The following is a 56,730-nucleotide window of genomic DNA, read 5'->3' on the forward strand; positions in this document are numbered from 1 at the left end:
AACGCTCGACGTGTGGTTAAGATCTGGAAGATCTGGAAAGAAATGGAAGAAAGATATTGGAGTTCCGTGGCCGTAACTACGTTTGGGATATCCGAAAGGGTTGGTCTAAATGAGACATAAATACTATAAAACCATTACCTATTTGAATTTATTTGCTTGAATTCTCTTGTACTTCCCCAAAAATCTAATATCCGTTACTAAAACTTTCGAAAAGTATCAGATAATTCGAAATAACTTCGTAATCATAACCGTATTAGACTTGAATATAATATTTTTTTAAATATTCTTCTCCATATTCGATCCAAAATTTCGTATCCATAACATGCTCAATTAAGATTACTAACCATATATCATGTGATCGAAAACAAAGGACAGGCTTGGCTATAGAACTTGAATCTCAAGGAGGAACTTGTGCATAACAAGGTGATTGCAGATTGGTATGCATCGAGATATGATTACGGGGCAAATTGCATTTCGATTGCTGTTACGTGTGTGAGCCAATTCTAGAACACGTTCCTCATTTAAATATCATTACTCACGAAACAATAGCAAATGTTAGATATTTAGGTAATTGTCATAAGCCGAATAAAGTTATAAATACAAAGTAATAAAAATACAGGAGATAATTTTATTATGTAACGGGTACTCACGATATGCGTTTTTTATTGCCGATATTTCGACCCAGTTGCAAACCCAGTTGAAAAAACGCATATCGTGAGTACCCGTTACATAATAAAATGTCTCAATTCCGCGATAATTTTAGTCTAAAATCATATACAGGAGGTAACGTTTTTTAAAATTTGAAATTTGCAAGTAAGTAGTGAAAATCCATATTTAATGTATGTAAGTCCAATAAGTATGAAACAAAAACGCTTACAAGGTTTTCTTACTTCACCTGTCTGTTCTTTATAGGCACTAGCTTTTACCCGTAGCTTCGCTTGCAGTAGGAGGTTTTATCTATCCCTCGGGAACGGTACTTTTTTTCGGAAGAAAAGGTGACAACGTGTATACAAAATTTTATGACATTCGGTTATGTAGTTAAGGCGTGAAAGTATAGAAAACTAACAAATAAATTCACATTAGCATTTATGATATTAGTCATAATAGTTTGTATTGCCATAAATTCATAAAGATAAATTAGGAACCACCACCGCCACACTTATTTCTGCACTGCTCTGCACTGTGTTACTACTGTTATGTGTGTGCAGACTTCACACCTGTTCAACTTGTTCAACTGTGTTCTGGTTTGAAGGCTGTAGTAAGGGAGACATACTTTTCCGAGGCGTTCCAGCTAAGTCCTCAGGCGTAGCGGCGCATCTGTGGCCGATTTCAGGTAGGAATACCTAATCCTATCTGGGGTTGATTACAGAAGTGCATGGGCAGCATTAGCCATTTACCATCAGGTGGACTGCATGCTAGTCTGCTACTCCTATATTATAAAAAAAATTCAGACCCATAATTTTAACTTATTATTGTATCCAGTATCGACGATACCAGGCCCGTGATCGAATTTTCTGAAATATTGTCTACTGTGTGATTGTTATTCGCATATCCAATAATTTTTGTATCGTGTATGTACTAAGTACGCAATATTAGTAATCTGACAATGTAACAATGTGGTTAGTCATGTAAACCATTTAGTGAGACATTACGCAGTGCTTTGATTGGTATGCACCGTTGATTTGATTAACGTGATATTGATCTGGAATCTATCTACGCCTAATTCTCTTGAAGAATTGATGTAATTGAGCGTAATGTTCACACCAAACAGCACGCATTGGTGATTTAATGAATTTGATTTTTTCGGTTAATCAATCTTAACCAATATTTGTCTACAAAAGTTCCAAATGTGTTAATTTTTGCTTGATTTCTCAAATATAAGATTAGTAATAGGTATATCTTCTAATATATAAAATTCTCGTGTCACAGTTTTCGTTGCCATACTCCTCCGAAACGGCTTGACCGATTTTCACCAAATTTTATATGCATATTCAGTAGGTATGAGAATCGGCTACTATCTATTTTTCATACCCCTAAGTGATAAGGGTTATGCACCCATAACATTTTTTTATTTGAATGGCAACACAATGTTTGCCGGGTCAGCTAGTCTTATATATAAAATTCTCGTGTCACAATGTTAGATACCGTACTCCTCCGAAATTGCTTTACCGATTTTCACCAAATTTTATATGCCTATTCAGTCGGTCTGACAATCGGCTACTATCTATTTTTTATACCCCTAAGTGATAAGGGTTGTTCACCCTTAACATTTTTTATTTATATGGCAACACAACGTTTTCCGGGTCAGCTAGTGTTAATATAAAATCCAATGTAATGGAAGAGGTAGTGGAAATAAAACAATCTACACATTATTTTCACACTTTATTGTTTACTAAGAAAAAAATGGTCCGTTCTAATAACAATAGGTACCTTAGACTCTGAGATACTCCGATCAGTTTATAAGTAACACACATTTATAACTCTACGTATAATAATATAATAAAAAAGTCTTACATCCTTGGTACGACTAAGGCTTTGAAGGGGGCAGCGGAGGGCGTGGCCCCATCGATGTGGTCCAAAGGCGGCAACGGCTCCCCAGGGGCCGGTAGGAACGAAAATCTTTGTAACATATTTGTTGTGAATACAAAAATATTGCATTTCGCCAATATATCGCCCATGCACCTGTGTTTAGCGAGACCAAACGGGAAGTAGTGGTCTGGGATGCACACCTTCCCGTCCGCAGACAGAAACCGCTCCGGCTTGAAAGCGTAGGGCTCCGGGTAAAGGGTCTCGTCCATCAAGATGTTGGTGAAGTTACTGACCACCATCGTGTCCTGGAAATTAAAGTTAAGGAAATTTATTAAGCGGTCCGAGATACGAGCAGCTAATAATAATAATGTTTGATACTATAATTATTTCGTCTATGGGTTGCAGTGTGTACTCAACTAAGAAAATTTAGACAATATGGGATTGCAAAGAGAAAGGGAAAACTATTAAATTTTAATTTCATTTAATCTAAGTCAAACGTATGAAAAATGTATAATACATGATTACTTTTAGGTATATGGTACAACTCTTTAACGTTCTTCTAGGACATCTATTCCTGCGCTTTAATAGCAGTGTGTCTGTATTCTCCTGGCTTGAAGGGCAAAGTAGGCACGATTCTCTTTTTCGATTCAGAGAACTTGTAGATGTTTTTGAGTGGCAGCAACCAATAAATAAAATCAGTGACAGCAGCGACAGTCTTGTTGTCGAAAATCTGCCTTTCAAACGGGGGATCCAGCTTCAAATCCTCGACGTGCACATTCGATTTTTCTAAGTTACGAGTATGTTTATATTTTAAACTAATTATCACTTGCTATAATTTGAAAACATCGTGTGTAAAACTATACGCCTGAAAATTCTTTAATAATACAGTTTGCAAAAGTATGTGAAGTGAAATCTATTAATTTGCACTTCTCAAGCAAAATGGGACTATGTCCTAAACCCCTCCAACAGATAGGAGACCTATACCCAGCGTGGTCAACCCGTTACTGTTCCACTAGGCTATGCATGTGTCTTCTCTTATAATGAAAAGGATTAGGCCATAGTTAGCACGCTGGCCAAGTGAGTATTGTTATACTTCACATACCTTTGAGATTTATTTTGATAAAACTCTCAGGTGTGCAGGTTTCTTCGATATGTTTTCCTTCACCGTTAAAGCAAGTGATAATTAATTTCTAATACGCAAATAACTTTGAAAATCCAATTTCAATCACTGCGTATTATTTGGTATACGAAATAAATTAAAATACCTAATAGCTTACCTTTGGTATGTCATAGCCAGCAAGCGTCGTGTCCCTCACGGCACGGTGCGGAACGCCGAATGTCCTGCCCATAAAATGACGGATGCTCTCATGCACCACTGCTTCATTATAGGGCATGCTAAAACAACAACATAATTTATTAACTTAATTGCCCCTAGTTTCAAAAAGACTGGAAAACATATGAGCTATACATACATTATAATAATAATTATATATAAATGGGTAAATTCATGTATGTAGATCTGATAATAATATCTTTCGATGCCAATTACTATCGGTAGATCGATATCGATCGACCGTCGGCGACGTAGATCAAGAAAACCTATTGGTTTGGATATCCAGCTCAAAAAATTTTGTTATTTAGTAAAAATAATTCGTATCAGTATTAAGCGCTGCTGTGCTTTAGTTTAGTTGAAGAGTGTGGTACGGCAGACATTCTTTCCCGAGGCATCCCAGCTTAATCATCAAGGGTAGCGGCTGTGGCCGACCTCAGGTAGGAATATCTAATCCTATCTGGTGTTGATTACACATGCCCATGGGCGGCAGTAGCCAATTTTCTTCAGGTAGTCTGCATGCTCGTCTACAAGGTACACCTATATTATAGAAAAATATGTCTAATAATTTGCATTAATCTACATGATTGTACTAACAAAGTGTAAACTTATGAGAAAAAACCAATGATTTCGGTAACGAACAATCATTACGTTACTTTTTGTACAAATTAGCTACGTTACGTAAGTTGACTTACTTGGGACGATCATCCAGACTTGGCATTCGGTCTTTGCCAACCACTCTTTCAATCTCTTCTTGTGCTTTGAGCTGGACGTCTTGTTCCCTCACCAGGTAACTGAAGCCGAAACTCATACTTTTGCCAGTAGTCTCAGTTCCCGCCATGAACATGTCCATACACATAGCCACGAGCTGCTTCTCTGAATATGTGTTAATTTCTCCATATTCCTTTAACACTCTTATGTACACATCCATGAAATCTTTGTCTTCAACACTCGGATCAAACCTAATCTTATGTTTAGTGATCTCATCTCCAAGGAATTTCCAAATTCTTTTGTGAGTTCGTATAAAGTATTTATAACCAGATAGAGTGGGAGCCAGAATACACAGAATAGGAAAATGGCTAAAAGCGGTGCCAACCATGTCAACAGTAGCAAATAAATCGAAAAGAAGTGTTTGGAGGACAACCATTTGTGGATCGCTCGGATCGTATCTTATACCCGCCATCATTGTCCACAAGGTATTGAGGATATAAACGTTAAAAAAGTTGTGCATTTGAATCACGGCACTGTTATTGTTATTGTTTTCGATCACCTTCATAATATCGTTTATCATGTGTGCTGCTTCCGACTTGGCTGTTTCTCCCATACCCCGTCTACCAAAGCCGAATTCTTTCAAATGCTTGATAAGGAATCTCCTCTGTTCTTTCCACAGTTCTCCGTCTGTTAAGAGAAGACCTCGTCTTAAGCCCCAAGTTCTAGTTTCGTAAAAGATACCTTTCGGTCTCCCGTCGATGTCTTCATTATGTAGCATTTCTTTATTCGCATCGAGAGAGTTGACCATTACCATTCTGTCTTTTCCAATTTTCAGTCCGATTACGGCCCCATCTCCACAGTACTTCTTAGTCAATTCATATACAGCTTTGTATAAGTAACCAGTTTTCTCCCGAAGTTTGTTGATTTCGCTCGCACTGCCCAAAATGGGTAGCCATCTTGGTCCGGGTGGAAAATTCTTAGGTTTTCTTGTATCCAGATAAAGAAGTATCCCGATCACAAACACCAAAGCTATGACTGCAAGCCACATCTGAAACAATGGAAAAAACATTGAAATAAATAACTCGGATTTTTCATAAACAATGTGAGATAAGAATTTCTATTATATAAATAATAACACATAAGAAGAGAAAATATTTCGTTTTCCCGCTAAACTTTTAGACAATATATTTCTTTCTTTAGTATTCAAACAGGTTTATATGTTATATAATAATTATTACTTGTAAATGGTTCTTGAAAAGTAATAGTAAATAATAATGCAGGTCCACATAGCATTATGCTGGTCTGCACTGTGCAGCTTTGTCATCCCAATTATTTGCCAAATAGATCCACTTTCATCAGCTTAAAGTCTACAGAGCGAATTTCAGTGCATTGCCTGACATGCGGCAGTATATTCCTGAATTTCGGTCTAAAGGCCGAGGATTTCGTGCTCAAAATACTTAAGACTATGAGTCTAAACGAGTACCCAAAAGCTCTGACCATTCATGTTATTTGAACATGAGATACAAGTTTGACCTACATACGACGAATTTCGCTTCCAACAATGTAAGATAATCTACTAATCTTTACCAAGCGCAACTCGAGAATCTAATAAGAAAATGAAGAGACACTGTACCTTTTTACTTTGAAACGTGAATTTACTTTTAAGAGTGTTCATCTTACACCCGTGAAAATTGCCTAAAAAGTTTGATATTTGATCATTTCTACTACTTATGATGTAATTGCCAAATGTCGATCTTTGGACAAAACATTGGACAGATTGATTATTAATAACGGGCGTTATTAGACACGAGGCTGAAGGCTTCTACCTATCGCTGCGTATTTGAAATCATGACCTGCGAAAAGAGAATGACGAATGTAACCACAGCACGGAAAGGAAATCATCAACCCATTACTGGCCTACTGCTGGGTACGGGTCTCCTCTCAGAATGAGGCCATAGTCAACCGAGCTGGCCGAGTGCGAATTGGTACACATCACATACCTTTGAAAACTTATTTTTAAGATCAGGTACGCAGGTTACTCACGATAATATTAATAAGCAAGTGATAATGAATTTCTAATACGCATATAACTTTAAAAAAACAGAGTGGATTTTAACCTGTATCCTTAGTATGGGTTTATATGTTTGTACAAAAATTACTGTTGGATATTTGCCCTGCATATTTACAATCAGCGCCCCTAGCGGATTATATAAGAACTGGTTGAAAATGTATGGGAAATACGTAAACAAAAAAAAACAGTATTTTTTGTAAAAACTCATACTGAGGGTATTATTGTGCCCCTCGTTCAAGAGTTTGTTACCCACTAGGCTATCACAGCCGCGGAAAGCAAATAACGTATTAATATTCGATTATTACGGTGGCCTTATTGCGGAAACGTTACAGCTCAGTTACCCGGTCAGCAGTACTTCTGCAGAACCGGTTGAGTGTTTGTGGAATTTATGCGACCACATAAACAACAGCCCTCGTTCAATTTGACAGTGCTTCATAGCTTTGGAAACGCAACAGCACGGTAACTAGTTTAATGATAGTGTTTATATCTTAATTCCTAGTGTTTAAATATTCTGTCTCTCTAATGAAGTGAGTATGTAATAAAGGGAAATAAATTATTAGTTTGGAACAAGAGTTTTCAAGAGAGTTCATCACACAACGTTAAGTACTTATATAAGAAGATTTTGAGACACCCACCATACAAAATATTATTATTTTAATACGTTGGATAAGTAGAAAGAAAATAAATTAAGAATAAGATTAGTATAATATAATAATTAGATTAATAGAAATAAAACGTAAAGTCACGCTACCTAAGGTCAGTTACGCATAACGAATTTCTTTAAAGCGAGTAATTTTAAGGCCAGTATCATTATTTGAAAGTAGTATATACAAATTTTAATATATTTTTTTTGATGTACAGATTCGATAATCATAGATCCTACCATAAATACAGAAATAGTCCAACAATTACATCAGGACGTCACTGAAATTTAAGAATAATTAAAAACGTTCGCAATTTAACGTGAAAATACATTATTTACTCGTACAAAAGGTACTTAAAAACTGACCATTGCATTATGACACTCGTAAATTAACAGAAGTTAGACACTTGGGACCGATAAATCCGGCACGAATTTAAACCGAATTTATTTCGCGTTATAAGTGTATGGTCAATTTGAAAAGCGCTATTGACAGTTTAATTTATATTCAGATTTAGAGGCAGAAGCACTACATAGATCGACTGCGGCAGCAGCGCTACAGCACCTATTTTCCTATTATACCGATTTGAACCGCTGCAATCCAGTTTGAACTGGTTTAAAGGATACGGTAAAACAGCGACTGCCAATTAAAATCGTCGTAAATCTTTAAGATCATAAATGTATCTATTGTCATAGGATATCTGTTTGTCATGAACTTTAAGCCTGCCTTCTGGCATATGGTTAAAAAAAATATCCTTTCCGAAAATAATGCGACTAAAAATTACTTGCCCAGTGTTAGTAAATGCCTTTTTCTGACTGAAAACCATTCCCAAAAAGCAAGCACGCACGTAAAGCAGTAATTAGTCGTAAACATAAAATAGAACATAAACAAAAATACAGTTAGGCATATATTTCTTATTTATCTAAACAGTCTTATCGTTCGTGCATTCTTAACGTATAATGACAGCGTTACGAAGTAGAGTTAACAACATGAACATAACTACGATTCACTCGACAACCATTGAGCGCAGTCAGTCGATGGAACCGGGTAACTAGATATTTTCCACAAAGAAAAACGAGGCCAGAATTCGTATTAAAACTTAGAATCAGACGCTGAAGTAGGAACGCTTCGAATAACATCGAAGTATCGCGTTTTTTACATTAAAAATACGAGTTACTGAAAATGTTTTTGTGAGAATGAGATTTTGTGTAGTATTCAGTTACCAGTAATAACAGCGATAGCCTAGTTTAAATTAGGTATCTCGATCGAAGTGTTTAGATTCGATTCCCGAGCACGTCTGATTTTCAAAGTTATGTGCGTATTTCAAGTTAATTAACACTTGATTTAATAATAAAGAGATACATGTGGAAGAAACGTGCATTCCTGAGAGATTTAAAAAGGTCTCAAAGTAGATTAGAAAAGATTCTACTCTCAGTAAAGTTATTATACGTATGCCGAGCATGGGTTCCCTGATGTCCTCTCAAAGTAAAGCCATGGTCCCCACGTAGGCCAAATGCAATTGTTTAAGAGCGCGGCGTGTACGATATTTAACGATGACTTTTCAACGTAAAAGCAATTGATTATTTATTAATTTCGAGCAGATTGTCACCTCTGCGTAGCTAAGGTAACATGCCAATGTCCCTGTAGTTCCGGGACTATAATAGGGCTACGGTATCCCCTGCCTGTCGTAAGAGGCGACTAAAAGGGGGCTTCCGGGGTTGCCGGCGGCAAGAGTGGGAGCTCGAACCGTCCGGAGAGCAACCCCGGGAAGAACGGCGGCATGTGTGGTCGCATGCCGTCGTAAACACCAGGTGTGTGGGAGGAGCGTAAACTGCTCCCCCCAGGGCAGAGCCCGACCGGGGCATCGCGGTCGGAGGACCCCGCTTGTGTTCCATCGGAGATCCCGGAGTTCTCCACCAAGCGCTGAGGACGGCCACCGGGGGGGTTTTAGTGCGGTAAAAATCCCACATAACCCGGCCTCGCTCCCACGTTGGATAACATTTTTTTTTTTTTTTTTTTTTTTATAATATGAGAGTAGCAGACGAGCATGCAGTCCACCTGATGGTAAGTGGCTACTGCCGCCCATGGACATCTGTAATCAACCCCAACCCCAACGCCGCTACCCCTGAGGACTAAGCTGGAACGCCTCGGAAAAGTCTATCTCCCTTACCACACCCTTCAAACCGGAACACAGCAGCGCCTAACACTGCTGTTATTAGGTAGAAATAGGTGTGGCGGTGGTGCCGCCGGAGTCGAACCACAAAGGGTTCTACCACCTTCAAAAAAAACAACATACATATCAAAAACTCAATGCAATATTATTTGACAAACATAGTTACTAAATAACATTATTATTTTCAAAACTAAGAATCACACTATAACAGTTATTGAAACTGAAAAGTAATAATTGTTGCAATCTAGTAACTTGCGATGAACTTTCTCTAAGGCGCTTGAACTATCTCGCCTCGTTCAAAAATCATTAATCCTGAGGATGTTGCTAAGGATAATGGTACAAAATTATGAAAATCGTGTATTGCCATCAGTTTTAGAACATTCTTCAAAATTTGGAATTAAATTGAACGTTCAAAGTGGACAGAAATGGGGTTCAAAGATTCCGTTACTTTGTTACAAACATACCTACATACATACATACAACCCAAGCTAATAAAAGCGTGTTAAAAACATTAAGATTTGTTATTTATTATTCCACTTTGAGAGCACATTTTAAGACTGAAGAAATATCCTAAAGTTTTACTCGCATAATAAAAGAGAGTGTTAGTATAAAGTTAGGTCTATTCAGAGTCTGAATAGAAAGCACGGTTAGCTTATTCCCAAGGGAAGTTACCTCACTGAAAGTGGTTTAATATCATGAGTTGGTAGTTCCAAAGTTCTGATGACTGTGGTTCATTATTATATTATTCAAGCTGTTGTCACAGCCTAAACACAATATAACGTAAAACCAAATCTCACTTAAGTCATACATGGAATGTAGATTTTATTAGACAACATTTGTCCTTGTGTAAAAAATTGTCCCTATCTCACGTAATGAGTAAATATCACAATACTCAAAATACTTTTGTTACACTTAAAACTCTGATAAAAATATGTATACACAAATATAAATACTCGTACGTTAGAATTTCTAACTAATATTATCTACAAAACCACGATGATGTCACGTTATTTCGTACACGTTGCTACGTCGTCAGGACCCATAAAAGGAGCAGGTAACTTATAAATCTTTTCTTTTTTATCTTATCTACTCGTACATAATGTTTTGATCTGCTATCATAAACACTTGGTTTCTTAAATAAGTTCGCTTTATCATACTTAACTTATATACTTACCTCATCATACTTAACTCGTTATTGCTTTAATTAATTACTACCAGATACTAAATATGTACAATGTACATATTATTAGGCGTTTTATTTTTTACTTACGTTGAATTATCGGCTGTTCCTATAATTCATTTATGTAGTGTTTCCCTATCAATTATTTATCGATTTTTTGCATACAGAACATCATCATATTTAGATCTTTGGCAAAATGTGGATAGGATAAGATATATTCATTTAAATTTCATTCGAGATAAATTAATTTCAATCAGGGATCCTTCATTCCTTCTCAAACCGATACTTATAAGATTTCCATCTATCTTAATTTACGGTAATAACACAAGAGGCAATGTGGTATTTAATGGTAGCACTTTATAATATGTTTTTGTACATAAATTAGTTTTAGGTTTGAATCAAGTTAGTCCAATCGAATTTTAGGTTTCCGTACCTCAAACAAAAAGTAACTTATAGGATCGGATCTATGGTGTCATTCAAAAAATTTAAAAATGAAAAGACAAAGCGATTAAGCGATATGTCGCATATTTTGCCATTTCACAAGAGAATCAAACCCAAAAAAATGTTTCACGTTGACATAGAATCTTGAAATAACCAATATTTAGTGGCTGTAAACGAAATAAGCACAAAAGCAAAACTTTACAAACAAAAAAGTGTATTTATTTTTACAAAACTAATTTATACGGTACAGTTATTAGCGAAATATTAAGTGTTATTACAGAATCCTCGGCACGTGAGACCAACTCGCGCTTTGCCGGTTTTCTAACTGCAATTCCTAAAGTGCCTAAGTGCAATATTTGCTTCGATCCCATTTCGCAAATAAGCTTCAACGTCAAAGCTCTAAATCAACATCCAAGCGAACTTTGTCTACAAATTGACCACAGAGCTTTAAGCTCCTCGTGGTGAAATGTTAATTAATGACCTTAAAGCATGTTACGGAATAGCTTAGTGACTGTGTAAAGGATTTCAAAATGTACGCTTTTGTTAATCCTATTTTAAAGGCTATGACAAAGCAGTCGGGGCTTTTAAAACTTTTGTCCTGCTACTGGTGCTGGCACCTGGCGGAAAGTTTAAGGTTATACAGAAAATTATTATTTTCTATGATTAAGTACGACACGATATTATAATTAATATTATATAAAAATATTATTAAAAAAAACAAGTATATCCTATACTTGTTTTTTTTTATAATATACTAGCTGACACGGCAAACTTTGTACCGCCTCAAAATCTATTTATCAAATATATTTCATATAAAATATAGTCTATGTTACTCGTGGGTAATGTAGCTTTCGAATGGTGAAAGAATTTTTAAAATCGGTCCAGTAGTTTTTGAGCCTATTCATTACAACCAAACAAACAAACAAAGTTTTCCTGTTTATAATATTAGAGTAGAAAAGTAGCGGATGTATATGCTGAGCTGATGGTAAGTGGCTACTGCTGCTCGTGGATATTAGTAATCTACTTCACATAAGATTAGATTCCTGTATCAGATCGGCCACAGAAGCTTCGCTACCCCTGAGGACTAAGCAGGAATCTTTAATGCAAACAATCACACGATCAAATCTTTCCTCTTTATAATGTGTATCAGTAATAGAAGTATAGATTTATTTTAACGCTTATTATTATTTTAATATTCAAACTAATCATGTCTAAGATACCGTGGACACACACAAAGAGGAATATATAAACATCCAGATCCAGAAAGGAAAACTAATCTCACATCATTTAGACTCCTGGCTGGTCGGGGATCGAACCCTGAAACCACTGTTTGTCAGATCGTTAGAATACAAATTCTTCAAACTTGTTTGATTACTTTCCGTCAACTTTCAGAGACTACTTTTGTTGGACTCACCACTAGCATGTGAAGAAAAAAAACTAGTTAACTGACCTTTTTTTCTTCGATCTCAAATACGCCTCTCCTTTCGGACCCTTAACAAAGATCTTACTTCACCCAAGACTATACCTCGGATACCTCAAAGTCCTTTGCAACCAGTCGACATAACTCTACATCAGACATATATAGGCACATACTTAATTAACCAAACTACAAAGTCAATATCAATGTTCTTAGCAACTACGCTGCTGGTAACTTGCACAAGTTAATGATCTACTTGTCGTTCATTAAAACAGACGTCCTTTGCCTGCAGTAGTTGCAAATGGCTGAATATAGTACAACTCTCTGTGGACCGATTCTTGTGACACTACCGCTACACCTATTTCTGCCTTATAACAGCAGCGTTAAGCACTGTGTTCTGGTTTGAAGGGTTAAGGGAGACATATTTGCTGAGGCGCTCCAGTTTAGTCCTCAGGGGTAGCGGCGCATCTGTGGCTGACCTCAGGTATCTGATCCTATTTGGGTTTGATTACAGATGTCCATGGGCGACAGTAGTACCTTACCGTTAGGTGGACTGCATGCTCGTATGTTACTCCCATATTATAAAAAAAATTTATCGATGTGAATTTGCCAGCCATCGGTCTATCATCCGACGAGTTGGACAGTATGTATCATCTTACTGGGCACGGTGTCGTTTCAAAATAAGAGGCATTTAGGCTGTAGACCACGAATTTGAGAACTTTAAAAAAAAAAAAAAACTCTCAGGCGTGCGGGTTTCTTGACGATGGTTTCCTTCAACGTTAAAATTTTTTTAATTAATTTGTAATCCATACATAACTGAAAAAATTAGAAGTGCTTGTTGAAATTGAATGTTGGACCCCACGATTGGGGGTTAAGTTCCTGAAAATTTTTTGTTTAGTTTGTTATTTATCATTACTTTCTAGAATTAGGACACTTATAATACTTCCGATGGTGAAATAATATAGGATGTGTTTTTTCCAAATGACTTTGATTCCCGGCTAGGGAAGAAGATTAAACAAAAAACAAATGATGAAGTATTATTTTTTATCAAAATCTGCCTCATAACTCTTTTTATCAGTTTTGCTATGAAAGGAATGAAACTTGTATTCACCCTGTATGTATTGTTTTCTCGCCTATGCTACGGGGTGGTTCGGACCCCCTATACCTCCCGTCCCCATACACGCCCATGAGCTTAGTCTCCAGTATTATCAAGGTAGCTGTGACGGCTCGCACCTAAATCCTAAAGGAAATTGGTTATTGATTTCCACAGGCTTTACTGATTGGTTTCGACTCTCGACGTAGCGTCTTTAACCCGTTACTGTAAACGGCTTAAACGGGTAATCTCATAATAAAAGGGATGTTACTAGTAAGTAAACTTTGACTAAAGAGTTTTTAGTTTTTAGGGTTCCGAACCTAAAGGGTAAATGGAACCCTATTACTAAACCTCCGCTGTCAGTCCGTCTATGCGCCTATCCGTCTATGACGGGGCTCTAATTCTTGAACCGTAATAGATACTTGAATTTTTACAGAGTATACGAATATATTATCATAAAAGTGGCCGCTATAACAACAAATACTATAAAAATAAAAAAAAGTTGAAAATAAATGGGTAGTCCATCCCGTAGTAGTCCCGTAGGACTACGGAATGGAATACGGATTGTTAGACTTTGTAGATCTTTGAGAACGTTTTTAAAATAACGTAGGCGTGTAGGTTTCTCACGATGTTATCCTTAACCGGTAGGTATATGAATTAATAATTTATTTTTTATAAGCACACAAGTTAAAAAAGTCAGAGTTTTAGACACGTACCTCTTTGAAACTAGAGGCCAAGTCTAACTACTAAGCTATCACTGCTGCAATATTAACTTCAGAAGGTGGAGTTCTTTGTAGTTTATTAGCCACACTTATCAAAGACATCCATTACCAATCCCAAACCTATTCTTTAGACCCTTACAAAGTTAGGACTCAGTCAAACTAAATAGATACTGTATGTAAAACATTACAACAAAAAACCGAAAAAAAAAGGATCTAGTAGTCAAAACAAATTTGGATTTTACTGAAATATTTATGTTAGGTTACCTTCTTGGAATCAAATTTGATTTTTAAAACGTCTGGCGCGTGTAACGATGAATTGGTAACGGTCTGGCCCTTGAATTGGTAACGGAGACAGGATCGGACGAAAGATTTGGAAAATATAAATCAAAATTGATTTGTACAGCCGACTTATATACAATAAGTCTAGAATACTGTCAACGCATATATGATCGGCTTTAGGTAAACTGTTCTATATGGAGTTGGTAACAACTGTCCATGGGCGACTTTTTAGATGTGTGCATAATCTGTTACATACGTTTACATATTCGAAATAGACATGAATAAAATCAGCAACCACGTAAGCATTTTTCAGTATACTTAAAAAATACTTGAATTTTACTTTTGTGTCTCATAAATTGCAAAAATATTCTTTGTGCCGTTAAAAATATCTTTTTTAAAGGAAAAATACTGGTCTATTCTATTATTGATATTCTACAGTTTATAGTAGATACCTCAGTACGCTCGGAGTCTGAGATTGCTTTGATAATACACAAGCTTTGTTCCCCGGTTTCAGCGGAGTTCTCAAATGAAATACTCGAGTGATGTCATTATGTCATAGCTTTTATATTTTTGCGCGAAACTGTTTTTCTAAAATAAAAGCAGCATATGTTACATCTTATAACATCAGCTAACTGCCACTGAAATTTCCGTTAAAATTTATCCTACTTTTTTGCAAATAAGCTGGCACAAACAGACAGATACACAGATGGACAAACATACTTAAACCATACACCCATATACCCATATCCTTGTATATCCTTTTAGTAAATAATTTGACAATTTCCGTTTTACCCTTTGGGTACGGAACCCTACTAAGATTTTGACAACACCGACATTTACTTGTTCTGTTAAGTAGGTGTGTTGTATTTGATTTATTTGTAACTGTGTCGTGATTCAGAGCATCTTGCTACATCATTAAGATATCTGCAACATTTATTTTGTGTAAGCTACAGTAAGAGTTGGTCAATAGCATTAGTAAGTGTTACAAAATATATAATACGGCAATTACATTACGGTTGTTCGAAACATTATTCGGTTAACATTGTTCGGTTGTTGTATTAGAAATTAATTATCACTTGCTAAACGGCGAAGGAAAACATCGTGAGGAAACCTGCATACCTGAGAGATTTATAAAAAAAAATCTCAAAGGTATGTGAAGTCTACCAATACGCACTTGGCCAGCGCGGTGGACTATGGCCTAACCCTTCTCATTATGAGAGGAGACCCGTGCCCAACAGTGGGACAGTAATGGGTTGTTGATTGATTGATTGTTCGAAACAACAAGGAAATATCATCAGTTACATTACTGTCGCATTTCTTGAGAAACGATCAAAAGCCTGTAATTGGTTTTTCATCCTTTCAATCCGGGGGTCCGATGATTGAGTACCGTCCTGTGTATCTACACAGGACAACTAATTTTTCAAGTATATACTAAAAATGAATTATCCATTGCTTGGACGGTACTACCTACCTACCAAACTGTGCCTGGCCAGGACTTGTGGGCAGAAGGGAGACAGTCATGGGTTGAAGATAGAATACGTACTACACCAGAATATAGGAGTGGCAGGCGAGCATGAAGTCCACCTGCTGGTAAGTGGCTACTGACGCCAATGAACATCAGCTGTTATCAACACCAGACAGGATTAGATATTTCTGCCCGAGGTCGGCCACAGATGCGCCGCTACCCCTGAGGGCTAAGCTGGAACGCCTCGGAAAAGTATGTCTCCCTTACCTTCAAACCAGAACACAATAGCGTTTCACACTGCCGCTATTGTGGTGCCGCCGGAGTCAATACACAAAGGGTTCTACCACCTTACTAGTTACTAGTGGAAGCCTTATTTTGAACCCACAACAGAAAGCTTAAGACAGGTACAATCAGGTACAAACGTCATATTTAGATTTTACGAAATATTTACGCAAGTAATTTATTTCTTATATACACGATTTTTGAAAAAAGAAAGTTACATTAACTGGCATTACACGATTCCTCCATTACCCAAATTCCAGTCAAGTATATATTATCTGAAATAAAAATGATTTGAATGTCACGGTCTAATACGTTCTGACTGTTGCCTCATTTCAACATGTACCCTTAATATGAGTTTTTACGTTTATACAAAAGTGACTGTTTTTGTATTTGTTTACGTATTTGCCCATACATTTCCAATCAGCGCCCCTAGCGGATTGTAGCAGAACTGATATATTCATATTCACGTAAAGCGTTTCAGACACGGCCCGTGATAGATAAAATCATTTTTCTATACAGTATTGTTACAGTACATAAAAATACGTTAATAAATATGTAAAGTAACAGAAAAGTACGTTTTTACTGTCACGACACGTGTCTGACACGTTCTGTCTGTTGATGTAAATGAACGCTAATCATCACGCTACCAATCAAAACATTGCAATGTGGACGCTAGAAAAATGCGACCGGTTTGCTTATAAGTTACGTTTTGTCCGCGAAAACTGTTCGTTATGTAAATATTGCATTGTATAACTGGCTTTCCCTACAGGCCCGGTCTCGCTCTCGGATGCCGTATATTAAGTACTTATTGAAGCGTAAGATGAGTTTTATATTTATAATAGTAATCATCGTTAAAACAATTATTTTAAAAATATAAAACCTGAATGGCTTCAATATATTTTTCTAAAAAGGGAATACAAGTTCTTCAATATTTAAAAAAAATATTTTTTATATTGAAATTAAATATTTAAATGTGCCGCACACGGTGACAAACGCAGTTTTGGCTAGATTTTCGGTAAAATGTAACAATAATATTCACTACAAACTCTAAAATTTATTTCTTTTAACTAGTATAGGTAAATAAATTGATTTTGTGCACGCAAAACTGTTCGGTATTTTTTGATTAGTTTTTAAATAGAAAATAATGAATAAATATTAAAATAAACATCTTTTTTTCGCTTTCATGCAAGTATTATGTTTAAAGTAATCCATAGTTATTTATGCCATGTATACAATTAGTAGACAATTTTCAGTAAGAAGACGAACTGATAAAATATTTTCTATCAAATCAATATCAGTGAGCGAATAACTCTAGGAATGAAGTATTACTAAAGAATCTCTATAACTGCACGAGACGGTGCCGAGAGCTTGTCGAGATAATTTTAACGGGATTTAAAAATTTACAGGAAGATCCGATAAGAAGGAGCCGTTCTGCAGATAACGTTCTGAGATGAAAGTAAAAATTGGATTGTATCTCAACCAGTACGGAAGTTTAATTTGTACCGAGCGATGAGCGAGAGCATTTATCATTTTGTATTACAATTATATACTTCATTTTTTGTAATTTACGAGACTAATTATTTTAACCCGGTGAAAACGGTGAAGAAAAACTACGTGAGGAAACCTGCATATTTCAGAGATTTATAAAAAAAACTCAAAGTTATGTGAAGTCTACCAATACGCACTTGGCCAGCGCGGTAGACTATGGCCTAAACCTTCTCATTCTGAGAGGAGACCTGTGCCCAGCAGTGGAACAATAATGGGTTGATGATGATGATGATGACGATGAATTATTTTAAAACCGCTATAAATTGGTGTTAGCGTGGTACCCGTGGTACGTTGAAGGTGGTAGAACCCTTTGTGGTTCCACTCCGGCGGCACCACCGCCACACCTATTTCTACCTAAGAACAGTGTTAGATGCTGCTGTGTTCAGGTTTGAAGGGTGTGGTAAGGAAAACAGACTTTTCCGAGGCGTTCCAGCTTAGTCCACAGGGGTAGCGGCGCATCTATGGCCGACCTCAGGTGGGAATATGTAATCCTATCTGGGTTTGATTACAGATGTCCATGGACGGCAGTAGCCACTTAACATCAGGTGGACTTTATGCTCGTCTGCTACTCCTATATTATATAAAAAAGTTCAAATAATGACAATGATGAAACTATTTTGATTGACGAGGAGGGAATCTTCAAAAGATATCTGGCACTGTGGGATTATGTACGTTTTTTGCCCACTTAAACTCCCCCGGTGGCCGTCCTGAGCGCTACGTGGAGCACTCCGGGATCTCCAACGGAACTCAATCGGAATCCCCCAAACCTGGGGATCCTTTTTAATCGTCTCTTATGATAGGCAGGGGATCGTCGTCAACCATAACTGTCCCACTGCTGGGCACGGGTCTCCTCTCAGAATAAGAAGGATTAGGCCATAGTCCACCGCGCTGGCCACATGCGTATTGGTGGACTTCACATACCTTCAATAACTTTTTTTTTTTAAGACCTTTCAGGTATGCAAGTTTCTTCACGATGTTTTCCTTCGGCGTTAAAGTAAGTGATAATTAATTTCTATGCCGGGGATACTTTAGCTCCAGTTGGTCCGAAAACTACAGGACTTGACATCTTCAGTTTAGTTCAGTTTATGTAAGTACAGGAGTACTAATTAGCCAAATGTACGAACGTGTTTTCAGAAGTTTACAAAGTTAATACTCTAAGGGTATCAAAAGGCAAGTATACAACTCAATTTCTTGACTTTACGCTTGCTTTGAAAGGCTTTGACTGCAATCTTCAGGCATACGACGGTAATGTAAGGAAACTAGGAAACATGTCTCAGGAATTAGTCAGTGATCTGCAATCTATGTACGCGATGTGGTAGTGATACTTAGTGTGATAGTTATTACCATAGATTAGTAAAGATACTTCGCCGCCTTGAAATTGAATGAAGCCACAAACGGCTTATATTAGTAAGTTCTTTTTTTGAATCCTTGAAAAATAAAAACATTTTTAGAGAAAATTTACGAATAAATAACTAATTTACGTAATAATTATGTAATTTACGTAATGAATAAATAATTATTTCAAATATTTTAGGGAAATTTTAGCACGGAGACGTGGCAAAACCTTTTTACGCAACTATTTCAATTCTCAAAACCTGGTACATTTTCTTGTTAGGAGTGAGTGATCTTTACTAATCTGTGGTTATTACACCCTTTTTCAAATTAACGCCTATTAATAGCCAATATTTAATCCAATCTATCCAATATTTCGTGTACCAAATTGCCAATTGACTATTTGTTCATGTTAGAAATAGTTGTTTTTCGATATTTGGTAGGATTGAGATGGATTGAGTATTAATATCGCACTTAAATATAACCTTTTCGTAAGCAAAATATTCTAACAAATACCACCGATAGTAGCGAGATTGGTAAAACGAAATAAAACGTAGGCTTACTACATTTTTTCAGTTATTATTATACGCTACTAACGTATGTAGGTCACTAGACGAGGGGTTTTTCTATCTCGCTGACATTTGTAGCATATTAAAAACATGTACATAGACATATAAGTCCTACTTTTGAAATTGGAATATTATGTACGATGCATGACTCTTATCTTTATATGAAGGTGATATAACTCTTTGTGGTTCGACTCCGGCGGCACCACCGTCACACCTATATCTACCCATCAACAGCAGTGTTAAGCGCTGCTGTATTCTGGTTTGAAGGATGAAGTAATTGAGATATATTTTTCCGAGGAGTTCCAGTTTACTCGTAGTCCTCAGGAGTAGTAGCGGTGTATCTGTAGCCGACCTCAGGTAGGAATCTAATACTATTTGAGGGTGATTACAGATGTCTATGGGCGCCAGTAGCCACTTATCATCATTGCATGCTCGTCTGCTACTCCTATATTATAAAAAAATAATCAACAATGTCGACATTCAACAATGAATGGCGTATTGATATGTTGCAAAATGCATACAAAATAATACAATTTGAGAAAATAAACATTGTATACAAAATAATTTAAAAACTAAGATCCGACTACGTAAAATCAATCATTTAAGTCTTTCAAAAATTTGGAAATATCTAATAATTCTTTCAAAGATTTGGAAAATCCAAAAGTGCACGACTCATAATGCTCATTTAATTATGAAATATAAAAAAAAAAAAACTTAAGTCGTTCAAAATTAATTGCCGAAAAAACAGCTGTAGTAGGAAGAAGGTACTGCACAAGCGCCCCTGGTGGAATAAATGTACATAATATCTATAGATATTAATTGCAATTAAACGACACTGAATTAATTAATCATTCGCATTCAGTGACCTACAATCGTCGATTAGAATTAAAAAAAAAAAAAAAACTCAAATGATGGATTTTTTCACAAGTTACAGTGTTTTCAGGTTTCACACATGACGGACAGGAAAATTGTTAAACCTATTTTGGTGTTTTTTCCCAATTCTATTGCAGTAAATCAATTTTTAAAAAGTATGGAATTAATCTCCATTAAATTATCTCGACAATAGTATGCAAAATATCTTGATTCCGTGAACTATCAATAATAAAAATAGCCGCCAAAATGAAGCGAAAAAAATTTTCGATCGTAAAGCACTCTCTGATGCTTCGCAACATGAGTCGTGCAAAAGAAAACATTATGGTACAATTTAGGTAGAACATTACACTACTCCTTCACATGCTGAGAGGAGACCCATGCCCAGCAGTGGGACAGTAATGGGTTGATGATGATTACACTAATAAATTTCCAATATTTATAACTAGTATACGATATTAGAATGATAAGTTAAAAATAAGGAAAACCTTATTCAAATTGAAATTGAAGAGGGATGTAGATGTGAAACTTTAGTGAGGCTGCAGTAAAAGTACATCTCAAAGGAATCAGCTCTATTGAAATGGTCGCTTTGAAAGCAAACATGCCTTCATTAAAACTCGTGCAGTTTCGAGTAGTTAGATACTATGTTGAATGGAAATTTATTGCCAGCGAGCTTCGTATATATTTCGAGTATATTTTTCTAACATTTGGGAAACATTACTGGCTAGAAGGCTGGATGGTAGGTGTTAAAAATGGAACCCTATTTGGATCGACCACGTATTTTTAACAAATGGGTCGCTGCCGCCTACAGAAATCCATGACCAACTCAATATAGAATTGTTTCTACCTTTAGGTCTTAATACTAGTATAGTTCGCGTAAAACTGCTAGTCCGCTCTAAATATAGAAATGAATCGCGTCGCCATAGCAAATTGTATGACTGCACCTGCTCGCAACAACTTCAGAGCGGACTAGCAGTTTGGCGCGGACTATACATCGCATTATTATATATGCGACGCAATGTAAAATAATTTAGACATTGAAAAGTTACTTGTTTATTTCGTACTTACGAAATTTCTAAATAATTCTTTTTCATGTGACGATAAGTGCAAAAATCTAATAAAATATCATTATTGTGGCGCTTTATTATAGAAGGACTTATTATATTTTTAAAAGACCATTAAACTATTTTAACTCCGCTAAAATATTCGTAATTTATCGATGCATACGAATAATTTATACATAACTAGTGGTGACCGCGGCTTCTTCGCCTGCGTTCTAAAGAAATACGAGTAATATGACATACATAAAACAAAAATATCTATAACTATAATTGCTAATACACAATCAACGATGAAAAAACTAATTTCGATCTCGAAAGATCGATTCACTGAATAAATCCATTACTGGAGATCGATTAAAATAATCGATTTTTTGGTCCAATAGATCGATTCTCCGATTAATCGATCTCAGATCGCCATCTCTAGTTCCTGTGGGATTTCCGGGTTAAAACTATCCTATGTCCTTTCTCGGATCCCAGACTATATTTGTACAAATTCTATTCAAATCGGTTCAGTGGTTTGGGCGTGAAAAAGAGACAGACAGACAGACTGAGTTACTTTTGATCCTTATCCTTACTTCCTTACTTATATTATAAATCCGAAAGTAACTCTGTCCGTCTGTCTGGTTGTCTCTTCTTCACGCCTAAACCACCGAACCGATTTTAATAAAATTTTGTATTGATATTGGTACGGATTGAGTCGTAAACTATGCATTTAATCAAGTAATGATCTTTAGCAAAGTTGAAGGTACGAATTTTCAGTTTTATGTATGTTACTATGTTATACTATTTTCTCTTAAACGTGGACGAAGCCGCGGGTGAAAACTAGTTTATAATATTAGTAGGGGTTAGGTGTCGAATATAAGAAAAAGTATTTTTATAAAAAATCGAGTATTCACCATAACGTCACTTGACGCTTTCAGTATTTTCTTTCTTGAATGTCTCTTTAGGTCATTTTATCTTTTGTGAATAAAATTGCCTTTATCTAACGGTTGAATTAATTTTAATTAAGACTAAACAAAGGTTAGTATAACAGAGCACAAGACAGGTACACAGCTTCCTAGCACTTTATAATTGTGATTATACCGGCTAAAACATAATGGTGTGGTGGTTAAATGCACAAAATGTTTTCATTTGTAGGGATGGCTTAAAATGTAGGTACAAGTATTATAAGTTATTATTATGAGTACTTTTATCTTCTCGATGTGTGTTGGTGTGGTGGTAGTTTTGTTGGTCCTTGTGATATTCACGACCCTAACACATTATGCTACTTTTAAGCATCGGCAGTTCACATTTCGGGGATTGCACTGAAACGTCTGTACCCTTAGTACGAGTTTTTAGGTTTTTACAAAAATGTTTGCATTTGTTTACGTATTTCCCATACATGTTCAATCAGTTCTGATACACTCCGCTTAGGGCGCTGATTAGAAATGTATGGGAAATACGTAAACAAATACTAAACAGTCATATTTGTTAAATCGTAAAAACTCATACTAAGGGTATTGTTGACTTACCGCGTTTAGTCGTGTTATCGGAGAAGTATTTTAGCGCCTATATTGATGCTAAATCGCATTTTTAGTATTTAGATACATCGTAGAACGCTTGATGTAATGCTATTGCATCTAGCTCTTGAAAAGCGGCTAAATAGTCGATCGAATGGTAAAGAATGGTCTTTGGAATTCATTATAGCTTTATCGCGCTTAGCGGAGATTGGAGCCAGGTACGGAAACCTTAAATCTCGAAAAGGAAAATGTTTTCGGACTTCTATTACAGACGTGGACCGAAGCTATTCAGCTCCTTTAAATAGCCGCTGCGGCTGACTCGGGAGCATTTCCTGTGAGGTACGGATCTCTGTACAAGATCTCCGTCGTAGAATAATTTAATTCCTATTTCTATGAATAAGTAAGGAGTACTGTAATATAATTATAATTAGTCTGGCCATAAATACTGTAACAACATAAAACATCTGTTTATATTTCCTCAGAGTTTAAATTTAAAATGTTTCTGTTGTATGATAAACATTCATTATTTCTCGTCATTTGACATATGTTTTTTATCGAAATTATAATTAAATTACAATATGGAATGCGTTGTTAAAGAATTTAAATCAACATGACATGACATGACATGTTTTAAAAAATATCATGTCATACATATAACTGAAAATTTGTAACTGAAAATTGGTCGTACCAACTCAGAAACCTTCGTGGGCTCTTTTTTTGCTAAAGATTATCACATGATCAAAATATGCATAGTTATAGGATTATGGATATTTCTATTAAGGACGTACACACAAACATTCATTATATATATATATATAGATTTGTCCAACGCGTTGCCATGCCGTTTAGATACAAATATTTAGATGGGCAGGATTTGTTACCAACACGGATGGTTTTTCCAATTTCCCATCAAATCGGATTAGGCCGATATGCGCATATCAATCAAATGAGTTGTTAATAACTTTGCAGGCTTTCTCTACTGAAGGAAAGCAATTATTTTGATGGAAAAAGCATTTACGATTTACGAATTACAGCAATTTGCATTTTAATGCTTATGTTTTCGTTAATCTGTCAATATAGATCTGAGAGAACTATTTCCCACTATTAATATATTGACGGTACAAAGTTAATACATCTATGAAAATATGATGTATATAAGAAAACACACTGATTTGTTTGAATAAAACATAGTAACCACCATAACTTTAATACTACAAATAGAAATAAATTAGCAATTCCTAAACATAGATTATGTAAGATGGCTAGATCTTGCATGGGTAACTGTATTCGCTACTACAATAAAATACCCGACCACATTTTGAATCTCACAGAAAAAAAGTTCAAAAATGTCGTTAAACAAACGCTATGTAAAAAAGCGTACTATAATAATTCGACTGACAAAACGGTGTGGTCTGAACTACTTCCAGCTTCACATGTACCATTACGTTAAGTTTAAGTTTATGGAGCTTCTTTCGCCGCTTCTTCTCCATAACGAAATACCTTGTGAAGTGGTGGTAGTTGTATTGACCTTCAAAAAGTGCTTTGTAAAGAAGTAATTTTAAATAAAAAAAATCGATTTGATTTGGTTTGATCTGTTACAGACGTATATTTGAACTATTAACTAAAAGGTCTTATTGAATTTTTGGATACACACGAGAAACATTTATTTATTTCAAGATGTTAGAACTCTTTTTCGTGCGATTTCGGCGGCACCACCGTCATACCTACATATTTTGCCCAATAACATTTGTGTTAAATACATACAATATTTGGACGCGATATGTCCAAATATGGTATCAAATATGTTAATAACGGCCATTCACCTATCACATACAACTAACGAACTTTCATATGGAATGATTCTATATACTAGCAAGTATCTAAGTATTACACATAGATTATTCTATTGATGTTAAACAAAATAACTTAACATATTATGTTAAAGAAACGTAACAATTAATTCTAATTATATACACAATCTGCTGTTAAAAAGAAAATAAAAAGTACCAGCGCCCCAGCGGACTGTATCAGAACTGACTGGAAATGTATGGGAAACACGTAAACAAATACAAAAACAGTATATTTTGTAAAAACGTAAAAAGTTATACTAAGGGTACTGTACGATGCTGTCACAACATCAGATTAATACATTATATCACGACAGTTGGCACCGTTAGCGTGATTGAATAGCAGGCTTGTTAAATTTAATCGGCCTGAAGATAAAACGGACTCGCGAAGCTCTACTTTTTAATTAACTTTTACTGTGTATTTTTAAGGCCTTCCACATCTTAGTAAATTCCTTTAACAGATTAACTGTTGTACGGATTGTTGATTACATTTTCGTATAATTTATTAGTTATTTGGTTCTATTTTTAAATTCGGTGGAGTGATATGTATCTATATATAATTGATACATAATCTTAAAAAAAGTATTTTATTTGGGATTTTATGGGAACCTTGTGTAACTCGCCCATAATGTAATTTATGTATCATACTAGTTTTTATTGTTCCGTGGTGTCATACCTGTCACGCGGGTGTATGCCTACACGCGTATCCCAAAAATAAAGGCTCGTATCGTAAAGGCAGGATAGTAGTGATAGTCTTTTTTTTGTTACGGGGGCGAAACCTTCAAAAGGTACCCGACGACGTGGGAGCGACGCCGGGTTATGTGGGATTTTTACCGCACCAAAACCCCCCCGGTGGCCGTACTCGACGCTTGTTGGAGAACTCCGGTATCTCCGACAGAACGCAACCGGAGCGCTTCAAGCGCGAAGCCCCGATCGGGCTCTGACCTGGGAGAGCAGTTTTCGCTTCTCCCACATCATCTGGTATTCACGACGGTATGCGACCACATACCGCCGTCCTTCCCGGGGTCATCAAAGAGACATTACTCAGCGTCTTTATTGCGAACTAGCTGACCTGGTAAACTTTGTACCGCCTCAAAATCTATTTTATATACTATGATTCGTTTTTTTTTTGATATTTCATATAAAATATAGCCTATGTAACTATATGTAGCTTTCGAATGGTAAAAGAATTTTTAAAATCGGTCCAGTAGTTTTTGAGCCTATTCATTACAATAAAAAAAACAAACAAAGTTTTCCTCTTTATAATATTAGTGTAGATAAGATAAAAATACTAGCTGACCCGGCAAACGTCGTGTTGCCATATAAATTAAAAAAATGTTAAGAGTGAACAAGCCACTTAGGGGTATGATAAATAGATAGTAGCTGATTCTCAGACCTACTGAATATGCGTATAAAATTTGGTGAAAATCGGTGAAGCCGTTTTTGAAGAATACGGTAACTAAGATTGTGATACGAATAAGATATAATACATAGTTTTTGCAATAAAATATTAGCCTGATAGGCTTTAATTATGAGGTCAACCTGATGCCAATATCACATTGTTCAAAACCAGATTCCAATTAAGATGTGCTCAACCGTGTCATATACTAAGCTGTACAAGACAACGGTAGTGCAAATCCCAACTGCAACATCAGCTTAGTATAATCTCTCCTATTATGTTTAAGCGAAAACTGTACATGCGAGTCTAAGCTTGCATCATGAATATATTGTAATTCGCTATCGAAAGTACTATATTATAGTCGCAATCATTTATTTTACACTAATTTATTTTGACTCCTACAGTCACGTGTGTATTTCATTTATAAGTGCCGATAAAAAACAAATGGATATATTCGTGGCTTTCCAATTTTGTCCTCGAAGGTAACAACGCGTCTGTGGCAGACCTCAAATAGGACTCTTATCTGCTCTTTTGCTACTTCTGTAAAAAAAAGTTTTTAGACGTCAACATCAGATCGCGATTACCATTCATTCTTTCTGATCATTCAGGTCATTAGATGTAAAAATCAAATCGTTTGGCTCCCTATTAGGTATATCCGGTACAACTTCGATGATCGCTTATGTAAGCTGCAATTTTGGAAATGAGTCAACAATGTCGGTGGTAGTCGTAGGATGCGACGTAGGCTTTAAATCCGCGAGATGGTTATCTTCAACCCATTACTACGCTACTGCCAGCCAAAATTCTCCTCTCAAATTTTGGGGGCCATAGACCTGGTAGAAACCAAGCGCGCCAAGTGAGTACTTATCGGATGATTTTCACATCTTCGGGATCTTTTGCCTTTTTTACACAACACTCAGGCATGTTTCACCGTTTAGGCAAGTAATTATTAATTTCTAATGCGCACACAATTTTGAAAAATCAGATTTGCATGTCTGGGATTTTATTTTCAACTTGTAAATAATGGCGTAGAGTTTCAAACCTATAGATTGACTCTATTGCTAAGGACGGTTATAATACTATGAGTCGTTTTTTTTTTGTTAACGCGGGGGAACCTTCAATAGGTAACCGGTGCCGTGGGAGCGACACAGGGTTATGAGGGATACTTACCGCACTAAAACTCCCCCGGTGACCGTCCTCGACGCTTTGTTGAGGACTCCGGGATCTCCAAAGGAACGCAACCGGAGTCCTCTAAGCATCTTGCCCCGTCGGGCTCTACCCTGGTGAGTATAAAACTCGTCAAACCATCTCGTGTGTGTAAGACGGTATGCGGCCACATATACCGCCCTTCCCGGCGTCTCTTATCGGGTGGTTTGAGCTCCCACTCTTGCAACCCACGACCCCAGAAGCTCCCTTTTAATCGCCTATTACGACAGGCAGGGGATACCGTAATCCTATTCTGTTCCCGGAAATACAGGGACAATAGTATGAGTCCTATAAATTAAATAATATAAATGAACACCAAAGCTCTGGCACAACCTTCCTATTTTTCGGAGACTAACATCACATAGGCGAGTACTATGTTTTAAATGATTGAAATTTAAGCTGAATATATTTTTGTTATTTTGCAATGTCGATTTGTCGCAAATAAAAGTTATTTTTATTTTAATCTACTTACGTCCGATAGCGCACTTCCAATTGATTGAAGTGGACTTTTACGGATAATTGTGTGAATTCATTTTCATTGAGTACATTGGTATTTCACAGAAAGCCAGAAGATACAATAATAATTGTACAATATTTATTAACTTATATCCCGAAATTTATTTTATATACTTTGTTATTGTTATTTTTGGGGAGTACATGAATCATTGAAAAGATTATTGGGAGCTGCTTATTTGGCTGTATCCTTAATTTCTAAGGGCATTGATATAAGTTTACAATAGTGTTTTTGTAAGATAAATATAGCAAGCGAGAAAGCAGTTCGTCTTATGCCGCATCTTAAACTAACTCAATATAGAACAAAGGTTCTATCTGAAGCTGATCACAGATGCGTTGACACTCCTGATTACCCGGATGGTCGCCTCATGTGTATGTCAGTCGTATTCCACTGTTTGATGGAAAATGGTAAAGTGTAAATGGTAAAGTAATATATTAAAATTAATCTTTTGTTAACGAGGTTTAGACATAAACCAGATCATTCTTGATCTAGTACTACATTTATCATCGTCAACCCATTACTATCCCACTGCTGGGCACGGCTTTCCTCTTAGAATGTGAAGGATTAGGCCATAGTCCATCGCGCTGGCCAAGTGCATATCGGTAGACTTCACACACCTTAGAAAACTTTTTTTTTTTAAGATTCCTCAGGTATGCAGGTTCCCTCACGATGTTTTCCGTCACCGTTTAAGCCAGTGATAATTAATTTCTAATACGCACATAACAGAAAAATTAGAGGTGCGTGCCTGGGATTTGAACCTCGGACCCCTCAAGAGGGAGAGTTTAACCTCTTGGCTATCACTGCTTTTCTAGTACTAGATTACTTTAAATATATTTAGATAGTTCCTTCTCTACGGAGCAGTTTCCAAACGCCACTTTGGTTCTATTGAAAACTCTACAAGATGTCGAAGACAGCTAGAACACGCCTTTCAATAGATACCCTTTCAGATTCAATAGGATGCTACCGCAGACAAGATGTTCAAACATTTTGTACTTTGAAGAATATCTATTCAACCACTTTGACTCTGAACTAGACATCCACCTTTTATAAAATGTGTATATTATTTAATATACTCTACTACTCGTCCTTTGAGTACTTTGAATAAGATTTGTGGATAATTTAAAGGGCATTCACACAATCCTTGTGTTTCTGAGAGCTTTATATTATAAAATGTATTGTAGGTATTGCTGTTGGCATGTAAATAAATAATGATACCTGTAGAGTTTTAGGTCGCTGGTTTCTAATCCGAAATATAATTTGGAACCCTTGTGCGCTAGAAACAATAATGTAGGTGAATATATGTATAAATACCGTAGAACTGTGCGGTGCTCCCTTCGGCGACCGATCGACCGTGATGCATACACACTCGCGACGTCCAAATAGGTCCCCAGGACCCCCGTAATAAATATAAATTATATTATACGTCCCGTGACGAAATCTGAATACCGACTGTCCGTACAATGTGTGTTATGACAGAAACGTCAACCTTTAAATTTTGAATTTACTCCTTTTATTTATAATCAGTATTTCGACCAGTTCTAAATACTGAACAATACCTCTGTTCCCTACGTCTTTATGAATACTTACCGAAAAGCGCATAAGATTTAAAGTATTTCAACGTTAAAAACTATTATAACAGAAATGAAAATAAACTGTTAATTTCAATATTCCTTCAATTCATATGACCATGGCATAACAATTATCGGTAATGTAATATTAAGTGTAATTGCTTTAAACAGAATTTCTGTAATTTAATCTCAAATTCACAAGTCAAAACGTTTCAGTACAAGTAGGCAATATTAGAATTGGGAAATATTATTTAACACTATTTAGTTTCTTTTAAAGCCGTAATTTCATACGTATTTATATTTCAGTCATCCGCTGCAATTTTATGAATTTCTGCGGAAGTTTGTAAATAGCATAAAGTTAAGTTTAAATAAAATTAATTGCTATATAAATAGTTTAGTAGAAATTACTTTTCTAAGCCCCGTTTGAACTCAATTACTTTTAGCAAACATAATTTTATGAAACAGTTTCATATGTAGGTCGATACCTTCTGGAATATGAAAGTATCTGTGTTAAAAAAAACAGCTTAACAATTACAACTAACAAAGAAAGAACTAAAAAGGAAAAAACAGGATCTATAATAATAAAATATATTGAAACAAAAATATAAATTAGATATTTTAAAGTGCTGTATTATACACGTTATTATATTAGTTTTAGGGCTCGGTATAAAAGGGTAAAAACGAGGGTTTTGTCACGAGTATAAATAATATATTAAGAACAACGATAATATACCTACTAACCTTTACACTTCAAGCTATAATAACACATACATATGTAAATCATATCTACAAACACAGCCTAAATAATATCAAATACCCATGGTGTCGAGATTATTGAAATATACAGAGATATTTCGGTTCGACCCACTTTCTCGCGCCGATTATATTTCGCTTTAGGCTCTGCGGACAAACCCGGTGTTGTATTTTATTCCTTTTTGAACCTCGGATGGTAAAATCGCAAAACGCATCGCAGCAGCCAGTACAAAAAATCGCGTTGCAACATATTACTATTATAACTTTTTGACATAACTAATAGAAACATATTTAATTTTATTAACTTAGTTACAAAGCACATTAGTGTCAGAGCATTTAAAACTGAATCGTGTAGTCTTACGAGTATAGTAATGAACAATATTGGTAATATAAGTAAATATTTAGTAAGTTAAAAAATAATCATATTTTCTCTTTTATATAAAAATAAGCAAATAACTATTAAATAAAAGACATTCATTATTCATGATGAAGCAGTAAATATCTTTAAATGAAATTTTAATTTAATGAGTAAGTGAAAGTTAGTGTTTTACTTAGATAACCGGGATTGGTGAGTAACTCACGATAAACGTTGAACTAAAAACAGCTCGTCATACTTTTGTAATCGTGTGTAAAAAACGAAATACTAACACTAGCGTGATTTTTGCGCGACACGGTCATTACGCCGATCGCATCGCGTAAAAATTATGTAATTATAACTTGAATCAAAACCAGTTTCGTTCGGTACCGTTTCCGACGCTCAGTTTCTTTTTTGCAACAATGTACAAAATTGTCACAGAGGCATAAAATATCCATGATGACATTCGACATTCAAAAAATAAATGAACGGTAACGTTACCTTAATCGGACGCCGCGAGGCGAGTGCAAGCTTTCACTGATCGTCGCGGAAGTGCACAGGTGTGATGTGCACCGATGCCGGCTCGCTTCTATCGTAAACTGGACTCGGGCGGAAATTCCTATCCAATAAAATTTGTCTCCCAAATTCGGACGTGTTCCGCTCCCGCGCCGGAGGAGCTGTGTACACTGATCTGAAATTTTCTCGCTTCCTACCACGACCCGTAGACATTCCTTTGGTGGGGGCAAGTCTGAGGAGGTAGGGGAAAAATGGTAAATATACAACGAACGAAGACTTGTATTACCAATATCATTAACAAATTGACTCTCTAATTAGGTGCGAACCACGCACAAAAGGTGACGCTCTTACGAACATTATCGTTTGACAGACCTACTAACCAGATAAGTTGTAAGCGTGATTAACAAAAGTGAATGGTGAAGTCAGAGCTCACGGAGACTTGTGATAAACCGATGCGTTCTGGGTGACATAACGGACCGAGTGGGAGTATTCGTAACTTAATTTAATGACCATGACTGATATGAAACAGTGGCACGCAATATTTAAATACCATTTCCAATGTTATCTCTGATGCTTCTAGAATATCTAGATGAAAGAGCTTTTCCTAATTTTATAACACATGATTTTATTAGGCATTAATGAGTCTATGCGAGTGATGGTTATTTTTATTTTTGTAATTTGACCCCAACCTTTCACGTGGTGTCAGGAGCACATGATGTCTGCTACAGATAAGCTGAAAAGGTGTACATTATTTTCAGATACGCATGTCGAAAATCTCAACACAATAACTTGTAGATAAAATGGTACTCCACACCTACAGGGTGTGGTGACACCAATTACGGCCTTTCATCTATGTAATGACGGGTAACACACTTATTTTAAATGAATCATCATTGAATGTAAACGCAAATATCGCGAGTAAATCTGGTAAATCTACATATTTCATAATGTTCACCAATCACCAAGTGGAGTATATCTCTCTCATTCCGTAAGCAAACCCAAGCATAGCCGTGGAATATTAATAAGTTATTAATATCAACGAAGTAGAAATAACGAGTTTAACTGCCCAAAAAAAGTTTTCATCCTTAATTTGGTTGAGAATATCTATCGACTACGGGGACCACAAGCTGGTCAGAGATTCCTTTAGATCGACAACCGAAGCATTAGCATAGAAAGAGTAACCCTGGCGTATTCGATCAAGGGTAAGACATTTACACCTGAGGCGCAGAGATAAGCATCACTCTATAAAATTTTTTCTAAAAATATTGGTCACGTTTTATTAAAATAGTCACACTCCCTGTTTGTTGATTATTAAATATTAACTGAAAAATAATACGAACCTTGTAACATTACATGAGTCGTCTATAGAAGTAAATCTCCATGGTGTCATAGTGTTGGACAGTTAAACAATTTCCGATGAGAAAATAGAGTGACGTTGAGCACTATTGTTTCTATACAGGAGAAAAATACTATTTAAGTGTGTCACTGTATGACAAAAGTAGAATAACAAAAAAATCTTAATAATCATTCTCTCATATGTCGAGATCATGACAAAATAAGGGAGATTTTTGTTTCGGAGAGCAATCTTCGTAAAGGTACCCGACCATTTTCGAGGAAAGCCAGGTTACGTAAGATTTTTACGCATATGAGAAATTTTAGAAAGTCACGGGATCTCCAAAGCAACGCACCGGTGTTTCCTTTGCGTGGTGCCTCTTTGGCTCTACCAAGGGCAAGTAGCCCCCATGTGTCAAATAGCGGTGCCTAAGGATTTTCGGGTCTTAATTCAAAAGACCCTCTTGTCCCGGGTATTTTTTCGCATAATACACGCGAATTCGAAGGTGGTAAAATCCTCTGTGGTTCAACTCCGGTGGCACCACCACCTTGCCTATTTCCACCTAATAACAGCAGTGGTAAGCCATGCTGTGTTCTATTTTGAACGGATAGTCGTACTTTTCCGAGGCATTTCAAATGAAATCAAATCAATTCAATTTATTTGTGAATAAGGTTAATCTTAGTAGTTACACGTTTTTGTCACATAGTTGCTTATTCTGCCATTAGCTGGCTTACAAATATACGTCTAATGTAAAAACTATAATTCTTATTTTAATTCCAACATAATTCAACATGGCTTAATAACAATTTGGATTACTGATTTTTCGCTTAAAAGTGATTTTAAACTATACTAGCAATATTAGCAATATTTTTAGTTTATTTTTAAACCCATTGAAGTGGTTTGATGATGCGTTTTCATGGATGGTAGTTTCAGCTTAATCCTTAGGGGTAGCGGCGTATATTTGGCCGATTTCAGGTAGGAATTTAATCTTAACTGGTGTTGATTGCAGATGTCTACATGTTACTGATTACAGCAGTAGCCACTTACCATCAAGTGGACATCGATCGAGAAGTGAATGCTCATCCGCCCCTTCCATATTATAAAAGAATCTAAATATTTTTATCTTAAATATAAAATTCTAGTGTCACAATGTTAGTTACCGTACTCCTCCGAAACGGCTTTACCGATTTTCACCAAATTTTATATGCATATTCACTAGGTCTGAGAATCGGCTACTATCTATTTTTCATACCCCTAAGTGATAAGGGTTGTTCACCCTTAACATTTTTATGTATATGGCACAACGTTTGCTGGGTAAGCTAGTAATGTTTTAAAAATCTTTCCAATGTAATAAATATACAGACACAAAATTACCAACCCCTGTTTAGTGAATGGTTTCAAAAACTACTCCTAGATATAGGTACTCGTATTATTGAAGTGCACATGTTCGCTATTCTAAAACACGAAAACGCATATAAAATAGTCATGAGCTACGGCTATTCAAAGACACTTTATAAAATAAATTTGATTTTCCGCGCCGTTCTGTAAGCATCGTCGATGTTGTATCTAGGTACTTGTTCCTCATTTGCATGCAAGCTGGATGGATGATGAATGAGGTATCATCAACTGTGTTGGCAAGTAGGCTGGGCTAATTTACTTTTCCTCTTTTACTTTACCGCGCTGTGTAACCTACTTGTGGATATTTAATCTGCGCTTTATATATCTGTCTGTACTCGTTTTATGATATGGGAACAGAACATACGAATATACATAAACGTATATTAATATAGTATTTAATCAGTAAAAATATAGTTTTGGCCTGACATTTTCTAAAGTAAAAAGCTTTAGAAAATCTTAAGTTTAAGTCTTAAGATAGATTTTTGTCATAGGTGCTATAAGAGATAGATAGAAATAATTGCGCTAGTGCGAGTCGCACTAGCCCTCGGAGGGTTCCGTATCACCAAATTTTCATTTGTTTTTAAGCTATTGCATAGCTTTTATCGCGGGCTTTGAGCGCGGCGACCGAATCGAGAAATTTCGTAACGAAAATTAATAACACCTTTGTTGGATATCAAGTCTCCAGGCAACCGAGTTGTTGACTGTCAATAGAAAAATATGGATATAATTGAATAAAGTATTATTTTACATTCCTTATTATTTTATTTGATATTGGCGACGAGATGTCGAATGAACTAAAAAACAATAAGAAAATACGAGCCACATTACGTAGGATAATGAAACGAACCGAAAATTACATTTCGGGAATAGAAAAAATTGACAATGAAGAAATAAATATACGACTGAATTCTTTACAAGAAAATTTATACAAATTCTACGCGATTCAAGAAAAAATTGAATGGCTTACAGAAGAAGAAAATTAAGAAGAGGAAATAAAATACAGGTACGAATTTGAAGAAATATATACAAAGCTAAAATTTAAATTTTTGAATGTACAAAAAGAAAATAATCGGCTAATACCTGAATGATCTTTTATATCGGCAAGAGCGGAAGTTTATTTGACAAACTGTTAACTGTCAAGGCACGCTTGAGACGTACACCTAAAACAAAAGGGTCACCTTATCAGTTAATGTTCGGCAGAGAGGTAAGAACCTATATGCATGCCTTATTTAAGAAATCCGCCCCACTATCCAGATTACATTACAATGCACCGCCAACGAAGGAGTTCGGACAAGGTGATAAGGTACAAGTCCGCAGTTACACCAACCCAGGAGTTAAATGGGAGTTCGGAGTCGTCATCCGAAGATTAGGTAGACTCCATTATGAAGTCAGAACTGAAAATGGCATACTGGTGCGCCGTCACCTTGACCAAATGCTGCCGGCGCCCCTGGTGGTGTAAGTAAAAATAGCGGTGGAGGACTGTTGGATATCAAGTGTCCAGGCAACCGAGTTGTTGACTGTCAATAGAAAAATATGGATATAATCATAGATATATTATCCTACTGACGTAGTAAAAATCTATGGATATAATTGAATAAAGTATTATTTTACATTCCTTATTATTTTGTTTGATAACCTTGATTCGTCAACTTGAACACAGATGGCAGTAATACACATTTTTTTATAATCCGTGCGGAATCTTAAAATTGCGTGAAGTATATTTTATAGCTGATATTTGCAATGTCTTATATAATGTCTTATATAATGGAGTGGATAAAGATGTATTAATGTAAATGTTGATGATTATGGAAGAATGTATTGTATTTCTGGAATTCCTTCTGAGCGTTATCATGGCATAAAAAATGCTATGTAATAGCTTTACCGCGGCAGTCTCCGAGTGCCACACGTATTTTTATGTTTTTATTATTTTAGTATTTGTGCTTATATATATATATATTATATATAGCAGTCTTAGAATTAAATGCGTTGTGTAAGTGTGTCTATCTATTACGGTTCCAGAAATAGAACCCTGTGATAGACGGACAAAGAGACAGACAGCGGAGGCTTAGTAATAGGGTTTCACTTTAACCCTTTGGATATGGAACCCTAAAAATGGACCATTGTCTCGCAAGATGGCAAAATAACTTAAGCCAACTTAACTCAATCGCCCAGCAGTGAGGAGATTTGCTTTAAATTAGTTTTCGTGTTTATACCTTAGTCGAGATACAAACGAGATATTCTTTCAATGTTAAAATATATTTTATTTATTTATGTATTTTTAGATAATTTAATAATGTTTCCCAAATTTGGCGTTTTATTAACTGGTAAATTATCTACAACATACGCTTAGCTGTATTATTTTGAAAGTAATTTTAATTTTCCTTATTGACTCGTATTCTTCCACGAGTATATATGAAAATATGCCTATACAAAAGAACCGAGTAAGGGCTCGAACACAAAACTGCGATGCGACGCGATGCGAATTCGCAACGCAGAAAATTGCGATGCGAATTGCTGCGATGCGATATCGTGCGGCGTAGCGTCTCTCAGGGTGACCAAGAACAACAACCACTGTGCGATGCGAATCAATTCGCAAGTTCTTGCGATGCGTCGAGGGAGCTCGCAGATTTTTGCGATGCGACGTCGCATCGCAGTTTTGTGTACGAACCCTAAAAGGGACATTCACAAGGAGATTAAGGCGACAATATTAGGGCTTCTGTGCTCAAAACATGAAAGCCGTACTCGGGAACATATGCGAGGGGTTCTGTAGGCACAACATGATTTTTTTGTAATTTTTGTTTTACTTTCAAATGTCTTCCAAATACCTCTTAGAGAGAAAATTGGTTATGTAGCATTTTTCCGTCGTAGTCACACACTGTATATGAAAAAGTTTTGGGATATCCCATAGGCGCCCGCAGGGTGTGGAAGTAGGTGCACTTGCATTCCCTTGGCCGGAAATGTACGCAATCTCTGAAATGTTTAATAGGGAAAATAAGTTGTCAGGACTAAACAATCTGTGAAATGTATAGATATGTCATTTAAAAAGGAGGTCACCAAGACCAATTAGGAAATATGTATCTGTCAGCGGCTATGCACCCCCAAGAAAATGGCCCTGGCGGCGCCCATGGGATCACTAATAAATACATCAATACTTCCCTTGCACATTGCTTCCCAAGTAGTTCCCATTTCTCTCAGTTTGAAGGTAGAACACTTTGTGGTTCAACTCCGGCGGCACCACTGCCACACATATTTTTGTCAAATAACAGCAGTGTTAATCACTGTTGTTTTCTGGTTTGAAGGCTGTGGTAAAGGAGAGATACTTTTCCTAGGCGTTCCAGCTTAGTACTCCGGGGTAGCGGCACGTCTGTGGCAGACCTCGGGTTGAATATTTAATCCTATCCGGGGTTGATTACGGATGTCCATGGACAGCATTGGCCACTTACCATCAGGTGGAATGCATGCTCGCCTGCTTCTCCTATATTATAAAAAAAACAAAACAGTTTGTATCCTTGAATTATTCGTATTTCTTTGGTTTCTATTTCCGCAAGTATCCTAAAATGATCAGGAACCAAACTATGTCTCTGAAGTTCTCATCTTCGTTTTGATTCGAAACAGCAGAGTTAGTTTATTGCTTCAGTCTAAGCTTTCTTAGGTGCGCTAAAACATTTGCTTTAGCATTAAGGACAGGTGGTGACTTTTCAGGGTCAATCCTACAATTCTATAACTATATACACCCGCATAAATTAAGTAAAGCTTTAAATGATCAGAAGTGACACATTAAAATATTAACTCTTGAAAATAATATCACGATAACAGAATGAAAATTCTATTAACGTTTTAATCATCTTATTCGTTTCTTCTACTAATAGAAGTAGACTTCGCTACAAATAATATAATCGAGTGGGTATTAATATTCGAGATCTATGGAATTAAATCAGGCCGGATATCTCATAACCTCCACGACGTCTGCTCCACGACGAATAATTCAACCTAAAGATATTGGTAGGTGGCTGTTGGGAAAGGGAATTAATTCCTCATTCTCTGAACTATAAATAAAACAGAGGCTAAGTTGTTAGTTAAGTGAGTTGAGCGTGAGAATGATATTCCGCACATTTCATATTTCGGCTAATCTGTATTATCATTAAGTAAAAAATAAATAATTATAGTTCAAAAAACTAAAAAAACACGCTTTTATGATGAAAAATTATTTTCTACTTTTTAGTTGATTTTATCATAAAAGCGTGTTTTTTACTTTTTTGAACTATAATTATTTATTAAAAAAATCAAGTGTCTATCTATTACGATTTAAGAGATAAAGCCAATGACACACGAACAGACCGCAGAGGGTTTCGTTTTAACCTTTGAGTACGGAATCCTAAAAATCATTCTACAAGAGGGCATTAGGTATAGATATATTTTAGATCATTTGAGTTATAGGGAAATAACATTATTATTTTCTACACTAAAAATCACGCTATAAAAGTTACGACTATTGAAACTAAAAAGCAATAATTATTTGCAATCTAAGCTTGCGCTGAATTTTGCTGAAGGTGCTTGAAAAATCTCGCCTCGAAAATCGTTAATCCTGAGGATGTTGATAAGGACAATGGAACAAAATTATTAAAATCGTGTATTGTCATCGGTTTTTGATAATTCTTCAAAATTTTTAATTAAACTGAACGTTCAAAGTGGATAGAAATCGGGCTCAAAAATTCCGTTACTGTTACGTACATACATACATACAAACGTACAACCCAAGCTAATAAAAGAGTGTTAAAAAAATATTATAAACAAGTAATTTAATTTCAAAATCAAAAACCTGACTGCACCAAAAAAGTTGAAGTAGAATTTCGAAAAACGGTGAAATAAGCGTTTCATTTTTTTTTTATCCAGGAACCCAAATACAAAGTTTCGTAGTAGGTGCTTCGAAATTAAAAGATGTTCAAACAATATTATCCTATTTTATCCTCGTAGTGCTCATTTACGCTATATAAATAAGGTATGAGTAAAATTCCAGCACTCTAAAGTTCAGCGGTTTCCCTTTGCGTTGATCTCTGGAACAGCAACACTACTCATTTAGTCAGACAGCCAGCTCGATGTGTTATATATATATAATGTATGTGTAATCTCTTTTTCATTTCCTTTATTTTGATACCCTACTCGATAGGTTTAGTTAACTTTTTTTAAAACGTGTAACGTCGGAAGGGGATAAATAGGTGTGTCCTTGTTCGTATCCAGAACGCCAAAAACTAAATTTTATAGTAGTTGCTTCAAAATTAAAGGATTTAAAAAAAAACTGTCATCCCCTATTTTACCCTCTTTGTTAGTATTTATTTCCGCTTTATAGAGAACCTATGTGCAATATTTCAGAACTCTAAGGTCAGTGGTTTCGGCTGTACATTGATTGCTGAAAAGTGAATTAGTCATTAATTTAGTCAGTCAGTCAATCATCTTGCTGTTTTATACATATACAAATATTTTTTTATAATCTCAGTTTAATTTATTTTCATTTGGTACCCTACTCGATAGGTTCGGTTAACTATTTTTTTTTTAATTTGTTACTATTTCGCGCCAAAAATTCGCCATTTAGATTTCTTTTTCTAACACCTATCTAAGGACACTCGGGTCATTGAGACAAATATAATGACACCTTAACTGTCAAAATTCATGCAGCCTTTTGTTAGATCCGATCAAATAAAGAAAGACAAACATAGAAGATACGCGCGAAAAACATAACCCTTCCTTGGCAGTCGGGTAAAAAGCGAAGTGCTTAAAAGTTATTAGGGGAAAATGGAAGAAATGTAAACTATAGCAGGACTATTATTTGAATAATTCAATGACACATATTTTATGTTCAAATTCATGAAGCCTTCTGGGCAGTAGGACGTGTGTGAAGGTACGTACTTACTTACATGAAAGGCTTGAAAAACATCAAATAACATTATAATATATAGCAGTCAGGTAAAAAATCAAGTAAAAGTAATTTAAAGTGTCTACTGGGTTAAATCTTTTATAAGGAAGTGTGTAAGGAAACATTTTTGTACGATTTGATTTGATCTTTCATAATATAGGACTAGCAGACGAACATGCAGCCACTGCCGTCCATGGACAACTGCAATGAATCCCTGGTAAGAATAGATTCCTACTTGATGTCGTGAACAGATGCGCCGCTACCCTTGAGGACTAAGCTGGAACGCCTCGGAAAAATATGTCTCCCTCACCACACCTTACAAACCAGAACATAGCAGCGTTTAACACTGCTGTTAGTAGGCAGAAATAGGTGTGGCGGTGTTTCCGGCAGAGTCGAACGACAGAGGGTCCTACCACCTTCAAAATTTTACACGTGTCCACGAGTGGCATTTAGTTATCATCAGGTGGACAACATGTAGGTTTTTTATTTCAATGTACAGAGGTGCTAATAATATTCCGATTGAATCGTATTTAAAATAAACAAAAGCTAGATTTAGTGAGGGTTCACCCTTGGCTCAGTTAGACCTACTACCTACCCATTTTATTATTCTTATGACGGAATACTAAAAACGAGGCCCACTGAAATCTACTTTAAAAGTACAATATCCTGATATATAATGTATGAGCCTGAAATTCTACTGGGTTCGATTGACGCAGTTATATGATGATATCAACCTACTTTTTTCCTGTCTCGAATTCATTTTGCAATTTTGATTTGTAACATTGTTTTGCGCGGAATACAATGTTTTCGGAAACATGGTAATTTTTTACATTTTTTTATTCCTCCAAGGTAGCAAGGGAGCACATAGTGGCTATTAGTCATGGACATCTATATAATCAACTCTAAGAGTCCTGTCAGACATGTTGCTTTTAGAATTGGCGATCGACGACTTAGCTGCTTTTCGGGGACTACGAGGAAGCGGGACACAGTTGTAACGCTCAAAAGCATTTAAAGCGTAAAGTATTCAAACTTACACAGGTCTTAACTCCGGTCCAGCGTTAACAATCGCCAAAACGTGACAACATTAATGCAATTGCTAAAAAGAATATCACAAAAATATGTCACTACAAAGTAAAACACAATTTAAATAAATATTGGTTTAGTACCTACATAGTTCTGAAGTCGGCGTTTAATAACGGCGTAAACAGCGTGACCAATATGAGCGCAGATTTGAGAAATATGTACTAAACCAAAATATTTTTCAATTATTTTTTACTTTGTAGTGACAGAAGTCGGTTTTATTTATTTTGTTATTTTTTTCACCCTTTTTAGTAATGACGTACTAACTTTTATATTAATATTAATATGATGTAGCTTAATGAACCGCAACGAAACACCCTTTCATATGAAAAAAAGAAAATTGAAATTGGTTAAGAAACTCGAGTTATTGAAGTTTATATGAAATCGGGTTTTCTAATTTTCCGGAAAAACTGGGGAAAATTTTAAAACTTCCTCGAAATGGGACCCTCTGTTAAATTAGCCGCATACAATGATGGTTGAATCATGTCGATCGGTCGCGGCATCGCGAAAAAATCGCTGAACAATCATAAAAAAAAAACATACGGTCGAATTTAGTAACCTCCTCCTTTTTGAAGTCGGTTAAAAACACGAATCGTCGTTAACCCAATATTGTCCCATTATTGGGCTCGGATCTCTGAAATTTAGACGTGTTAGGACTTCACACACCCTTAAGATTTCTTTCAAACTTTACAGGTTACCTCACGATGTTTTCCTTAAACGTTTAGAAAAATGATAATCAATCTTGAATACATAGATAACTGAAAAATCAGGTGCGTGGAATTTGAACCTCGGATCCTCCGTATGAAAGGCCGAGACCCTTATCCACAAGGCTATCAAGTAAGTAGCATGTCTGCTGAGGCTAGAAGTAGGATTTGAATTCTAGCCGAATACAGTCACATCCGCTACATCTTTAGAACACGAAAATGTCTAAGTTACGCCTGACATTAATAATCAATCTTTCTAGTGTTTTTCCTAGTAAATATCACCATTTGGTAATTTCGTCATACTAGACTTTCTCAGATTTCGATCTATGATAGGTATGGCTTGATTGTGTATCTTTAACCAGGCATTAATCGTTAATTAAAAAGTTTTTCATGAAGCCTACCAATTTGCTCTAGGTCACCGCTATGAACTATGGCCTAGGCCGGATAGCAGTGGACAATAACAACAATTATTTTCCTCATTAGCGTCTGTGTTGTCTTTCATTTTCAATTAACAAAGTAATTACGTAACAAATGTAGCAAACAAAGAACTGTAGCTTAGTATGCCACAAGTTGATAATTAAATGCATTCTCATAACTCTCGTTAGCGCTGGTCAGGACCTTTGAAACTTTTGCATTGTGGCCGTACATTTGTAGGATAACATTTTACTTTTCTTCCTCTAGGCTAGGGTTGCCACCCTTTTTTCCCCACTACGAAGGGACAGCATTTTCAAGTGTATGTTTGTCTTTTTATAATATAGGAGTAGCAGACGAACACGCTTCCCACCTGATGGTAAGTAGCCACCGCCCATGGACATCTGTAATTTTAACCCCAGATACAATTAGATTTTCCTACCTGAGGTCGGCCAAAGATGCGCCGCTACCCCTGAGGACTAAACTGGTCTCCCTTACCAAACCCTTCAAACCAGAACACAGAAGCGCTTAACACTGTTACTGAGCAGAAATAGGTAGGGGAGTGGTGCCGCTGGAGTCGAGCCACTGAGGTTTCTACCAACTTAATTTAAGGAAACATTATTGAAAAGTGGTTGTTCTAAATACACATATTATAATTCTGCTATCGCGTGCGTAATTTGTACTTGTACTACAGCAATTTGCATTGCAACCAACCGTGTCTAATACATATTTTTTCTTCTATATCATTAAGCAGTATGTTCCTTTGTTAATACCAAGCTATGTGATACATGAGATGCATTTCCTGTAAAATTACAATAGAGCACGCACGATCTGGACACATGACTGTTTTATCTTAGCGCTTCATAATCAACCTATCTATGTCTCACAGTTGGCCAAAAATCACCTCCAAGAGAATGATATATGAGAATGATTTGAACTATACTCTGATTCATAATTAGGTGTCCAAAATGTAAACAAAGGTGTTGACCTATCAAGAAAATACGTTATAAATGGTAGTTTTTATTTTTGTCGATATTTAAGTAATACAAAAATAATAAAATAATAATCTAAATAAATTAAGATTAATTCACATTTTCTAATATTTATATCACCTCAATTTCGTTCCATACAGTAATAATAATAAAAAACAAAATTATGGTAGAAAATTAAAATGTGATAATGGTAACACAATCGGAATCCAAGACATTTCTTGTGCTGTCATTTTTAAGTTTCGTAACTGATATTATTCATTTTCGTTATTGTGATCAAACTCTAATGTTTTCTCGTTTACATAATGTTTTTGTTAAATTGTGTATATTTGTTAAATTTTCGTTTTTTGTTGAGTTTGTTAAAGTTTGTGTTTCTTGTTAATTTTGACAGTGACATTTCTTTGTTTACATTTTGGACACCTAATTATGAATCAGACTATATACCTCTAGCCATATACAATTGGGTAGATTTTTGTTATGGTTTTGCATTTGATCTCCGTTAAAGCCGATTGTTGTTTATTTCAATAATGCGAACATTACTAAAAAAATAACAGTGCATTTTGGATTAGAACACCGACTCCAAACATGTCTCAAATTGCAAACTATCAAGCTATCATTATTACGCGTAGAACGCCCACCATACCAATATGCCTTTAGCAAATAACTGAGCAATATCGTCCCAAAGCAAGTATTCGCATAACCAAAGCGCCTGCGACGTTACAGAGGGTCGAACTGAACATCCAACAAAGGACAAAGACGCATGTCATGCTCGACATATAATAATATAATATGTTACGAACACCATAAACATAGTGGAACAGGAATTTGTTTATAAACTTCTTCGTATTAAAATTTGTTGAGGCTTGATTATTAAATGTCTAAAATATAATTATAGGTATAATTTAAGGTAAATTTCCGGAAATGAAATAGTCAAACATAATTATAATAAACATCCTAATATATAAAGGCGAAAGGAGAGTTCATGATGATGATGATGCTTATATTTGGATATTTGGACAATAACTTATTAAGTATTTTATGATGTAGGTAAGCCAAGATTCGCAGTGTCCCTGTAGTTCCGGGACCAGAATAGGGCTACGGTATCCCCTGCCTGTCGTAAGAGGCGACTAAAAGGGGCTTCGGGGGTAGTGGGCGGCAAGAGTGGGAGCTCGAACCACCCGGCCAGCTACCCCGGGAAGGACGGCGGTATGTGTGACCGCATGCCGTTGTGGATGTGGCTAGCTTATGCTCACCTGGGAGGAGCCCGATGGGGCAACGCGCTTAGAGGACTCCGGTTGCGTTCCCTGGTGATCCTGGAGTCCTCAACGCAGCGCTGAGGATGGCCACCGCGGGGGTTTAAGTGCGGTAAGAATCCCACATAACCCCGTGTCGCTCACACGACATAGGGTACCTTTTGAAGGTTTCCCCCTCGTAAATAAAAAAAACGGTAAGTCAAGATTAGCGTTTGCGCGTACGTCAGCGCGTTACAATTTGTAATAATCTTAATAATGACTTCAGAATGTTACTTATTTTAAATCGTTTAACTTATTTGATTTATTCAAATATTTTGGAAGTTATTAGGTATCTAGCGGTATTTGGTATGTCACCGAGGTCTGTGGCGACTTTAAATGAAGTACGGTGCGACGTAATTAATGTAATAAATTCGTTCGTTTATTTTTAAATGCGTAATATATTTTATGAGATCGTGGTAGCCAACGAGCTTGTAGTCGACTAACATTGTCTCCTCTTATATATCTAAGTCAGTCGGCATCCACACCCTATCGAAACGAAGAACTTTTTCGCGCCATAAATGGATGTGGTGTTACTTAACCGTTCGAACCATACTAGCTCTACCACATTTAAATGTATAGAGTAGCCATGTTTTGGCTACTGCCGCCCATTGAAATCTGTTATCAATCCCATTAGAATCCTACCCGAGATTGACCACAAATGTGCAGCTACCCCTGAGGACTAAGCTGGAATGCCTCGCAAAGTATGTCTCCCATACTACACCCGTCCTACCACCACACAGCACCGTTTAACTCTGCTGTTATAAGGCAGAAGTAGGAGTGACGGTGGTGGTCGAACCACTGAGAAGCTCTACCACCTTAAAAATGTTGTGAACAGATCACAACATATAATACAAAAAATAAACTTATGTTGGAAAGCCTATATACATACTTATAGTAATATTAGGTTTTATTTACTTATCGATAATAAATTCTCTCTTATTTCTAGAGGAATTCTGCACCAATAATTTCAATAGCAGTTAATTAATGATTTCCGGGCTTCAGGAACGTGTAGAGACGTAATTAATACGTGTAATAACATTCTGCTATAGGTTCTTCATTATACGAGTAATAACATTATAGTTTGCAAATAGAAGGGTATAAAAATAACAAACAGATAGAAAGGTAGAGATAAAATCTTTGTTTTTTGAGTCTTCAAAACTATTGATAAGTGCCTATTAATTTATTATAGGTGGTGGTCGAGCCACAACGCTTTGTGGCTCGACTCCGGCGGCACCACCGCCACACCTACTTCTGTCTCATGACAGCAGTGTTAAACGCTGCTGTGTTCTGTTTTTAAGGGTAAGGGAGACATACTTTTCCGAGGCGTTCCAGCTTAGTCCTCAGGGGTAGCGGCGCATCTGTGACCGACCTCAGATAGAAATATCTAATCATATCTGGGGTTGATTACAGATGTCTATGGGCGGTAGCGGCCACTTAATATCAGATGGACTGCATGCTCGTCTGCTACGCCTATAATATAAAAAAATCTTGATTGAATAGATGCCTCAATTAGGATTACGTACCCAAAGAATAAAAACGGAACTATCGCTAAGCCTCCGCTGTCTGTCCGTGCCACAAGGCTCTATCTTTTCAACCGTGAAAGGTAGATGTGTGAAATTTTTCTAACATTTTTTAAATTAAACACGTTTGAAATAAATAAAATTGGTATTTTTCGTACTAAACATCAGTGTTTAGTATAGTGACAATTTAAACTGTCCTTATATAAGGGTTCAGCCCTTATATAAGGACAGTTTAAATTTAAATATAAGGACAGTTTAAATTGTTACTATGCATGTACTACTGGCTGCCATAATAACAAATACTAAAACTTTATCAATAACTTATAGGTAAGTTTTCTCCCAGTTGATACGCTAGTAAAGCAAAGATAAATTGTATATAAAACACTTCTTGAACTGACTTTGCTCGGCTTGGGAGTTCTAAATTCTGACGATTAGGTTATCACTATTCTGTAATATCTATTAAGTATAAATAATTATAGTTACAAGTAGGATTCAACGTTAACATAATGAGAACAAAGAAAACGTTGGTATAAATTTCAATAAGAAATACACACTGAAACGGCCATGTTTTTACAAACAACCGATAGTAACGGCAATGTTTTCTTTTAATAGGAAAATGTTTGTTTCCAATGCCCTAGTTCAACGTATAGAACAATGGTCGTTAGTTCCTTGTCATAGGCAGGGCCGGATTTAGGGAACCAACCGGACTACTGCCTCGGGGCTTCAAAAGTGGGGCTCTAAAAAAAGAGAAAAAAAAAAACAATTTTTCGACGGGTAAATTAGTGAAAATGTAAATTTTGCTGAAATTTTACGTTTCCTTGTTTTGTTCTAACAGTATTATAGCATTTTTTACCGACAATCCTTGCACTTACATATTAGTATACGAGTTGAAATAGTTTTATTCATTGACAATATTTTTTGTTACACTCGACGGACAAAATATTCCTTTTACTTTAAAAATCATTAGGGGCCTCCACTCCTTCGTTGCCCCCAGGGCTCTCAGACCTCCAAATCCGGCCCTGCATATAGGTCATGATTGGACACGCTTCGTATTATTAACTACTAGGAAACGGTCAACATATTATTGGTTTTATTATCTTATCGAAAACCGAGGTAAGTCGGTAGCCCCATAATGGGGTTAAAGGGTTGCAACCATAGAAATATTGACACCTAAAATCTTAGTGGAATATTAGTAGTTCATTCGTATGTATCACGGTTTTTCCTGCAAGAGTGTGTTCTGTCCATAAATTTTCCATAAATGAGGGACTCTCAAAATAATAGTATATTCAGTACATATACTTCAATTGCAAAATTGTTGGTCCTTAGTGTGTAAAAGTAAGGAGACGCAATTTTTCTTTTGCATGTGTGAAATTTAATCTAGTGGAGTCACAACTCTTGTGCCTCGCAAGTCTTCTTAAAAGGTACAAATCGATCTCATGGGTATCAGGCAAATTATTCCTCGCAAAGAAAAGTTAATGCATTATTGCCTTAAAATTAATTAGTCAAATGTATCATTTCAATGGTGCAGTGCAAAGCAGTGATAGCTTAGTGGCTAAGAAACTAGGCCTTCGATCGAGTGGTCCGAGGTTCAAATCCCAGGCACACGCACCTCTGATTTTTCAAAGTTATGTGCGTACTATAAATGAATTATCACTTGCTAAAACGGTGAAGGGACATGGGTGAAACATCGCGAGGAAACCTGCATACCTGAGAGATTTGTCTGTAGAGAGAAGTCTACCAATACGCACTTGGCCAGCGCGGTGGACTATGGCCTAATCCTTCTCATCATGAGAGGAAACCCGTGCCCAGCAGTGGGACAGTAATGTGTTGCTGATGATGATCATTTCAATGGATTACAATTACCTACTTACTATCACTAAAGCCGTCAAGCGTGATTGTTTTATTATTGGGAGGAAACGAATTAATTTGCGCTCTGTTGTAACTTTGAATATTACAAAATATTCGTGAAAATTTTTGATTTTGCAATGTGAAATAGAATCGTGGCGATCAAAAATATAAAAATCGACATTTAGTGGCAATTCCAAAAATATTGTTGATTTTTGGGCAATTTTTGTAGTCTGAACTATTTATTGCGTTTAGCATCTTGTAGGCGCTAATCCATTCTCAAAGAGATATTACTTTATTATCATTGTAACCTATAAAATAAAGCATGTAATAATATCTTCTAACTGAAGACATATTCACATCTAATTAACTACTGTTAGGAATATCTTCAGGAAATTATTTGAAAACCAACTTTTTATAAGAACCTTAACTTTCCTAAATAAATTATCAAAAAACAATTAAACGCGAATGAGCAACAAAAGTGGCAGAGTAACAAAGATCGGAAAATAACTATTCAGTAGACGATCTACAGTGCCCTTTCATACGCCCACTTTTAGTTAATACCCGCATTTGACAGTTAAAGTTTCTTACTCTTACCATCATTCCCAATACTACATTAAATCATACCTATGAAATACACGTAGTTTCCAGTAAATACTTTTATGGGATTTCCTTATTCCTATGGGACTAGTATTGAGTACCGTTTATAAATAAATTGATAAGCTTTCGACGTTGTTATGAAGTTACTGCAAACAACTTCGAGCTTTTCATTACTCCGACGGCGTAAAATAATACTGTTAATGAGTATTTTAACTATGGCTTGTTTGCCTCTATTTATATTATGAAAATCTATAGCAATTGTAGGCTTTTGGTATATTATCGTTATTTATACTCAATATATCCAAATTTTACCTATCAATTTTTCATAATAATAAAATAACAGACAAGCTTGCAGACCTGATGGTAAATGAATACTGCCTTACCTGAGGTCTAAGCTAGAATGCCTCGAAAAAGTATGTTGCTCTTACCACACCCTTCAGGCCTTAACACGACTACGTTTAACACTACTGTTATTAGGTGTGGCAGTGGTTCCGCCGGAGTCGAACCATTAAATGAACTAGATTGTACTTTTAACCATTTTGAGATATTTTATTTCTATGCATATTTATATTTATGTTGAAATTCAAATTTTTTAGCAGCCCTTGACGGATTTTCTTGTGCATGTTATTATATACCTCTTGTAACTTGGTGAAGGTGGTAAAACCCTTCGTGGTTCGACTCCAGCGGCAACACCACCACACCTATTCCTGCCTCATTACAGCATCGTTAAGCGCTGTGTTCTGGTTTGAAGGGTGGGGTAAAGGAGACATACATTTCCGAGGCGTTCCAGCTTCAGTCCGAGGCGTTCCAGCTTCAGCTTCAGAACAGTCCTCTGGGGTAGCGGTGCATTTGTGGCCGAACTCAGGTAGAAATATCTAATCCTACTCGTATCTGGGGATGATTACAGTTGTTCATGGGCGGCAGCAGCCACCATGTAGACTGCTTGCTCGTCTGCTACTCCTATATTATAGAAAAAAAGAAAAAACCTTCTTTAGAACGCCATATTCGGAGCGTCACTTTGGCAGAGTAATACTTGCGAAATCCTTACTCTGTGCGTTGTCATTGGGCTTGATATTTATGACGCATAGTCCGAATACCACACCATTCACTTCACTCATCGGATAAGGATAACTACATTGCTCGCATCTGAACTCTTCCATTTATTGGTATCTCGAAGCTCGATCTATATTTCGGAAGATTTCTTATTGCAAGTTCTGTTTAGGTTTCCGTAACGAAAATTCAAAATGGAAACCTATTATGAAGCCTCCGCTGTCTTTCCCACTCTCACAAGGTTCTACCTCTTAAACGGTAATAGATAGACACTTGATTTTTTCACAAAATATATGATACGGTGGCCGCTATAACAATATATATATATATATATATATATATATATATATATATATATATATATATATATATATATATATTACGAGTTTACATCATATACCTTTTTTGTTGTTCGAGAGGGAAACCTATATACCTAATTAAAGAAACCGAACCGGTATACAATTTCGTTCATTAATTTATTTTTATTTAATTTTTAACGCTTCCGAATATCATCTGAATATGCAAAAATATATAAATCATCGGACAATTTTCCATTGTACATTGTTCATACCTATACTTATACTGTTACTCATTCTTATTTTTATTTCGATTTATTACTCTTTAATAGTGTTGATTGCGAGACTCCAGAAACGCCATAACTGAAAACAATATAACTAAAAATCATTATTTTCATTTTATTACAACAACATGCGTAAAAATATTCATATTCAGGGTTATATCGTAAGGAACATTTATAAGCTTCTCAATGTAGTATCGTTCTTTAGTATTGTTAAAACTCGACGGGAGGCGGGAAAGTAGTTACGTAATACACGCGTTCGACCGGTTTTGGAGGCCTTGGTTTTTATCAAAATAACGAACTTTAAGTTTGAACTTGGAATGCCGGGTATTTACGCACTCGGAGTAGAGTCGATTTGCAACAACAACTGGCTTCGTTATCTTTATTTTTAAAATAACGCTTTTACATTCATAGCGTTACATGTTTTTTGTATTGTAAATGCCATGAACACACCTAAAACAGTTTCGTTTTTTAATTATAATTGGTGTATTAAACGAACTTGGTTCATAGTGCGTGCTCAGTGCCGTGCATAACCATCTGTACCCTTACCATGAGTTTTTATCTTTTGATAAATATGACTGTTTTGGTATTTGTTTACGTATTTGCCCGTACAATTTCCAATCAGCGCCCCTAGCGGATTGTATTAGAACTATAGTATCAGTAACGTAACATTAAATGTCTAAATTGACAAAATGGCGCTCTATGTTTTGTCTCTCTTTTTGCGAACATGTGAGGTAGACAAAAAGACTTGAGCACTTACTTATGTTACGTTTACTCAGTCTACTGAAGCAAACGGAACAGAATAATGGATTGAGTAAACGTAACGTAAAATTGTGGGATGTTTTAAAAACTCATGGTAAGGATACTGGTACCAACTCCGTACAACAGGTTCTACCTGAAATAGATTACAGATGCAGCGCTACTGTTGAGGATTAGGATGTTCGCCTCATATTATGTAAGTCAGCGGGAATCACCCTTTTCGCCAAACGCAAAAGTGCTTCACGCAATGCACGTGGCGGTTGTACCTTCCCGGTCAAATCATGGTAATGCTGCCTTTACACGAATACTTGCATCTTAATGCAAAACAAAAATTTGAATTCATAAATTCCATGAAAATATCATACATATGGTGGGTAAAAAAACGAAAGACGCGGACAAAATGAAGAATGCCATTTGTATTAATTGTAGTAGTTTGTTGCATTTGTAGTAGTTACCTTTTGTTCTGAGCCAATTTTGCTTACATACAGAAATTCGAACTCCAATTAGGTTTAACTCCAACACAAAATAAAACAATGAACGGATCCAATTTAATAATAGCCCATTGGCGGCTGTGAAAATAATTGGTTCCCAAAAGTAATTGTTATCTCAAAAAAGGCAGGTAGAGGTTGAAACCCGGTCTTTCAATCAGGGTTAAAGATTAAAATCTAAGTCACCTGTGATTTTCAAAGCTATGTACGTATGACAATATATTTGTTGTTTCATTTAACAGTACAGGAAAATATCTTAAGAAAACCTACACGAATGAAAGATCTTAAAAAAAGTTTTCAAAGCTATGTGATGTCTACCAATTCGCACTTGACCAGGGATCATGGTATTTTGGATAGAAGCCTAATCGACCTGAAAGGAGATCCGTGTCTATCAAAGGGACAGTAATTTGTAGACGATGAAGCCGATACGTTTCAATACGCGGAAGACAATATGTGGAACTGATCAGATAATGTTCGGCGTGAAACAGCGTCAGTTACTCCATTGTATGACGTAGGATGATATTATGCACTCCATTAGCTGATTCTGATAGTATACGAGTTACGTACAATTTCTACTCAATACCGGCAGTGTTAAGCGCTGCTGAGTTCTGATTATAAGTGTGTTGCAAGGAAGAAATGTTTGTAGGAGGCAATTCAATTTAATTCTCAAGCGTAAAGTAAAAGTAGCGTAAAGCATATGTGGCTGACGTCAGTATAAGTTGAATATTGTACTCGTATTAGAAGTCTAATTCATCAACAACCCATTACTGTCCCAGTGCTGGGCACGGGTCTCCTCTCATAATGAGAAGGATTAGGCCATAGTCCACCGAGCTGGCCAAGCGCGTATCGGTAGACTTCACATACCTTTGAGATTATTTTTTTTATAATACTCTCAGGTATGCAGGTTTCTTCATGATGTTTTCCTTTACCGTTTAGCAAGTGATAATTAATTTCTAATACGCACATAACTTTGAAAAATCAGAGGTGCTTGGGATTTGAACCTCGGACCCCTCGATCGAGAGGCCGAGATTCCTAACCACTAGGCTATCACTGCTTACTTAGAGCTTAGAAGAGTCTAATCACTAGAGAGTAATACCTACAAAGTTAAGCTTCTTACGTTGGAAGCTTCTGGTTCAAATTCAGAATTTTCTCTGTAAATTCAATAAAGAAAATCGTTAGGATTGGATTAATAGGTGAAAAAATGCCTCATATTATAAATATTACTTAATCAGAACTTAAAAAGTCGGAATGACATAATTCGCTCCCCGGAGACCGAAACGTGAAAACAGAAATGAAATTAGGCACTAACGACTGTCCATCCTAGAATATGTGGTAGGTACACAACGTGAGAAACTTATCGTTATTATAGCTTACCGAATTATTTTTCAATGGTTTGGTAAATAACTACATATCCGACTATCCAACTTAGTCTTCAGGAATAGTAGCGCACCTGTTACCAAACTTAAGTAATAACACAGATTAATAAATAGTTACTACGTAAGTAATAGTCTCTTATCGGAGGTTGATTACAGGTACAATACCATTAGGTTGTTGTTGCAGCTTCAATATTATAGAATACCTGATACTTTAAAATACGTATTTACGTGTATTATAATAAAGAATCATTTTGTTTATGATTACGATACTTCTTATATCAACTTACCCCGCGTAATAACTTTGATTGCAGAGTTATGAGTTCTAAGTAAACAGAAGGAACGTGAGGCGTTGATGGAGGCGAACGCGGAACTTTATTTATTTTCATGCAAAACGTACAGAAATGGGGTGCCCGCGGCACTTTTTAACCCGTATACCCCGTCGCCTCTATATCTTCTATTTAGCCCGAGATTAAATAGATTTTGTTATGAGATCACTTTACTATATTATTGTTCATTGTAAATTGTAGTAGCGAACCAGACAGAAATGAAATGTTACAAGTCTACAGAATTGATTGTATGTTTACCTGACTACGGGAAGTATTATGTATCCAATATAAGTATGCATGTATGTACTTAATTCTTTGGCACTACCGCTACAACCCAAACAGCTTAACAGATTTTAACATATGGAGTGTCGTTGGATTTGTCTAAGTTGTGGGAGTGAAATAAGTTATATTTTAAAGTAGTCGAATTTTTGTGTTTAAAAAAATCGCCATTTTATTCTTATAAATTGAGCATTACGTTTAACGTCGGTTCTCACGCACAATTTTCACACGCACATTCTATATTTAGGTTCATTGTTACCACATGGTCACTCGGACGTGTCCAGTCCACTTACACCTACCCTTCCTTCTTTACCCTCGCTTTTTCCATACCACGTGTTCCGGCAATAATGGACCGCGCTAAATTCAACAGCCTTTTCTAACAGGTTTTGTAATGCCGTCTATGGGTATATTTTACACCTTAAATAGCACCATTTCCTCAGTAATATAATCAGTGACATCTCTAGAGACACCCCAAAATACACGCTTAACTTGACTATCTCATTCTGAGGAATGCTGAGGTATTGGCAACCCATTTATGTTTAGTTTCAGGTTCCTGTTCTATATAGAGTTGATCACAGATGTCCATTGTCGGCAGTGGCTACAATACAGTGGATTGCAAGCAATCATTTCCTCTGCTACTCTAATCTTATAAAGGAAGCAAAAATAGAATGCTCCATATCCGGGGTTCAACTCACAGTAAAGTACGTGTGTACTGTAGATAAATCCACCACGTTTGAAGTACGCAAACACCTTCTATAAAATAGAATATTTCACTGCACTACAGAAGAGCTTATTTCGTAAAGGATGCGCTCTGTAGCATTACCATGAGTTGGCATAGAAACGCCACTATAGAAATGGTAAATAGAAAACTATTGTCATTTTGCTAGTGAATAACATAACTACTATCGTTACGGTATTTCTTGACAACGTCTGTCAAATTAATGACTCATGGGACCGAATTTGTATGGCAATAGATCATAATGACATTCGCTAGCGATTTGATTTCGATAGGTTTTTTACGTATCGAGTTACGTCACTACGGATTTTAGTTCTACGAGTAACCACCAGAGGCGCTGTACAATTTTTCATACATTTATTTTACGCAGTCGCTAGCGAGTCATACTTTTGTAAACTCATGGTAGTCCTACAGAGTGTCTCAAGTAAAAATACGTTCTAGAATACTTACATGTGAACGGAATCACATGGAATAAGCATTGGATATTATTTATACTTTTTGCCTTAAGCCGCCCATACGTAAATACTGGTGCATTTTTCAAATATACGACTTTATTGAAAAATCACTGGAGCTGTTATTTCGCTCTTCGTTCTCAGAGATTTCAGTAAGCCTCCACGCCTGATGGATTACAGAACTATTGTGTATAAATACTGTTGTTACTTCTATACAAAAGGAATATTTTATCATAGTATTACTATTATTGGCATCAGTGCATGATGTTGATATTATTTTACTTTTACCATTAATTATTTACTCAATTTATTTTATAAGCGTCAATTAGCTATAATCTACAAATATGAGACTTACAAAAACATATGAAAAAGTAAATAACGTTTTCTACGCTCATAAGATCACACGATTTTTCTAAACTGCCACCAAGTCACACGTTGATGAAACCATAATACAGAACCAAAAATATATCTTAACTCATAATTCAAATATCTGTCTGACGGGGGATCGAACGGATTATAGGCTTGCTCTAATCCCATCTTGGGTTGATTAAAGATGTGCGGTAGTGGCTATGTACCATCGTCACTGTATACTTTCATATTTCCATTTCATAAAAGATTATGTTTTTTAATTACCGTATTTTATACACGTAACATTTAACTTCACAAATGAAATATACTTCAGAAATGAGTTTTGCTACAGTCGAATAAAAATATAAGAAATAGTTTTCCGCTAGGTTCAGATTGAAATTCACTGACGTTAATCTTAAATGTTGTCCGCAGAAGCTGGAATCGGGTTTTCATTAGATTTTTCTATCAATATAAATTGCAACGATGAAAAAGGCAAAACTAATTTGCGCGAAGTCGGCCGACTATTGCGGTAGACTCTTCGTGATTTTTCTCGTGGAATTTACTATCCACAGTTTATTGGTTTGGTTTCTTGGTAATATTCTCGGTTAACGCAATATATTTAATGTAATGGACACGTGTCTTTTTATAAAATATATTACGTTTCTTAGATATTTTCAAGTATTCATAAAGATTGTTAATCGGAATGAATGAACGATTTGATAGATTTTTGAGAATCAAGATTTTCAGCAATATTGTATAGCGAGTGCGTAAAATAATGTTTTTGAGTGTAGGTGGGTATCTTTACACGATCTGTTGTCTATCTGAAACAATGATTAATAATTAAAAGTTCATAATTTTGATATACCTACTACCTACCTATAATGAAAATCGAGACAAGATCTAACTCAGATTTTTCTAGACGAGTATTCAAAATAATTTTGCTTGTAAGTATACAATGGAAACCAGTTTTTTAAATTTTTCTTTACCCTCTCACACTTGTCAATTCCTATCACACCACGCTTGGTTAACGCCGTGGCATAAATCCTTCTTATTTTGAGACGAAACACTGAGGTACTTACTGATGAAAACGACGTAAAGTGCATTCCTTTCAAAGAGACTTAAAATAAACTCTTATATTTTATTTTTGCAACATACTAGTAGAAAATGAGCAACTGAATGCCCCTGATGGTAATTGTGTCCATGAATATCAGCAATCAAGATAGTATTGAAACGCTATCTCAGGTCGATCATGGACGCGCTGAATCGTCTGAAAACTATATTGAAATATCCCGTATTACCCGTACAATGTCCCATATAAACCGTAATAGCCTACTAATTGAAACGCAGGCTCTCAATCGAGGGATCCAAGCCTCAAATCCCAAGCACTCAACTTTGATTTTAAAAGTTATGTGCGTATTATAAATTAGTCATCACTTGCTCTAACGGTGAGGGAAAACATTTGAGGAAATCTGTATACACTGTATGTAACCTTATAAATCTTAAAAAAAAGTTTAGTAGAGAAGTATACCAACGCACATGGCCAGCGCGGTGCACTTATCATTCTGAGAACATACCCGTGCCTAGTAGTGGGACAGTGACGTGTTGACCATGATGACCCCTATATTGGACTATATTGCAATTATTCAATAAATTTAAAAAATAAATATTCTCTCTATATATTAATAAATTTTATTATTCTCTAAATATAATGAACGCTTGTTTATACTGTGTTTTATTTTTCATGTCCTTATCACCGCATATACATTACATTCATATTTAAAACAGACTCGTAACATAACTAGGTTGCAACCCTGTCATAACAAAGGGGTGCACTATAGGTGTTTAAAGCTTTTACTGCCACTACGCCAGACACAATGTAAGAAGGTCG

General features: G+C 36.0%; 1 protein-coding gene across 1 annotated transcript; it reads right to left on the reverse strand.

Annotated features, from left to right (window-relative positions):
• Positions 1–2,369: 2,369 nt before the first annotated feature.
• On the reverse strand, positions 2,370–31,554 carry Cyp303a1 (Probable cytochrome P450 303a1). Its single transcript, XM_073074849.1, has 4 exons — positions 31,354–31,554; positions 4,555–5,618; positions 3,807–3,924; positions 2,370–2,834 (listed from the first exon to the last, which is right to left on the reverse strand). The coding sequence occupies exons 2-4, from the start codon at positions 5,616–5,618 to the stop codon at positions 2,511–2,513; spliced, it is 1,506 nt and encodes a 501-aa protein (XP_072930950.1). The 5' UTR covers positions 31,354–31,554; the 3' UTR covers positions 2,370–2,510.
• Positions 31,555–56,730: the final 25,176 nt, after the last annotated feature.

This window comes from Epargyreus clarus, unplaced genomic scaffold, assembly GCF_041222505.1.
Source record: "Epargyreus clarus isolate Ecla_fem2 unplaced genomic scaffold, WU_Ecla_fem_2.2 ptg000007l, whole genome shotgun sequence".
In the NCBI taxonomy this organism is placed as follows: domain Eukaryota; kingdom Metazoa; phylum Arthropoda; class Insecta; order Lepidoptera; family Hesperiidae; genus Epargyreus; species Epargyreus clarus.

Bases quoted from the DNA above. Each gene is read 5' to 3' on its own strand.
- Cyp303a1 (XM_073074849.1), bottom strand. From the start codon at position 5,618: ATGTGGCTTGCAGTCATAGCTTTGGTGTTTGTGATCGGGATACTTCTT. The intron at 3,925-4,554 runs GTAAGTCAACTT...TTGTTGTTTTAG, and splicing joins AGTCTGGATGATCGTCCCAA to CATGCCCTATAATGAAGCAG. The intron at 2,835-3,806 runs GTAAGCTATTAG...TTTAATTTCCAG, and splicing joins CTGGCTATGACATACCAAAG to GACACGATGGTGGTCAGTAA.